General features: G+C 30.3%; 1 protein-coding gene across 1 annotated transcript; it reads left to right on the forward strand.

Moving 5' to 3' along the window:
• Window positions 1-16,363: 16,363 nt before the first annotated feature.
• Window positions 16,364-44,408, forward strand: LOC122499514. Its single transcript, XM_043607920.1, has 8 exons — window positions 16,364-16,596; window positions 42,410-42,870; window positions 42,997-43,139; window positions 43,217-43,283; window positions 43,369-43,764; window positions 43,855-43,971; window positions 44,067-44,194; window positions 44,270-44,408. The coding sequence occupies exons 1-7, from the start codon at window positions 16,512-16,514 to the stop codon at window positions 44,109-44,111; spliced, it is 1,314 nt and encodes a 437-aa protein (XP_043463855.1). The 5' UTR covers window positions 16,364-16,511; the 3' UTR covers window positions 44,112-44,194; window positions 44,270-44,408.
• The last annotated feature ends 27,681 nt before the right edge of the window (window positions 44,409-72,089 follow it).

Raw genomic sequence — 72,089 nt, forward strand, 5'->3', positions numbered from 1 at the left:
TGTTTGTTAAATAATTATATTTTTAAATATATTTTAAATACTTCTAAAAATATTTCTAACTCTTTGGCAGTCAACATTTTTTAATAAGATTTCGGATAAAAATGATTCTCTATTAACAAAAAATAGCTTTTTTATTTGATTTTTGATTGCTTATATATGCAATCAGGGTTTTTTCTAAATTATATTAATAAAAAATAGCTTTTTTATTTGATTTTTGATTGCTTATATATATGCAATCAGGGTTTTTTCTAAATTATATTAATGAATATCATATTGTGTTCGTATATCCTATACAGATATTACATCTCTAGGCCTATATAGTGAGACCTACTCATAGCTTATCTCGATATTACGTTGGGTGGCCTGTGTCTTTTCTACATACGAATGTAGATGTAGATCCTACATAAATTTTACAAATTAAAGGCCTACATAGAAAAGCCTATACAAAACTTACCTCAACATTACGTAGGATGGCCTATATCTTTCCTATGTACGAATACTAATGTAGATCCTAAATAAATTTAATATATATGGGCCTACATAGAAAGACCTACCCAAATATTACCTCAATACTATGTTGGATGACCTATATCTGTCAGACATAGGAATGTTGATGTAGATCCTACATAGATTCAGAAATTGCAGGCCTACATACATATGTCTACACAAAACCTATGTAGACACTACATTGTAAGGCCTACATCAATTGACTATAGAAAGGCCTACGTATATCCTACATAGATACTACATCTTATAGGCCTTCATAGGGAAATCTACGTACACTCTACATAGAATGTACATAACTTGGCCTACATAGAAGGCCGATTTTAAGGCTACATAAATCCTACGTAGTATTTACATAGTCCGTGTTAGATTTTTATTCGGGAAGTGTCCACCATATTGGATCCGCCATTTTCAATTTTCAAAAACTATCTTGAAATTCATAATCAGCGACCCCGAAAACCCCCGAGTAACGAGTTTCAAGCAAATCCGTTAAATTTTTGAAGAAAGTGTCTGCCATATTGGATCCACCATTTTGGATTTTGAGAAACTGACATCGGATTCGTAATCGGCGACCCCTAAAACCCCTGAGTAACGAGTTTTAATTAATTTTCATCAATTTTGAAACCCATTTAGCTGCGAGAAATTTTCAACAAAAATTCTGATTAAAAAACATTAATTTTTAATAATAATGTTGATAAAGATTGTAACCACGTATTTTATAGGCTTATTAGGATCCCCCTTTTGCCAAAGAACTAATAATAAAAGTGAATTTTCAACTTTTTTTAAAATGAAATTTCAATTCTGAATTTGTTCCTTTCTAGAGATTGACCCACACATACATACATACATACATACATACATACATACATACATACATACATACAGACAGACAGGAAATTTTCTATTACCATTTTTGGATTCTCCGTTGTTCAAATAAATAAATTATGCTATTAAAAATTAATTTCGTGCAATGTATAGACAAAAGTCTGATTTTATTAATATAGATAATTTGTTTAAAAATTGTTTAAATAATAATTCCACTTTTAATTTTAATCTGGGCAGGTCTGTGCCTAAAAAATCAAAGTTGCCCCTTATTGTTCTTCAATTTATATAAAACTTTGAGAAATTGTCACAGAACACATGCAAATGAAAAGTGTGAAAACGATTTTATAATTAATTGTTAATTATGATTATTAAATATTAAATAAAAAACAAATTGCCTATATTAAAAGCTTTTGAAATTTAAATACTTTCGGAGACATTCACAACAAAAGCACTTTATTGAGTTTACAAAATTAAGTAAAATTAACTTTTGGAAAGCAAAATAACACAATTAATATTAAATTTAATTGTTATAAACAATTATTTAAACAATTTTTTATCAAATCGATTTTGGGCTTTTTACATCATATTGGGGGACAACTTTGATTTTTTAGGCATGGACCTACCCATTTGCAATATAATTAATAGATGTAATACAATTAGTAGTTTACAGTTTTTGTAAGGATATCAAATTGAGACAAAAAACGAATCAAAACGTTGATTCGCAACACTTTTGATATATCCTTAAAAAAACTGTGTGACAATCCAATTGGTAGTTGCACTATAATTGGTAGTTACAATACAATTGGTAGTTACAATATAATTCGTAGTTACAATACAACTGGTAGTTACAATCGAACTGTAGTTACAAAACAACGATATACTATAACATTAAAATCATACTTATATACAATATAACAGTTTTTATAATTTAGAGTTACAATAAAAATGCCCAGGTAGAAATTTGTTTTCTTCCACCCAGGCGCGAGCTGACAGTGAGTTCAGGCTTTACGAAGCTTGATTGAGGCTTGGTCAGTATTGGTTGAAGATTGGTGGGACAGCGAAAGCAAGGCTGCTTCAGTCTGGAATAGTAACATCGATGTAAACCTGACGCTCAGTCTTTGTTGAAGACTGACGTTCAATCTTCAATTAATGCTGCGGAAGCTGAAAGCAGGACTGAACAAGACTGCTTCCACTGTTCCCAAATTTACACGCTTCTCACGCGTTCATTCAATATAACGTGAATATATTAATTATTATTATTATTAATAATAAACAGTATTGTTATTAATATATATGTATTTACATATTTAATGACAATAAGTTATTATTATAATAATTATATTATTTTCATATAAATATTATATTACTAACAATAAATGTCATTTAACATAATAATATTGAAAAATAATTTTAGCAAAAAAAGACAATTTGTGAAAACTTGTACATTTTTTAACTTCATTTTTAACAGACTTTTAATATTATTTACAAACAAGTTCACAAGTTTTTATTCACAACACACGGAAAAGTTTTTGGGCGAGCAGACGTCTCTCACTCGCCTCCCACAGAAAAGGTTTTCTGCTTTCTCTCTAAAGAGAGCTCTGATGCCCCACAAGAGAGCTCTGACGCCCCACAGTAGGAAAGCAGCAGTCTCTGTGGGTGAAATGAGCTACCAAAATGGGGCTGTCACTTTACCATAGGTACTGGTCACTCAGCGCCACCACAACAGGTACAGCGACTCGCCCAAGAACTTTTCCGTGCACTTATTAATTATACAGATTAAATAGTAATTTTATTATTTTATGTAAACGCTTATAATGAAAAAATCCGCTCGCATGTGGGATCGAAGTCACGTCCCCCCGCCCCAGACGCATTCCGGAAGTCCTTGACGCAACCACTTAAACCGCACGGCCACTGAGTCTCGATGAGAACTCGGACTAATCTAATATATTAATGCCAGTGCCGTATATTTTGTTACTTATAAGGGCAAAGTGAAAACTATGACTAAAAATTTTACACATACTAATCCTGAATTATTTTAATTATTAAAAATGAATATTAAATAACTCATAATAAAATTATAATCATTACAAAATTCAACTTTTAAAACATTTTAAAATTAAAAATATTTAATGGATAATTTAATAAACATCGATAAATAATTGATATTTTTTATTATTCAGTAACAAAATTATTAACATTTATTATTAGATATATTAATAATATATTATTTAAATAAATTTAATTTGGAATAATAATAAATTATACCTAATGTTAAATATTATAATTATTATTAATTATACTAATATTTATTAATTGAATAATAATTATTAATAATTATAATAATAAATAAATATATAATAATTAATTAAATTGAGTTTCGCTTGAGCTATCGTCGAAGACGGTCACGTTTTCTTACGTTCCCGAATGTTGAAATTCGTTTTCATTTCAATTTCTCATTGCTTGTGCATTTTTTTCCGGTATTGACGGTGATGTCAAATTATGTCTAAGTGCAAGTGAACCCCGATTTTTTCTCTGTGCAATTGTTGGTGCAATCACCTATCTGTGTTTGACTGTACTAGTAATTATTATTCTTTTTACAAGACAGTTTTTTATTATAGTACATATATCTCTTTTTTCCTTGGTCTAAAAGTTTGGATTTTATAATTTGCCGTTATGACTTCTCCTACTTCTCAGGATGACGAGAGGTGGGATCTTTTGTTTTCTCATATTAATGAACTATCTTCGTCGCACTCTGTTTTGAGAGAGAAGGTGCAAACAACTAATGATATGCTGAAAGCTATTAGCGATAAACAGACTGACCATGAAAAGAGATTATTTGCTATAGAGAATAAAGTTTCTCGCCTATTTAATTATCAACGGTCTAAATAGTATATTAAGCAACAAGAGGAGAAAGGCAGCCATTTCTTTACGGTGATTTTTGTGATACGAGTGGAGGTCGAGGGCGCCCCGAGACCGGAACGAGTGTCACAAAAATCATCGTAAAGAAATTGGCTGCCTTTATTCTCGTGTTACTTACGATATTTTTTATTCCTAATGCACAAAAGCGGCGATTTCAGTTAGCAGACGACAGGGAGTAAAAGTCATTCACTTGTTCGATTTGTATGAAAATGGCGGCCGTCTTCTCCCTTGGGCAAGAAAAATGCATGTGAACAGCTAATTTTCTTGCCCTTGGGAGAACACGGCCGCTATTTTCATACGATCGAAGAAATGAATGACTTTCCTCCCTGTCGACTGCTATCAGAAAGCGCCGTTTTTGTGCATGTGGGATAAAAAACATTGTTCTCTTCAAATTAGAGGACTGTGATTCAATAAATACTAACCTTTTTCAAATAATTTCCCAATTATTTAAAGACATTGCTATCAACATCCCCGAAGTGGCTACTGTTGATGCGTTTCGCCTCGGCAAAAATAAAGGAAATCGACCTGTTTTAATTAAATTAATTGCGGAAAGATGGGTAAAAGTGGTATTTTCCAAAGTGAGAGATTTTAAAGAAAAAAATTTGATTATTACAAATGATTGGTCCCCAGAGGAAAGACAACAGCGTCGTCAGCTATTATCGGAGTTGCATGAACTTCAAAAATCGGGCACAAATGCTAAAATTGTCAACAATAGAATTTTGATTTTGGATAATCCAGAAAAACATGATGGCGGTTTTCAAAAAGAAATTATTCCCCCCTCTATTTCTCAGAGAGTTAATACTCAGACTGAGTTACCTGCTTCACAGAAAAAGAGAGCAGGTCGCCCTAAGAAGGACACCCCAGCGAGAGACCCTTCAACTTCAAGTACTAACCCCATGGATAAATTTTTATCTCTCGATACTCCTAAACCGTTTTAGGATCCAAAGTTATTAAAATCACAACGGACTGCCAAAGGACTTGACTATAATGATAAATAGCAACAACCGGGAACTTCGAAGATTTTTACACAACAACATGGATCACCTTCTTCTCCACCTAGCCTAATCCAAACTGAGTGCAGCAGAGTTTTATTCTGGAATATCCATGGAATTTCTAATTTACCGGATATACATGATGTCATCAACATCCAAGATATTTTATGTATTTGCGAGAGTTGTAATGAGTCTCCCAGGATTCCTTTTTTAAATACGAGCTTCTACGATTTTATTCAGGCTCCAGCTACGAGACTCCACAAGTCCACAGGCATGGAAAGGCGAGAGGAGGTCTTCTCATCGTCTTTAACCGAAAAATGTACTCGATGTCGGTAATATCTATTTCTTGTGATCAAGTCTTTGTTAAAGTTAATTCGCTTTCGAATAACAGTTCTTTTATTTTGGGTTTAATTTATTTCGCACCTGATGAAAATATTGACAAATTTTTAGACAATTTTAACTGTAATGTAAATGATATTTCTATTAATTTTCCGAACATTCCTGTTATTACGGGTGGCGATTTTAAAGGAAGAGTTTCGGACCTGAATCAGTTGCACCCAGATTTATTTCAATTTATTGACGCAATTTTTCCAATAAGGTCTTCTTTTGATAACGTTTCGAACACTAAATGTAAACAAATTATTAGTAACTTAGAATCTAATGATTTTATATTTTTGAATGGCCGCTTACTCAGCGATTCGCCAGCTAACTTTACTTTTATGGGTCCAACTGGTTCAAGTGTGATTGATTTGGTTTGGTGTTCTTAAGCGACCCTCCCCCTTGTTAGAGATTTGAAGGTCCTTCACCTCCCCACCTCATCCGACCATTTTCCGGTAATTTTATATCTTTCATTAAAATCTCAAATAAGTGTTAATTTGAATTCTACCAGATTACGTTTTAATGTTGAAAATGCAGGTTTATATTTTTCCGCAATGAATTGGAGAAAAGAGGTGGCGGATATTGATCTTGATATCAATGGATTGAATTCGACTGTTATCTCTACCATAAGGGAGGTGGCATCTGAGTTGAGTATGTCGAGAAGGTCTGTTCGTATTAGTGGCATTAAACGCAAACCCTGGTACGATGCAGAATGGAAAGTATCGAAAAAGCGTGTTTCCGAAGCGTTGAAGTTTTGTAGAATAGAAGGTTTTACTAATTTTTCAAAGAATAATTATTATACACAAAAAAACGCATTAAGTAAAATTTTAAAGTAAAAAAAAGAATTATGATCTTTCTCGTATCGAGGCAGTAAGTCACTGTAGAAATCCGTCACAGTTTTAGAAAATTGTTAACGCTTCAAGGACACACGGTTCTAATCAATGCAACGTTGACATTGATACTTGGCAATGTTTTCTACAAAAGAGGTACCCTCAGCCTAAACATGTTTTAGCTTCACACATTTTAAAACGATCTATTCCCATGCTTGACGACGCGATAACTTTAGAAGAAATTACAAAATGTTTGTCTAATTGTAAGAATGGAAAAGCCCCCGGTATCGATGGAGTAGATTATAGTTTTTTTAAGAATTTGCCCCAGAACTGGTGAATGTACATAAATGGGGAAATTTATCAACTTTCATGCTTTTTAAAAAAGGGGACTCAACCGATCCAGACAATTATAGACCGATCACATTAGTGAACTGTTTGGCTAAAATTTTTACCCAAATATTAAGTGAACGGCTTATTTCATGGGCCAAAGGTTTGAATCTGATTCCGGAATCTCAGGCGAGTTTCAGAAAGGGCAGAAGTTGTCTGGACAACTTGTTTAACCTCATGTCTATTTTACAAATACATTTAAATAATCCGGGCGCAGTGGTTTATGCTGCGTTTATCGATTTTAAGGGGGCTTTTCCATCCATCTCCCACCAGCTTTTATGGAATAAATTATACTCCCTAGGTTTAAGTACTAAAATGATTAACATTCTTAAAGATTTTTACTCAAAAGCGTACACATGTATCACAACAAACGAAGTATCGACTCAAAATGTAAAAGTTACGCAGAGGGTACTTTAGGGTGAAATTTTGAGCCCATTAGAATTTTTATTATTCATCTCGGATATGGAGAACTATTTTATTGATCACGGTTGTAGGGGTATCTCTATTGATAAATCATCAGAGATCCTTATGCTTGGATATGCTGATGATTATGTTTTATTAGCTGACTCTCCTTGGGAATTGAGTAAGAAGTTGAATGTGTTGTTGTATTATTGTACTCAGAATAAGATGATTGTAAATACCGAAAAACTAAAATAGTGATCTTTACCAAATCGGGTAATTCAAGGTCGAAGAAATTTAAATCATTTAAATTCGATGAGAGTTGCATTGGGGTGGTGAAGGAATATGTCTATCTTGGTATAACCTTTCACAATTCTTGTTCGTTTTTACCTGCTGCAAGAAAAGCTATAAGTACTGCTAACACCGCGGTTCGTTCAATCCTGAGAACAATTGAGGCCTTGGATCCAATAACTCGCCCGACGCTCGAAGGCACGCGCTAATGCCAGTCGGGTAGCAGTGAGTGGCCCAGAGGCGCTCACTGCTCACTGACTGGCAGTTGCGCGTTCCTCCGAGCGTCGGGCGAGTTATTGGATCCAAGGCCTCAATTTACTCTATTAAAATCGACTCTTGGTCAACATATATTAAGTTATTTCAAAGTCTTTCTATAAGTATTCTTATGTATTGTTGTCAGATATGGGGTTTGAACTTCTTGGACTTAATTGAAAGCGTTCAGCTTTCTTTCTTTAAGAGGCTGTTGAATCTCCCTATCCGTACTCCTAATTACGCCGTCAGATTAGAGACGGGGTCTGTTCACCTTGCTCATTTGGTTCTAAAAAACATTCTTTCTTGGTTGAATAAAATTATTTCAATGGAGAATTCTCGGTACCCAAGAAGGTGTTTGTTGAGCCTAATGAGCTTAGCAAAAAGTAATCCGGAAAACAGATTTAACTGGATGACTCAGATTAAATCCACCTTTTTCGATCCTTGTTACATTACAGAACTCTGGAATGAAATAGGTTTAAACCCCTTGGATAGTGAAATTGTTCTCGGGAAATATCTTCTTTTCATCAAGGATCGAGACATGGAATGTATGAGACTTTCTAAGAGTCTTGTGATTTTTCCATCTCTTTCTTTGCAATCTGGTACTTCAAATTACTTATTATTACGTATACCAATTTTTTTACAAAAAAATTTTTGCTTAAGTCAGACTGTTCAATCGACATGTTTCGAGGATTCTTTTTGAGCGGAAGAAGTTTACTTTCCACCCGAATGAAACTTGCACTTTTTGTTATTTAGAGGAGGAATCATTGTTTCACATATTAGTTTCATGCCCGGCCTGCGATCATTTATTTGCTCCCATCATAAAGAATAAGTGTAATAACCTCTCTTCACTGGACAAATGGTTAAGTGTTTTGTCATTGAATAACCCACTTGTAATTAAGAAATTTGTTAATTGTTTTGTTAAAGTCTTAGATTCTCGTATACCCTATAGTAATGCTTGACTGTTCTCTTGACGCGTCTTCTTTTTCTTATTTTTTATACTGCGCAAATCCCTTGTAATCACATTTATATGTGTTGTAAACAAGTGAAATAAATAAAATAATTAATTAAATTAATATTAAAAATTAACATAATTAATAAAATTATTAAATATGATGCAGTGTCAGGAATATTTATTGCACATTTTAATTATTATTTATTAATTATCTATAATAATTTTGAAAACATTTATAAAAAAAAAATTTCCCATTTAACTTTCTTTAAATATGAATGTTACAATTAATAATATATTAATACTTAATAAATATAAATATTTATTTATCAATTGATTTATTTATTTATTTTATTTAGATGTATAAACGGGCGATAAACCCTTTACAAAGTATAAAGATGAGGACAAAAACTTGTCGTTTTTAAACATTTTTATAATTATAACCTAATAAATTTAATAAGAACGATGCTGAAAAATGGTCAAAATTTGCCCCCAAAGGGGATTGTAAAAGAAGTATATGTTTTTATAGATTTTAACCTGATGAATCCGAAAATCAACCTAAGAAAGTTGTAAACCTTGGGGAAAGGGTTGAAAAACCACCCTTAACTCAGAGACACAATTTTCAATAAAAAATAGTAAAATATGATAAAATTATTAAATAAGAAATGTTTACACTATAATTTAATAAACTAAGGTAACAGTAATAATAACCGCATAATTTAAATCACGATTACGACCCTTGCAGTTTAAAAAACTACCCCCTCATACATCAACACTTATGCCAAACCCCCAAAAAGGTATAAAACGGCAATATATTGATACATAACAAAGCAATAATTAATCCTTTAAAAATAAACAACGTTTACCACTACTGCAGGAATATCGGCCACCCTAAATATGTTAAAAAACCACCCCTAAACAACCAAAACCGAAAAAAACTTGAAATGTTATGGACTAAGTTTCTAATGTTTTTGTTAAAGAGTTATCCCTACCAATAACAAATAAGCAACTATTGTTACATCTACCATTATCTCAACAACCCTTAATCATGATCAGAAACTACCCCTATATCATCCTTAAAAAATAACCTCCGAAGTTACAAATTAAAAACCAAATTATTTTGCTATTTATGACACTTTAAATATATATTTGATATGGTGATAATCAATTTATTGCAATTAATAAAGAAAACACATAAAATATTCAAACCTTGAAGGTACAGTCTTTGGTGGTCCAATCAATAACGATCAGGGCTATTGGATCTAACCATTGAAGGTAAGAAACATTGTGGACCACTCAATGAAGATCAATGTTATCAGGTCCAACCACTGGAGGTGAGAAACATTGTCCAATCAATGAAGATCAGGATTATCAGATCAAACCACTAAAGGTAAGATACATTGTTTTCCAATCAATGAAGATCAGGGTCATGGGACCCAACCACTGAAGGTAAAAAACATTGTTGACCACTCAATGAAGATCAATGTTATCAGGTCCAACCACTGGAGGTGAGAAACATTGTCCAATCAATGAAGATCAGGATTATCAGATCAAACCACTAAAGGTAAGATACATTGTTTTCCAATCAATGAAGATCAGGGTCATGGGACCCAACCACTGAAGGTAAAAAACATTGTTGACCACTCAATGAAGATCAATGTTATCAGGTTCAACCACTGGAGGTGAGAAACATTGTCCAATCAATGAAGATCAGGATTATCAGATCAAACCACTAAAGGTAAGATACATTGTTTTCCAATCAATGAAGATCAGGGTCATGGGACCCAACCACTGAAGGTAAAAAACATTGTTGACCACTCAATGAAGATCAATGTTATCAGGTTCAACCACTGGAGGTGAGAAACATTGTCCAATCAATGAAGATCAGGGTTATCAGATCAAACCACTAAAGGTAAGATACATTGTTTTCCAATCAATGCAGATCAGGGTTATTAGGTTAAACCACTGAAGGTAAGAAACATTGTTGAACAATCAATGAAGATAAGGTTTATCAGGTCCAACCACTGAAGGTAAGAAACGTTGTTGTCCAATCAATCAGTGGTTGGACCTGATAACCCTGATCTTCATTAATTAGTTAACAATGTTTCTTACCTTCAGTTGTTGGATCCCATAACCCTGATCTTCATTGACTGGACAACAATGTTTCTTATCTTCAGTGATTGGACCTGATAACCCTTATATTTATTGATTGGACTACAATGTTTCTTACCTTTAGTGGTTTTATCTCATAAACTCTGATCTTTATTAATTGGACCACTAAAGACTGTACCTTCAAGGTTTGAATATTTTATGTGTCTTCTTTATTGATTGCAATAAATTGATTATCACCATATCAAATATTTTTTTTTTTCAAATCAAATATTATTTTTTATCAAATAATTTGGTTTTTAATTTGTAACTTCGGAGGTAATTTTTTAGGAATGATATAGGGGTAGTTTTTGATCATGATTAAGGGTTATTTGTTATTGGTAGGGATAACTCTTCAACAAAAACATTAGAATCTTAGTCCATGACATTTTAAGTTTTTTTTTCGTTTTTGGTTGTTTAGGGGTGGTTTTTTAACATATTTAGGGGTGGCCAATATTTCTACAGTAGTGGTAAACGTTGTTTATTTTTAAAGGATTAATTATTGCTTTGTTATGTATCAATATATTGACGTTTTATAACTTTTTGGGGTTTTGGCATAAGTGTTGATGTATGATGGGGTAGTTTTTTAAACTGCAAGGGTCGTAATCGTGATTTAAATTATGCGGTTGTTATTACTGTTACCTTAATTTATTAAATTATAGTGTAAACGTTTCTTATTTACATAATTTTATCATATTTTACTGTTGTTTATTGAAAACGGTGTCTCTGAGTTAAGGGTGGTTTTTCAACCCTTTCCCGAAGGTTTAGAACTTTCTTAGGGTGATTTTCGGATTCAGCAGGTCAAAATCTATAAAAACATATACTTCTTTTACAATCCCCTTCGGGGGCAAATTTTGTCCATTTTTCAGCATCGTTCTTTAATAAATTTAACATTAATTGATAACTTAATGTTAATTATTATTACTATTTGAAACAATTATTATAATTATAATTATTATAATATTATTTAATTAAGTGAACACGGTAATAAATAAAGATAAACTGAATATTGTGTAAAGATTGATTCAAGCTTGAATCAAGAATAGATGTTCGAGCTTCACTCATAAAGATTGACCGAGTTTTGAATCGAGCATGGGACGAGCATTGGGTCCAATGTTGAACCAATATTGAACTAATATTGAGTGACAGTGATGTAAAGACTGCTTTTACTGTGCGTTACCCATACTGAGCGTTCAAGACTCAATCAAGCTTTAATTTATCGTCAGCATTGGTCTTTCGCGCCTGGGCAGTAGCTGTAGAGTCGAGGGCGAGTTTTACTTGCCAAGACAGCCTGCCCAGTCCTGAATAAGTGACTGGCCAGTTTCGCTGAATAAAAACAATTCCCATTTGTGGACAGTACTTTTGTCAAGCCACTGACCAGAAAATCTTATCATAATACTGATAAGAATTTCTTTCCAGACACTGGCCAGACACTGATTTGAAGAATTATTTAAGATTCCACCTAAAAAAACTGGCCCACCACTGATCAGAAAAACTTGCCGAATCCTATTAAAAGAATTATTCTAGATTTTTCCAAATCTCTAGCCAGAAAATCTTGACACTATCGAAAAAAGAAACTGCGGACACAGAAACTGACTAGTTACTAAAAAAGCACCAGTCCCATAAAAATACACTCTTAGTCAATCATTTATAATTAGATATTAAAAATAATTTTTATGTTCCATACTGTCAAAAACAGAAAAGTCTAAAGTAACTTTATTTAAAAGTTATGATCGTTTCACTGTCACATTACCGAAGTTTACATTTTCGTAAATTTTGACAAGATAAGCCGTCAAGTCTACAACAAGTGACTAAACAGTTTATCTGGTCATGATTTCTGATCATTACTTCTGACAAGTCACTGGCCAGAAATTCTGGTCACAATCAATGACCAGATTTAAGTGTTATTGGTAGAGTAATAATTGTTCATTAGTCTTATATATTTGAATAAACACAAAAATATAAATAGATATGTAATTATAAACAAAATAAAAAGAGCCAGGAAAAATGATATTTTATTCTAGATTTTGAGCAGAAAACTGTCCAGTTACTGGTCAGTTACTTGCCAGTCACTGGCCAGATAATCTACACGGAGAAACTTTTAATACCACTAATTCTTAAAACTGGTGAGACATTTTAGTATGTTAGGTTAGATTCAAGGGAACCTTGACATAGTTTATAGAAATTGCTATTGATACTATCAAATACACTCATTTAGTATATATTTTACAGCTCTTTATAAGGAGACTAACAAGAATTAAAATGTTTTTTTAGAAAGAAAATAATAATTTTTGCAAAGTTGGGAAAGCCATGAATTAAAAAGAAACACAACAAATTAATTGTCTATAGCAAGAAGGCGTTTTTCGTTTCGAAAAGTCGCCGGCGCGGTGCTTCTGCACATCACTCACACATTCAAATTCTTGTATACCATATGTTTTACATATGTGTATGATATGATTTTAATTTGAGGTTAACTTTAAAGTTCAATCAGTGCAATCGAGACACAATTGACAATGTGTGTCATAACGGATATATAGAATTAATGTGAGTGATTATTAAATTAAGTGTTATTCAAATAGTTAAAAATTCTGAAAACGTGCTGTGTGAAAAGTTGTAACAAGAACCGGTACCGTTGTACCGAAGTTTTACCTCCTGTCTCTAGTCTTCTTGGTCTATAGATACTCATAGAGACGATAGTGATACTTGGATCTGATGGTAGATGGCATTAGTGAATGTGTAACTGTAGGTAAATATTTTTAACGCGACGTACGAACCTAACCTATATTAATAACGCACACACGCACACGCAAGTAAAGACACGACGATTGGTCACGGAAACCGAAAGATCGCACGATTCGTTAGAAGTACACAGCTGAATCGTCCTTATATATTAAACGAGTGAAAAAATATGTACCTTCGAGAGAGAGAGAGAGCATTTTTTAAAATAACTTTCTAATCAAATTATGTAAATAAGTAAAAGTTGTGATTAAAATTATGTTATATTGAGGAACAGTTTTTGAATTTTATTTGGCATGAGGAGACATTAATGGTAAAATCGTGGGATGTCCACGCCGATGCCAATAATTGGCAACCATTATTGGCACATTATTGGCTGCCATTAAAAAACCAATAATAAAAAAAAATTTGTTTATTAAATTTTATTAAATAATAAATTTATTTATTTAATAATTATTTTATTTATTATTATTAAAAATATTAATTTTGTTAATTAATTATTTTATAGAAATGGTTATTATTTTCTATCACATCGAAATGTGAATAACCCTTTCGTTCAGAGTCTAAAAATTATTTACCTCACATCCATCAGTGCAAAAATAGGAGAGGACGGGCAGAATAAAATTCTACAAATATTCGTGAGAATGCTGCCTCCTTATATACTTTTCAAGTTTCATGTTAGTTGCGAGAGAGTTTTAAGCAACACCTCCTACGGAGCGTTGAGCGAACTACATACAATTACTTACCGACGCTGCAGAAATTATCATGTAGTAAGTATGTAGTTCGCTCAACGGCCCATAGGAGGTGTTGCTTAAAACTCTCTCGCAACTAACATGAAACTTGAAAAGTATATAAGGAGGCAGCATTCTCACGAATATTTGTAGAATTTTATTCTGCCCGTCCTCTCCTATTTTTGCACTGATGGATGTGAGGTAAATAATTTTTAGACTCTGAACGAAAGGGTTATTCACATTTCGATGTGATAGAAAATAATAACCATTTCTATAAAATAATTAATTAAAAAAATTAATAATTTTAATAATAATAAATAATAATAATAATAAATAAAATAATTATTAAATAAATAAATTTATTATTTAATAAAATTTAATAAAAAATTTTTTTTTATTATTGGTTTTTTACTGGCAGCCAATAATGTGCCAATAATGGTTTGCCAATTATTGGCATCGGCGTGGACATCCCACGATTTTACCATTAGTGGTCCATTATTGGGTGCCAATAATGGGACAATAATGGAATGGTGGCTCCCATTATTGGGCCATTAATGCGCCAATGGTTTTTTTCCCATTGGGTTCGTATCAATCTTGAAATTATTAGCACAACGCACAAAAAATCCTCACATTCTAACGTACTTTTAGAATAAAGATAACCAAATATATTTAATATTAGAAGAAAAAGTTTCTCTGTGTAACCAGTGAGTGCTAAAGCAGCGCGTTACATTTCCAATCAATCACTTGACAGATTTTCTGGTCAATCACTGGCCAGAATCTAGAAAAACTTCCCAGTGACTGGTCATTATAGAGTTGAAATTTCAACCTGGGTGTAGTTACAATACAAATGGTTCTAACATTTAATGGTAGTAATACAAGAGAATCCTGCTACATCAATACTAGTTAAATTTTACACTACTTTGCAACATTAGTACCTCCAATATAATGATTAAGAGCTATTCACAGTCATGTGGTGCAAGTACAAAAAAGAACCCGACAAATAGTATAATCGAGAAAAAGAAGAAGAGCCACAATTTTTTTGCCCTATTCGCTTAACATTTCATTAATTTATTAGCATTTGCGAACAAACAAATTCTTCATGCAAACAAACATTTTTCTCGTATTGCATCTTTTGCAAAAGTTTAGGGAAAAAAAAGAACCTTGGAAACACCTAAATGTATACATGTGTATTACAACAAAAGAAAAACCCACGTGCTCAGAACGCATCGTCTTATTTTCTATTTTCCTTTTCCTCTCTTATTATATTATTTTCTATCTCTTCACACGATCAATGGCACACATATATAATGCCAATATAGAAGAAAGTTCGTTATACATTTTTTTTCTATTATTGCCGACACAGTGGGCGCAATAGTTCTCTCTCTCTCTCTCTCACATGTATAAATATAAATCGTCGAATAGAAAAAATAGTAATTTTACGAGTAGTTTTACACCTCCGAGGGCATTATTCCCGAAGCACACATACACACAGTTGTGATCCTCATCTCTTTGGTGAGCACTAGCGAGGGGGGAGTAAAAAAAAAGTGAACGTAAATCTCGAGCAAAATCGTAAAAGTTGAGTTTTCCCATCAGGTATATATATATATATAGATGTGTGTATGTATCGAGATGAACGACAAAACGTCATTTTGACTCGTGGTCCTCTCGCCGCCACCGCCGCTCTACTACTATTACTATACCGCTCGTAAAAAGTGCAAGTCGAAGGGCGTTTTACAAGCGATCTAACTTTATTACAGGTCGCAAGATCGCGCAGCTGCTTTCACAATTGTCGGGATTACATTTATTTCTCGCGCGCTACAAAACCAAAAGCGTTTTGTGTCATTATCGAAACAGGCGAAATGCACATTAAATGCATTCACAATAAAGATATGTCATTATCTTTATTTTTTTTGCTTTTTGCCTTTTGCTTTATGCCTTTTGTTTAAAAATAGAGTAAATAATAATAATATAATCCTATAAATGGAGACGAATTTCGTAGCAATATACAAAAGGATCGTTGCGATTTTTACTGCTACCAATAAAAAAAAATAAAAAAAGAGAACAACTTGAGGTTTTCCTATAGATTGCGGCACTATTGAGTTGATGACTCACTGTGTACTGTGAAAGTCTTTTTGAAATATGATAAATCAATTTTTTTGACTGCGAGAAAATGTGTGTCATTTTTTGGGAATTTTTGGTCAAATGTATTAAAGCATTGAGATGTTTCTTTTTTATGATGGGAATCATTAATCAAGGTACGTGCCATTTGATGGAGGTTGCGGTATTTTTGGATCGAGCGTAAAATGTTGGTGTCATTGTTGGTAACGAGCTTGAAGTGTAAATATTTTTGGGATTGTAACTATACCATACTGTTAGTAACTATACCAGTTTTTGTAACAACCATTCTTCTTAATGACCACTGCTTGTAACTAACATTCTTTTTAATTACCACTGGTTGTAACTACCCGTGTAGAAATTTAATCATGGCCCAAATAGGGGCCAGATCTTTTGATCATTGTGTAGGCCATAACATGGCAATTTCTACACGGGTAACATTGTTTTTAATGACTACTGCTTGTAACTAACATTCTTTTTAATGATCACTGCTTGTAACTAACAAACTAATAAATTGTTTTTAATAACGATTGTTTGTAACTATTAGTGTTTGAAACAACCATTGTTTAGAACTAGCAGTGTTTGTAATAATTTTGTTGTTTGTAACTACTACTATACTAATTTTTGTGATTATTAGTATCTTTGTAACAACCATCATTGTAACTGTACTAACCGCACGTTTGGAACTGGCACTTTTTGTAACTACAAATGTCTTGTAACTACATAGTAATAACAATATTTGTTACTGACAATGTTTTTTACTACCAATATTGTTACAACCAACTTTTCTCATTACCACTTTTTTTTAACAATTACCACTATTTATAGTAATCCTAATTCCTTCCAAGAAAAAAACCTACTACATTATATGAAAAACAGGAGTGATCAATTTCTTCATGTTTTTATAATAATTAAAGATGGCCCAGTGATAAAATCATTATTTTATATTATAAGAATTATTGTACTCTTTTTAAAAATTATTTTCATCATTTCAATTCAATTATTATCTTTAAGAATTTTTAACCAAAATTCTACTTTTAATCAATTATTCTTAATAATTTTCGAAAAAGTTCTTTGGCAATTTTCAAATTACAATATTCAATTTTACAAAATTTCAATTATTCCTAATTTCTTCAATTAAATGCATATTAGAAAATAAAAACTTTAAATAATATAAAAAAATTCAATTAAACTTTTTAAAAAAAAATAAATTTCAAAATTCAATTATTTCTAAAAATTCACGCTAATATTGCTTTTAATATTCAATTATAATCTAAAATTTATTAACTGAAATTCATTTTTAAATCAATTTTCATTAGAAAATTCTACAAGAATAAATAAGTCAAAAAAATTTTGGACCAAATGGTCAAAAAAATTTATTTTTAAAAATTTTTATTTTTCAAAAAAGATTAAATGGCTCATTTCATTTAAAAGGTAAAATATAGTCTGCAGGAAAGTTAAAATGTGAATTTTCGATTTTGTATTTGTAATCAAGTTTTTTATATTATTTAATGTTCTAAAAAATCGAAAGGGATAGTGGTTATACCATTAGACGTATATATTTTTTTAATGGCAGACAGTTTTTTGGCAGAATATGATCACTATTGTTTGGTTTTCGTTCAACTTTATTTTTTTAAATAAATGAACTTTTTTCTCTTTTTGTGTAAATGTTAAGATGCGTTTATATAAATAAATATTAATTCTATTGCGTGGACAACAAACTTTTTTTGTTTTTATACAAAAAATGAGAGAAGATTGGTTACGGTACTTCGGGACAGTAGGGGACATTTGAAAAAGAAACAGTATATAAAAAAGAACAAATATTATATTAAGAATATCTATACTATATTCATATAAACAACTTCTTATCATATAAAAACAAGTTCCTGTTTTTTATACATTGAATTTAAAAACTCTTACCCACATAATAAGAATAAAGCTATTATACGGGACAGTAGGGGACATTTTGCTCTTTTCTTAATTCACAACATAAATATGTTAATTAGAAAGCAATGGAAGCTGTCAGATTTCTTAAAGAATTGAATCTTTTTGCTAATAATTGACTTATAAGAGATATAAAGTATTTACAGACGGGACAGTAGTGGACAACTATGTTACAACCGTTAATCAATTATTTTTCTGCTCCACTATATAATTTGTAGGATAGAGACCAGAACATTCTAATCGCTTTGATGTTTTGAGGTTATTCATTTATTATTGTAGCATCGGTAAAACAGTGAGTGTATGCGCGTAACCTACTCGTAGTGAGGGTGCAAAAATGAATTCATTTTGGCAGAATATAAATATGAAAATAAGTGACATGTTTTTAATCATTTCTTAAAATTATATTCTTGAATTTTATAGGAAATAATTAATGAATTTTAAAATATAAGATTTAGAGATTATAAAGAAGTTTTGTTTAAATCTAATACAAAAGAATGTATATATATATATATTAATTATTAAAGGCAATGTAGTGCAAGTGCCTCGAGGACAGGGACAGTAGGGGACATTTGAGGCTCCGGATCTTAAAAGGGCACACGCGCGAACACACGGCAAATAATTTGGCCCCTGGAGATAAAATTTTGAAGTTGTTCAAAATGAATTTTAAATTATTGTTTCTTATAGAGAATTTCAAGGCGAAACTTTTTTTATAATAAAAATTTTTTATATAATTTCTCGTTTTCACGTAAATTGAAAAAAACGTGATTTTTTAAGTTAAGAAATTTTAATGAATTTTTGACTTCAACTCGTGACTACTTCGTTAAATATTAATATTTTTCCACGAAATTTACACACAATATTCTTCAAACTATTCCAAGAGTGAAACAATATTTGGAAATTTAAAAAAAAATTGTATGTCAAGGTAAATAATTATTTAAATAATTTTGGCGGAAAAATGATTCTCCTATTTTCAATTGAAAAAGTTGAATGACGAATTTTCGTTTTCGGAAAACTTTCAGCGACAAAAATGTTCATTAATATGTTAGGAAGTTTTTTGGAAAATATCTCGCCATTTGATAATAAATTAAAGACAATAGAGCAATTTTAACATCGTCGCGCTCTGCTGTAAACGTAAACAATGTCTAACTATATATATACATTGGTCTTGTAATGGCGGCCATGCTACACGTGTGCCGCCACGCCGCAATTTTACAGCAGAGCACGACGATGTTAAAATTGCTCTATTGTCTTTAATTTATTATCAAATGGCGAGATATTTTCCAAAAAACTTCCTAACATATTAATGAACATTTTTGTCGCTGAAAGTTTTCCGAAAACGAAAATTCGTCACTCAACTTTTTCAATTGAAAATAGGAGAATCATTTTTCCGACAAAATTATTTAAATAATTATTTACTTTGACAAACAATTTTTTTTTAAATTTCCAAATATTGTTTCACTCTTGGAATAGTTTGAAGAATATTGTGTGTAAATTTTGTGGAAAAATATTAATATTTAACGAAGTAGTCACGAGTTGAAGTCAAAAATTCATTAAAATTTCTTAACTTAAAAAATCACGTTTTTTTCAATTTACGTGAAAACGAGAAATTATATAAAAAATTTTTATTAGAAAAAAAGTTTCGCCTTGAAATTCTCTATAAGAAACAATAATTTAAAATTCATTTTGAACAACTTCAAAATTTTATCTCCAGGGGCCAAATTATTTGCCGTGTGTTCGCGCGTGTGCCCTTTTAAGATCCGGAGCCTCATTTAGTCTGCTTTTTAGTCTGTCATTTCGTTTTAAAGCACCTCAAAGTTCTTCTATAAGTTAATAAAAAATTAGAGTATGTTATAGATATTAATCAAATAAACCAAACAATATTCATTTCCTAGCTAAAAACTTTTTTTTTTACCAAGGGACATAGATTTTACATTTTAAATGAAATGAGCCAAATATTTTATAACCCATCTGTAAATTTGTAGAAAACATGTTTATTTATCTAAAAAAAATTTACATCTTTTAAAATTTTAATATTTACTATTTTTGATTCGAGACTCGTGTTAGTCTCGTCTCGGCCTCGTTACTGAAATTCGAGACGAGACCGAGACTACACGGAGAAAAATTGTTAGCTGTATCCACAGTGAATAGTTGCTGGAGCGCAATCCAATTAATTGGATGGGGCAACTATTTCTTGGTGATACATCCAACTTTTTAGCTGCATTATCTTTGCGATAGCTGGGGTACCTTTTCGCATGGAAACAGTATCCAATAGTTGGATGTGCTAACCAATTTATTGGATCTTTGCGGACTTTGCGGAATTTTGTTTTTAAAAAAATTGACTTTCATGGACTTGAAGCAAATTTACGGACTATTTCGGGATTTACGGACCTAGTTTGAGCCTTGGAAAAATTAAAGAAATTTTTTAATATACATTTAATTACTTATTAAAAAATAATGGATTTATAAAAGAATTTAAGTTGATTTTAATTGATTTAAAAATGAATTTTAGTTACTAATTGAATATTAAAAGCATTGTAGCATGAATTTTTTGAAATAATTGAATTGAATAATAATCTGAATTTTTCATATTTTTAACCAACAATTGTGTAGAATTAATTTTTTTAAAAAAGATTAATTGTATTATTTTTTTAAATTATTTAAAGTTTTTATTTTCTAATATATATTTAATTAAAGAAATCTCCGAATAATGGAATAAATATCATATCATTATTTTTAAATATAATTTTTAAATACAATTTTTGAATACAGTTTTAAAATACAATTTTTTGTTGTAACATGAACTGTTTGTATAACTGTTATTTTCTATAATTACCATGGTCGTGGTTTATAATTATATAAAGATTTAACATAAATAATACGGTGGTTCTAAATAATAGTTATTGAAAACAATAATAATTCCAAATAATGGTATATTCCAACAATGGTAATGACAAGTAATGAAAGATCTAAACAACAGTAATTACAATAAATCATGCGGTCATTAAATACAGTAGTATGTATTAAATTTAATGACAGTGGCGCTCGATATGAGAATTAAAAACACTGCTTTTGTTTTACCATAATGATAAAATTAAAATTAATTGTAGTTTTATAATTAATTTGTATGCATATACATATAGAGATGCGTCGAACAATTGTATGTGCTGCCCGTGTAGAAAAATTGTTGGGTTCTAGTGTGGAGCCAGAAAGACAGTCTATTCTCGGATACTAACGGGTCGCTGAAAAGACTGTCTGATCATGGGCTAATCAGACCAGTGATGATCGAACCACGAATTGGTCCAGACTGGACGAGCTAATCAGGTCTAATGAGCAGTGTTAATATTTAAAATTTTAGGTTCAATTTCAATATTTCAGTTTTTTAATTTTAAATAATTTACCCAAATTTATACGTTTCTCACGTTTATTTAATGTAATGTGAATATATGAATTAATAATAATAATAATAATAAATATTATTGTTATATATGTGTGTATATATATTTAATGATAATAACTTATTATTATAATAATTATATTATTTTCAAATAAATAATATACTATACTAGCAGTAAATATCATTTAAAATAGTATTATTAAAAAATAATTTTAGTAAAAAAACAATTTGCGTTAATTGGTACATTTTTTATATTCATTCTTTAACAGACCTTTAATACAAACATGTTTACAATTTTAATTTTTAACACTTATGTGGTGTCAAAACAAGAGAACTAAATGTAGAAGAAATGTTCCAAAGACAAAATAAATATACAGAAATTGTTCATTAAAATGATATGTGAAAATGTGTAAAGTAATTTGGTGTTTGTGTCACGCGTTTGTGTTCTGTGCCCCTATGATACAAAATGACTCGTGAGTCAGAGTTGGGCCATGAGGGAAATTTGGCAATTACAAAGCGTACTTGCAAGTTGCAACATAAATTCATTCCCAATGGGAAATAGCCATTAGTCTACCATTGCTGCATTAATGGCCCAATATTGGAAGCCATTGGTTTTTTCTAGGTTTATTATTAGCACCCAATAATGGACCACTAATGGTAAAATCGTGGGATGTCCACGCCAATGCCAATAATTGGCAACCATTATTGGCACATTATTGGCTGCCATTAAAAAACCAATAATAAAAAAAAATTTTTTTTATTAAATTTTATTAAATAATAAATTTATTTATTTAATAATTATTTTATTTATTATTATTATTATTTATTATTATTAAAAATATTAATTTTTTTAATTAATTATTTTATAGAAATGGTTATTATTTTCTATCACATCGAAATGTGAATAACCCTTTCGCTCAGAGTCTAAAAATTATTTACCTCACATCAATCAGTGCAAAAATAGGAGAGGACGAGCAAAATAAAATTCCACAAATATTCGTAAGAATGCTGCCTCCTTATATACTTTTCAAGTTTCATGTTAGTTGCGAGAGAGTTTGAAACAACACCTATAAAATTCATTATTGCAAGTCAAATAGTGTTGATAACACGATAAGAAAATGGTGAAAAAACACGGAACAAACGACCAATTTATCATTGCTGACTTTGAGCCCGTACAATTTAAAGAAAAATGGTTAGAAACTGAAACAAAAAATCAGGTGTACACATTAATTCTTCCTAAATGATATTATTAAAACGAAAGTTTAAAATGTTAATTAGTTTAATGCATAAAGTGAAAAAATTAAAAAAATGCTATCTCAACTTCCAACAGTCGCATAAATTCGAATTTTAGCTTAAAGTGCGTAAAAAAATTCACACATATTATATTTAAATTTTCAAAGTTTTAAACAAAGGGTATAGCCGGATAAGTATGCAAAAAGTGCCCCCGCATGTATTTAATTCATAATTTATCCATACATTCCTACCCACTTAAAGATAACATTCTGAAATTTTGAACTCAAAATTCGCTTTTTTGGGGGAGTTATGGAGGGGGAAAGAAAAATCAAAAAATGCGTTTTTCTCGAAAACTACTGAACCGATTTTAATGAAATTTAAATATGTTATAAATGTCAACAAAACAGTTTAAAAAAAAAATTTTTGAATTTTTTTTTCAAAAAAATCCAAAAAAATTTTTTTTTGAATTTTTCAAAAAAAATTTTTTTTCATTTTTTTAAGAGCGACACCCGCCATTTTTTTACTATTTACTCGTCAAAGTGTCTATTTAAAAAAAAAATTTTGCCCAATTTTTTTTGAGGTGCGTGATAGTGAAAAAAATAAAAACCGCAAGTGGGTACAATGTACAGCTTAAATTTTGAAAAATCCATCATATTCTTTAAAAATTTGTTATTTCGAGTCATTTTTAGGTTTCTAATTATAAATCTACTATAAAATTTAAAAAATTCAAAATGGCGCATCCAAGATGGCGGAAAATTTTCCGAAACGTGAATCATATTTTGAAGTTTCATAACAAAAATTTCAGATACAATTAACTGGGGCTTAGGGGGTTAAGTGTGCAAAAATTGCCCCCGCATCTATTTTTCTCAAATTTGGCCCATACATTACTATCCATATGACTATAACTTTCTGCAATTTTCAACTCAAAATTCGCTTTTTTGGGGGAGTTATGGAGGGGGAACGAGAAATCAAAAAACTTATTTTTTTCGAATACTACTGAACCAATTTTAATGAAATTTTAAGAGGTTGTAAAAATAGATAAGACGACTTTAGTAAAAAAAATCAAAATTTTTTTGTCAAAAAAAAGAAAAAAAATTTGTTTTTGAAATTTTCAAAAAAATTTTTCAGAGTAATTTTTTGAAGTGACCACTTTATCTTTTGTTGTAAAAAGTACCTTATAATGTCCCCTTTAACCTTTTTTTTCCCAAATTTTTAAAAAATATACTTTTTGAGTAAAATGTCAAAAACCGGACAAGTATGGAAAAAGTGATCCAAATATATTTTTCCTATTCATTCCTACCCACAAAATAACTTTTTGAAATTTTAAACTCAAAGTTTTGAGTTTTTTGAGCTTATGGAGGGATAAAAAATCGAAAAACGCATTTTTCTCTAAAACTATTGTATGCATTTTAATGAGCTTTGTATATGTTGAAAAGACAATTAAAGAGATAAAAAAAGTTTCAAATTTTTTTTTCAAAAAATTCCAAAAATCTGTTTTTTAAAAAATTTCATTTTGAAATTTTCAGAAAAAAAATTTTTTGGTTCTATTAAAGTGACATTTTTATGTATTTTATCATTTCAGTCTCTTATGTGATCTACTTAATTAAAAAGTTTTGCCTGACATGATTTCAGTGTGTGTCACAGTAAATAACTCAAAAACCCTACCCGGTACATTGTACCCACTTGCGGTTTTTATTTTTTTCACTATCACGCACCTCAAAAAAAAATTGGGCAAAATTTTTTTCTTTAAATAGACACTTTGACGAGTAAATAGTAAAAAAATGGCGGGTGTCGCTCTTAAAAAAATGAAAAAAATTTTTTTTTGAAAAATTCAAAAAAAAAATTTTTTGGATTTTTTTGAAAAAAAAAATTCAAAAATTTTTTTTTAAAACTGTTTTGTTGACATTTATAACATATTTAAATTTCATTAAAATCGGTTCAGTAGTTTTCGAGAAAAACGCATTTTTTGATTTTTCTTTCCCCCTCCATAACTCCCCCAAAAAAGCGAATTTTGAGTTCAAAATTTCAGAATGTTATCTTTAAGTGGGTAGGAATGTATGGATAAATTATGAATTAAATACATGCGGGGGCACTTTTTGCATACTTATCCGGCTATACCCTTACGAAAAAAGTTTAATGAAAAAAATTTTTTAACCATTTTTTTCGAACCAGAAGGCCTCGAGTGAAAATGAGTCTCCCATTGTTGACGGTCCAACAATGCTAAGTTTACTGCCCAATGCAGCAAGTGGCAGAAAATGCCAAAGGCGCAGAATAAGGGATTTTACAAACGAATAAGAATATCTTTGTACACAACTCGTCTAAAATTTTGTTCCTTTCGAAATCCCTTATTCTGCGCCTTTGGCATTTTCTGCCACTTGCTGCATTGGGCAGTAAACTTAGCATTGTTGGACCGTCAACAATGGGAGACTCATTTTCACTCGAGGCCTTCTGGTTCGAAAAAAATGGTTAAAAAATTTTTTTCATTAAACTTTTTTCGTAATTTGGTTAAAACTTTGAAAATTTAAATATAATATGTGTGAATTTTTTACGCACTTTAAGCTAAAATTCGAATTTATGCGACTGTTGGAAGTTGAGATAGCATTTTTTTAATTTTTTCACTTTATGCATTAAACTAATTAACATTTTAAACTTTCGTTTTAATAATATCATTTAGGAAGAATTAATGTGAACACCTGATTTTTTGTTTCAGTTTCTAACCATTTTTCTTTAAATTGTACGGGCTCAAAGTCAGCAATGATAAATTGGTCGTTTTTTCCGTGTTTTTTCACCATTTTCTTATCGTGTGTTACTTTCACCTTCTTTAAGTTTGGGGTGTTTGTGTTTGCAAACATTACCTGTAAAGGTAAAGTGATCAAAACAAACAGTCCCAAACTAAAGAATGAAACATTTGGAGAGGTCTAAGCTCCTATTGTCCCGAGCGGCAACAACGCCTTGGGAAAAACCCAAGAGCATCTGGCGCCCGGTGAGGAAAAACCCGTGACGTCAGTCACGGACGTCGGCCAATTTCCGCGTTGCCTGTACGACCAACGCGAAGCGCTCAATTTTAGTTTTACCTTTTTGATATTTTGCTTTTATCTTCGATTTCTTCTATTTTTTTTGCGTGATCAAATAGCTTGTTAACTTTATTGTTTAATAATATCAATTTTAATGTTATTAATTAAGGAAGTGACTTCTACTTCTTAATATTACAAGTAATATTATTATTGGTATTTGTTCTTAATATTATTAATACTCTTGTTAGCAATAATAATATTATTATCAATTAATATTAATGTTACTTTATTATTAATGCTACTATTTATATTATAATACTGTTTTTTTTCCATCACTATCACTATTTCTATTATTATTATTATAATAATGACGATAATAATAATAATAATTATTATTATTATTATGATTATTATTCGTATTATTAGTATTATGATTATTTTCTTAGATATGTATCGGGCCATGGTGCAGAAGTTGTTCCCATGGCATGGCAAAAATATAGAGAGAGGGAAATTCGGCACGTCTTCTACATTCCGCTGCTTCCGCTGGACTAACTCTCGTTCCACCATACTGCGCATGCGCGCGTCAGAGTGGGAGCGTCTCGTACGCTGATTGGCTCCTGCACTGGGAGAAAGGAAAACCGCGAATGCGACTCGGCAGAGACGCATAAATATGCCGCATTTTCCCTGACTCGACACAGAACTCGCCAAAACTTGAAGGAGACAGGTCGTCTCCATTGATACGCCCGCCGACTCTCGAAGGAAGACGACATCCGGAACTCTCGCTGAAACTAGGACGGACCACGCCGCTGAGAAGCTCTCTCTCTCTCTCTACTTACCTCGACGTTGCCGCCTGCCACTGGAACAACCGAAGCACCAGGTCCTCTATTGGGATTAATAAAGGACTATTCTGCAGCTGTGGTCTCATTACTCTCTCGCCCTGGGTGAGAGCATATTACGACGTGTCCTTTCAGGACAGAAAGTACCTACAATCTGCCCTTTTCAGGGCAACCAAAATTTTACGTAGAGTTCATAAAGATAACTTGTCCTTTTCAGGATTAGTTATCTTTTCTTTTAAACGTTCGAATATTTTGTGGCTCGTGACCGACCGTGGACAACCGGCCCTAGGGGACAGTGCTCAGAACCTTGTTTAGGTTCGAGTGCCCGACACCTAGGGTAGAACGGGTCTTTGGAAACGCGAACCCTGCTTGGGTTCTCTCTTTTCGAACGACACCGATCGGCTCTGTGCACGGTGACCGCTCATGCCAGCCAGGTTCGACTGCGTCAAGAGATGCCGTCCAGGAAAGGCAGCTCGTGCGCGTGCCCATCGCAGGATCATCCAGGAACACAACGCTGAACTCGAAGCGTACCTTGCCTACGACCCGGAGCACCCTCAGCCGCCGTCATCATCGTCTAGGTTTTTTGTGGAGTTGGTCCGTGGCCACCCTTTAACTAGGGATCCCCGCCGCAGGCCAGAACGGGAACAACTTCGTGGTGCACTGACGTTACCGGCACCGAGATACACATCGGTTCGGGCCCCGTCCACCACCGCAGCCGTTGCGCGTCCTACTAACGTGCAACGTCCGCGCTCCTCCGAGCCTCTCTCCAGGCCACCTCTTGCCTCACCCCGGGACGCGGTACCGGTATTGCCAACCAGCCGTCGACAAGGGCAACAGTTCGAGGAACTTTTCGGCCTCAGCCCGAAAAAAGGTCAAACCCCGTTGGTGACACCTTCACGCCTCGCATCCGCTCCGACTCAGTACTCACCCGACACGCTCTTCATCCCCGTCGGCGTCTCCCCCGAGGTCTTCTCGCCGGACAAACGCTCTCCCTCTGTAACGTTGGCGTCCACCTCGCGCAGGCGTCTACGTTTCGAGCTCTATTAGCTCTTAGCTGCTCTCAATCGGCCCTTTTCAGGGCCACCAAAGATTTTTTGCGTAAGAATAATTTTCCTATTTACTTGCTCAGCGAACTACTTCTCCTCGCCTTTGAGCCAGTCACTACTCTCTACACAGTGACCGGTATCACGTGTTATCAACACTATTTGACTTGCAATAATGAATTTTATATCAACTTGTTCGGAATAAAATTGTCTTTCTTATGCTTTTTTTCGTTTTTATTAGCGATTTTTTTCGCGAAGTTATTCACCGAAAACTAGAGGGGCCAGGATTTAATGAACGGATAGTAAGAATTAGTAGAAAACTACTAATTGAAAAAGTTATTTGTCGCTACTAATTGAATTAGTAGAATGTAGAATGTCAATGCGCAAGCTTCCGCGTGCGTCTTTTTTACTCGCTTCTTTTATTTTATAAAAACATGCCATCTAAAAAATTGTAAAACTATTTAATTATATTGATTGATTTAAACTTTTATTCAGATTATAATCATAATTGAAAAAGGGAAAGAATGTTTGAGGTTAGGAGTTAATACACTATTTTTTAATTATTAAAAAAGAAAATTGAATATTATATGTTAACTATTTTATCGACAGTATAATTATATAATACAATAAATAATTTACACCATAAAAATGTAGTTAATACACATTTTTTGTATGCACGTTTTTATCATTCCAGCATGCAATGATGAAAATACCGGCGTCTAAAGATATATATCCTTAATAGAAAAACAGCTATTTTTTGGCTGGAGTTTGAGAGTGACGGTCTTGATTGGTTAAAAAAAGACATGATGACGGTCGCGAGTGGTTGAAATACGGTGATGACGGTCGTGATTGGTTAAAATCCGATGATGACGGTCGCTAATGGCTAAAATTTCATGATGTCGGTCGCTGTTGGTTTAAAATATCATGGTGACGGTCGCGATTGGTTGAAAGACGATGATGACGGTCGCTATTGGCTAAAAACCGATGATGACGGTCGCTATTGGTCAGAAATCCTAGCAGAGGCGCTTGCTATTGGTATATTTTCTTTGTTTACAAGAGCTTCAACAGTAGTTACAGTTTACAGTAGTTCCAGTTTATTATAGATTTTTACAGTATATAATACAGAAAAATAAAAGTGCAAAGTTAAGAACACGTTTTTTTCTCTCTTCAAAATTAAAAAAAAATAAAACAAAAAAAATTGTGTGATTAAAAATAACGATAAGGAGGTCAGTTTTAAAAAGTTGTGTAAAATACTACTTTTTAATTATATAAAATAATTTTTCTTTTTTGTAATTAAGAATTGCAATTAATAAATTAACATCTTTCCCGTCTAAGTCACTAACATTATCTACTTTTTCAACAATTAAACTTGTAAAGAAATTTAAATAACTTTCTAGAATCAGTTAAAAAATCCTTGAGCTCATCTTTGAGTTTGCCTTGTTTTATTAAAAACTTAATATAATTTTCAGAATAATACTTTACATGGTTTAATATTTTTTAAATGAATCTTAAACAAGTACCCAGTTTTTTATTATAAAAAAATTTATGTTGTTAAAAAAAAGAATATTTTTTACTTCAGTTCAGAATTAGAGTGTTGAAGGTAATAAACAAGTGCCAAAATAATAAGGTGCAAGTTTCAGAATCATGTTTTTGACTTATTTTAGAAGTAATTTTAATTACTGATTTTTAACCCTCCGTCACACACCTAGGGAGGGATTCCCTCTACGGTTTCAGTATTTTTTAAATAACTTTTGTTTTCCTCATTGCAAAATAAAATCAATTTCTATACCTTTCGACAATTTACTCCTGAACACATTTCTAAAAAAACATTTAGTTTAAACATAATTAATATTTAATTATAAAGCTTCAAAGCCAGAAAAAACTCGAAAAAGTGAGGTTATGTTAAATAAAAAAATCAAGTTTTCAAAACATTTTTTGTTCCACTGTCGGTTAATGACAAAAGTATATTATAAATATAATTAAAATGAATTGTTTAATGATTCTTTTGCTTATTTGTTAATGTTACATTATTTTTACATGTCAAGTGGAATTCCTTCGAAGATGTGCATTCGTGTAATTAATTTTTATTTTTAAGACCGAAAATTAATTTTATTAATTTTATAATTTAGAATAATGTACTACATATTTGTAAGTTTGTGTTAAAACTAAATTTTTGTTGATTCCTTTGTTTATGTTGTAATGTTGCTTATTTTACAATGTGGTGAGGAATTCCCTCTAAACGTGTGTAAAGTCGTAATTTTTTCCTATGTGTGTGACGGAGGGTTAACTTTAAATTCTTAAAAATTGGTAAAAAATTAAAGCTTAAAGTGACCATTTGTACTGTTCATTTTAAAGTATTTTTATAATAGTATTTAATGTTGAAATACTTAAATAAAACTAAAAATTACTTAACTGACTAAAATTTAAATTTATTTAATTTATAAAAATTTTGTATTTTCTTATAAATATAAAAATAAATTAATATAAATAATATAGTAATAAAATAATATTAAAATAATATAATTTTTTAATTTATAAATTTTTGAACTTTATTATAAAAATGTTTTTGTGTAAAAAAATTAGGTAGGATAGTGTTGTATTACTATGATTACTATGAGTTAAAATAAAAAAATTAAAAAAATTTTATATTGTAAATGTTTTAAAAAAGGCACAATTTTTGTTTTAGCTTGATATTTTTTAACCAGAAATGGCTAAGCATAGAAGTTAGGTTTCTACATAAAGTTCTGTCTTGTTCGGCTTTTTTATTTACATATTTACTTTTAAATTTTAATGTTAAATACTATCTTTAAAAAACATTAATTGTATTAAAATAAACTAAATGCATATTTCAGCTTTATCCAAAGAACATAAACACGTCTAAAGTATTTCTAAAATTATATTAATTTTATTAAAACAAGACAAACTCAAGTATGTTTTTAATGATTTTAGAAAGTTAGTTAAATTTTACTTTTAAGTTTCATTTTTAAATAATTATATTAAGTTTTAGTGCCTTAGAGGGGAAAAATTTTAATTAATAGGGGAGACTGGGGCGAAAAGTTAAATTGTGAAAACAGTTAAAATTCATTATCTTTCGAACGGAAATAGTTAGAGCATTGCAATTTTAATTATAGAAGGGTGTTATCACCCTAAATAAATGTCTAGAGTTATGTGACCTTCTGCTAATTTTTGTGGTGTCCGTATTTAAATTATTTTTTCACACTACTTTTGAAAATTTTTTCGTAAAAGAAAATATCAACTTTTAAGTATATTTGTTTGCATTTATTCTCACCGAGATTTTTTTACTTCATTATTTAGGTCCCCTGAAGAGAAACCTAAAGGTATTTGCTAAATATCTTTAGTCAGATTTTTTATATTTGTTGTTAAAGCCAAAAACGCACTCTGGGGAGAAAAGTTAAATGTATTTTTACATGTTGTTAAATTTTTTTTATTTTTCGTTTTTTTGGGCTTATTTGTTTAAAAATGATTTATTTGACATTAGGGAATTACTCTGTCAAAAAATAAGACCGTTCACGTAAAATAAACCAAAATTTTTTTTTTTTGAAAAAATGTTTTTTTAACTTTATAACTGTTCTAAAGCTTTTGTTCAATAAACACTATCTTTTATTAACCCCTTAACTGCCGGCTGAAAAACACTAAATGTTCCCAGAATGCCAAAAATAAAAAAACGTCCAATTTGTCTGAAACTTGTTACTCAGGGGTTTTCGGGGTCGCTGATTACGAATCTGATGTCGGTTTTTCAAAATTCAAAATGGCGGATCCAATATGGCGGACGGTTTTTTAAAAATTAATCCAAATTACCTGAAATTCGTTACTTGGGGGTTTTTGGGGTCGCTGATTACGAATCTGATGTCGGTTTATCGAAATTCGAAATGGCGGATCATAGAACAGCTATAAAGAGAGAGCTATATTGGATGCTATATTGGATCCGCCATTTTGAATTTTGAAAAACTGACATCGGCTTCGTTATCAGCGACCCCAAAAACCCTCGAGTGACAAGTTTCAAGCGAATCCAATTTGAAAAATAATGTCCGCCATATTGGATACGCCATTTTGAATTTTTAAAAACTGACATCGGATTCGTCATCAGCGACCCCGAAAACCCCCCCAGTGATAATTTTCAAGCAAATCCAAATTTTTTTAAAAAATTGTCTGCCATATTGGATTTGCCATTTTGAATTTTTAAAAACTGGCATCGGATTCGTCATTAGCGTCCCCGAAAACCCCCGAGTAACAAATTTCAGGTAATTTGGATCAATTTTTAAAAAACCGTCTGCCATATTGGATCCGCCATTTTGAATTTTGAAAAACCATCATCAGATTCGTAATCAGCGACCTTGACAACACCCAAGTAACAAATTTCAGATAAATTGAATCAATTTTTTAAAAAGTTATCCACCATTTTGGTTCCGCCATTTTGAATTTTGAAAAACTGACATCATATTCGTAATCAGCGACCTTGAAAACTCCCGAGTAACAAATTTCAGGTAATTTGAATCAATTTTAAAAAAAGTCGTTCGCCATATTGGATCCGCCATTTTGAATTTTAAAAAACCGACATCATATTCGTAATCAGCGACCCCGAAAACCCCCGAGTAATAGATTTCAGGCGTTTTTAGACATTTTTAAAATAGAAATCCATTGTTATTGTCCATGGCAAAGATTTAAAAAAATTTGCCAAAAGTGTTGTTTTTAAAAATTTATAACATTTTTATAATTTATTGAATTTAAAAACAGAAATGTGCGTCGCATTCTGCAAAGCGTTGACTTTTTAGAAATCATTTTATTTTTAGTTTTCAGACATTTTTGACTTTTTTACATCAATTTTTATCATGGCAAAGATTGTCAGTTTTCCGGCAGTGCGAGCAAAGTCCGAAATGGCAAAGATTTTTGCCATCGGCAGTCAAGGGGTTAACTTTGAGCTGTGCAAAATAATTCGAACCAAACTGTTCGAATTTTTTCGCCTAGTTCGAATGTCGAAAATTCGACATTCGAGTTAGCTTAGTTCGAATGTCGGTTTTTCGACATTCGAACTAGCCCAGTTCGAATGTCGAATATTCGACATTCGAACTAGCCCAGTTCGGATGTCGAATATTCGACATTCGACTTACTACAAAATTCGAACCGAACCGAGTTGTGTTCGGTTTTAGTACGCTAAAATGTCGAATTCTAAAATTCGACATTTCAGTCGCCCAGTTCGAATGTCGAATATTCGACATTCGAACTAGCCTAGTATACAAACAAAAAAAGAAAATAAAGAGAATGTGTATACACACTTTCTCAGTTCTAAAAAAGTGATGAACGATGATTTCAATATCACTGCACGCACTTGTTGTTTGTATAAATATTTTTTGAATTTTAAAATCTTGGAAAAAGATTGCAGCTTGCTCAGGAAAAACATTTGACACTACACAACAGGAAGCAAATGGCCGTTTAGTGTTAAACCGAAAATGAACGCTAAGAGCGCTCCTTTGCGTCACCTGACTTTTACTAATTCAAATAGTAAAAACTACTAATCAAAAAAGTAAAAATTCTTACTAATTTGAATTAGTTATATTTTTGCGTCGACATTCTACTAATTCATTAGTCATAGTTCATAAAACTACTATTTCATTAGTAAAATATTAAACTACTAATTTTTAATAGTAAAAATTCTACTAATTCAAATTTAGAGAGTTTACTTACATGTTATTGAAAATTCATATAGATATTTCTAACAGTGTACTTGTTTCCTTCCAGTAGCTGTAGAGTCGAGAGCGAGTTTTACTTGCCAAGACAATCTGGCCAGTCCTGAATAAGCGACTGCCCAGTTTCACTGGATAAAAACAATTCCTTTTTGTGAACAGTACTTTTGTCAAGTCACTAACCAGAAAATCTGATCATAATCGTGACAAGAATTTATTTCCAGACACTGACCAGTCACTGATTTGAAGAATTATTTAAGATTCCACCTAGAAAAACTATTCCATCACTGATCAAAAAAACTTGTCGAATCCTATTAAAAGAATTATTTTAGATTTTTCCAAATCTCTGGCCAGAAAATCTTGACACTATCAAAAAAAGAAACTGCGGACACAGAAACTGACTAGTTATTAAGGAAAAAAACAAAGCACCGCAGTCCCATAAAAATACACCCAAGTAGAAATGTAATACTGGCATAGTACTGACTGACAGTAAAGCAGTACTGACTCCAGTACTAAATCAGTACTTGGAAATCCCTGCCTGGTAACGCTGTCCAGTACTGATTTTTTACCGCACTGAAAGAATTTTAGGCAGGCTGCTGGCTTTTCATGTCCGAAATTAGTGCCCCTTGCACAGAGCTCGCAGCTCACCTCAAAAAAGCGAGCATCTACTCCCGAAAGGTGAGCAGCTGCCCCTGTGGAGTTGCTGCTTACCTTACGGGAGTAGATTCTCGCCTTTTTGAGGTTAACTGCGAACTTGAGGCAGCGAGCTCTAGCGGCACTCATGTAGAGCCTGCAGCCTGCCCAAAATTCTTTCAGTGCGACAGTCAGTACTAAGTCAGTATTAAAATATCACTGGCAGAACACCGCCTAATTACTGATTCGCAGGTAAAATTTAACAAATTTGGAAAATGCTGTAACGCGTTCTCTAAAACAAAATTTACCTTTATAGAAGCTTATATTAATTTGTTATTTGATTATTAAAGAATAGGGAGTAATTTATTAAATACTAATAATTATTATTAATATTTCTGTAGTAAATAAACTTTTATGAGTAACAATAAAAATGTATCACGGAAAAAACTGCTATGTTTGTAGCAACTAAAAAAACAATGTTGCAAAGAAAAGTGTTGCATTGACCACAAGTTTTGTTGCCCTAGATTTTTTTTCCTCAAGAAAATGATGTTGTTGTAGCAACAACATGCTTCTAGTTGAAATGATGTTGTTGCTATAACTAAAACTTGTGTACCTTAACCACAGTTATGGTTACTCAAGAATTTTTAGGAAGAGTTTCATACCCGAACTTAAAAATACCTGAGGTTGTAGTACTGGGCCCTTTCTTATATATATATATATATTATTGAAAAGAAGAATTTTTATTTTAATACTGGTACCAAAAATTTTTCCTACAGCCCTACTGGGTTTTCCCCAAAATAGCATCAGACACTTCCAACCCATGTAATCCTTGAAATGACGAATTAGTCCTGTTTTAGGCGTCAAAGTGTTTAGAAAGTAAATGAAGTTCTGTTTAAAATTAGTAATTCTGTTTTAAGTGAAAAGTGCACATCAAAAAACAATATACAGCAATGACTTCATTTAATATTGGTAAGTGAAAAACTATATTAAAAACTATATAGATATATATAAAATATGTATAAATAATAAATATAACATATAATTTTTACCTAAATTTATTTAATATTAAAAAAATTTAATATCTGTAATTTGATTAATTTAAATTTTTCATAAAAATATAATTTATTTGTTAAACATTAAAATATTAAAACAATAAAAATAAAATATGTGCAGTAACAAAAGCTTCATGTCAGTTATAGTAAAGTGTGTAAATCGCATAAGTCTGTCTCACTCGAACTCATAAAGTATGACTGACATGACATTTTTCCTACTGTAAATTATATATTAATAAATATTATTTTTTGTCAATAATATAGACAAACTTACAAGGAAACAAAAATTTGTTTATATTTCATTTTCATTAATAATTGTACCTATTACTTGTTAATTATAAAATTATTAAATATTTATATTAGTTTATTATTTATACATAAATTTTTATTTTTTAATTAAAATTATGATAATTTAACATATAATTTCTTTGAAAATATTATGTTAATATGATTTTGTAGAACAGATTATTAGCTGAAAATTTTCAATTCAAATTGACGCAACTCTATTCTAACATTGTAACCAAAAGCTATTCGCCTACTGTACTGTATGCAAACTTACTCATCATGCGGTCATTATTGCCTCTCAATACCTGATCACCCTGCCCCCAAAATTCATAAGGGCTTTAGGTACCAGGTCGTAACATCAGCTTATCCTTCTTAAATATCTTAATTCTTTTCTTAACATTACCTAACTGAATGGGCACACGTTTTAAAATGTTGCACTTAGATATTTGATGAGTTAAAGATATTTCAAGTTGACAAATTTTTTTTAAAATATGTTTTCACACATTTAGACCCAAATGTTCGTTTTTCTTCGTATAAGTTTAAGTTTCTGTTTAACTAGTGATGCTTTCTAAAATAATTAGCATCTGTGTTTTTTATGGTCTTGAGTATCCTATTTTAAGTTCTTTCTATTTCTAACAATAATAGAACTTTATAAATTTAAAATTGATTAAAAAAATACTTCAATTTTATAAAAGTTACGCTTTCAATTTATTTTATTACAATTATGTAAATTACAAAAATTTTAATTTTTAAAAATTGTACTGTCGCGTACAGTAACTGCAAATGCGCGTGGTCGAAAGGGCTAACACCAGTCAGATAGCAGTGAGCGCTTCCGGACTTTTCACTGCTACCTGACTGGTATTATCCAGTTTGACCGCGCATACTGACAGTTATTGTACATGGCGCTTCAATTATCTTCAACTTTTCGATAATTTTTTATATAAAATTTGAATAAAAATTCAACTTCAAGGGTTCATACCACTTTAAACTTTAAGCGTCTGGATCGAATAATCCACTCTCCGCTCGACTGTATGCTTACTACAAGACAGTCAAACAACAAAATAGTCTAAAAATTGAAAATCAAAATTTTAATTTTTGAATCATACATTTCTGCAGGAAATTGAATGGCGGATCTTTTTTTTCCTTTAAAATCTTTTTGTATAACAAATATTTTTGAAGATAATGACCAAAAACTGAAAATTTTAAACTTATTAAATTAATTAAATTTTAAAACATAAATCATCATATCTTTGGTAATTATTATTGGATTTAAATCAAATTTGACATACACCTTCTTTTGGTTAAGAAAAGGCAACGACAAAATCAAAGAATCATCAATTGTTTAACAATTTTGATTTGTTAATTAAGAGAGGTTAGAAATTCTACTTTCTTAACTTTGCTGATAAAAAGTCTGCGGGGAATTTTATAATTCAGAAAACTTTCAGTGAGGCATTTGTTTATTAGCATTCAAGGAAGTTTTTTGCAAAATTTCAAAAAGATTAGTTAAAAACTAACGAAAACATGAATGAATTAAAAAATGTGCTCGGCGTTAAACATAACCACGTCAACCCTATATACTCACAGATGTATACAGCTTCTGTTTTTTCTTCATAAATTCAAAGTTTCAATAAAAACAATAACAATTGAACCATCTATTAATTTAACAATTATTTAATAATTAAATTATATTTGTTTTTACATTAATAATTAATAATTTAATGAGTTTTATTATTGTAATATTTAAAAAATAATCAAATTAATGTAAAAACAAATATAATTTAATTATTAAATAATTGTTAAATTAATAGATGGTTCAATATTGTTATTGTTTTCATTGAAACTTTGAATTTATGAAGAAAAAACAGAAGCTGTATACATCTGTGAGTATATAGGGTTGACGTGGCTATGTTTAACGCCGAGCACTATTTTTTAATTGATTCATGTTTTCGTTAGTTTTTAACTAATCTTTTTGAAATTTTGCAAAAAACTTCCTTGAATGCTAATAAACAAATGCCTCACTAAAAGTTTTCTGAATTATAAAATTCCCCGCAGACTTTTTATCAGTAAAGTTGAGAAAGTAGAATTTCTAAACTCTCTTAATTAAAAAAGCAAAATTGTTAAACAATTGATGATAATAATTACCAAAGATATGATGATTTATGTTTTAAAATTTAATTAATTTAATAAGTTTAAAATTTTCAGTTTTTGGTCATTATCTTCAAAAATATTTGTTATACAAAAAGATTTTAAAGGAAAAAAGATGCGCCATACAATTTCCTGAAGGAATGTATGATTCAAAAATTAAAATCTTGAATTTCAATTTTTAGACCATTTTGTTATGTTTGACTGTCTTGTGAGCATACAGTCGAGCGGATTATTCGATGCAGACGCTCAATTCGTTATTATACAATAATTTATAAATAATTTTATAAATGTTATATTAATATTATTAACATAGATTAAATTTCAAAAAGTTTCAAATTGAAGTTGTAGAAAAGTTGAATTTTAATTAAAAAATATGAATATATAAATATAAATATTTTTTACCACCCTAAACAGTTTTTAAAAAAATTTTTAAATAAATTATTTATATACCATTTCTAAATATTGCTAAATGTTAAATGCAATTTTATACATTCCAAATAAACATTTTGAATATAAGATGGCAATATCAGGGCTCGAACCAGTGAAAGTATTTAAAAATACGGACTTTACGGACCAAAAATTAAAAATTACGGACCATTTACGGACCAATTACTGACAAAAATATAACTAGTCCGAGTCAAATAAGAGAACATTTTCAAGAATTTTTAATTAAAATTCTTCTTAAAATCGATTATTTTTAATAATTTTCGAAAAAGTTCTTTGACGATTTTCAAATTCATTTCTTTACAATATTCAATTTCACGAAATTTCAATTATTCGTAAATTCTTCAATTAAATATAAATATTGGAAAATATAATATAATATATATATTATTATATTAATTATTTATATTATTTATATTAATTATTATATTAATATATAATATAATATTTATATATAATATATATAAATATAAAGAATTATATCAACAAATTTTTTAATAATTGAATTCTGTTGATGAATGTTAATAAAATTTTTATGAATAAAATTATATTAAAAATAATTGAAATTCTGCCATAAATTTTATTATTTATGAAAATAATTGAATTATGGCTAAGAAATTTATATAAAATTTGTAAATAATTGAATTTCTGTGAAATTTTTATTATTTTCTGCAAATAATTAAAGGTTTGTGTAGAATTTTATTAAATTTTTTTTTAAAGAATTAAATTCTTTTGAAAAATTTTATTAGAATAGTAGATACCTATTAAAAATCATTGAATTGAGGAAAATTTTTGAAAATAATTGAATTTCTACAATCATTTATAATTTCTCTAAAATTATCCAAATTATATCGTACAATTTACGGACTTTACGGGCATTTTTCAATCAAATTACGGACTTTACGGACTTTTTTTCCAAAAAACAGACTTTTACGGACTTCAAGCAAAGTTACGGACTTTTACGGGATTTACGGACCTAGTTCGAGCCCTGCAATATAGTTTAAAAAATAATTTTTTGATGCTTGTGCTTCGAACCAGAAGTATATAGTAACTTTAAAAAAGTTTAGTTTCAAAAACTTCGTTATTCATATTTTTTAATTAAAATTCAACTTTTCTACAACTTCAATTTGAAACTTTTTGAAATTTAATCTATGTTAATAATATTAATATAACATTTATAAAATTATTTATAAATTATTGTATAATAACGAATTGAGCGTCTGCATCGAATAATCCGCTCGACTGTATGCTCACAAGACAGTCAAACATAACAAAATGGTCTAAAAATTGAAATTCAAGATTTTAATTTTTGAATCATACATTCCTTCAGGAAATTGTATGGCGCATCTTTTTTCCTTTAAAATCTTTTTGTATAACAATTATTTTTGAAGATAATGACCAAAAACTAAAAATTTTGAACTTATTGAATTAATTAAATTTTAAAACATAAATCATCATATCTTTGGTAATTATTATCATCAATTGTTTAACAATTTTGCTTTTTTAATTAAGAAAGTTTAGAAATTCTACTTTCTCAACTTTACTGATAAAAAGTCTGCGGGGAATTTTATAATTCAGAAAACTTTTAGTGAGGCATTTGTTTATTAGCATTCAAGGAAGTGTTTTGCAAAATTTCAAAAAGATTAGTTAAAAACTAACGAAAACATGAATCAATTAAAAAATAGTGCTCGGCGTTAAACATAGCCACGTCAACCCTATATACTCACAGATGTATACAGCTTCTGTTTTTTCTTCATAAATTCAAAGTTTCAATGAAAACAATAACAATATTGAACCATCTATTAATTTAACAATTATTTAATAATTAAATTATATTTGTTTTTACATTAATTTGATTATTTTTTAAATATTACAATAATAAAACTCATTAAATTATTAATTATTAATGTAAAAACAAATATAATTTAATTATTAAATAATTGTTAAATTAATAGATGGTTCAATTGTTATTGTTTTTATTGAAACTTTGAATTTATGAAGAAAAAACAGAAGCTGTATACATCTGTGAGTATATAGGGTTGACGTGGTTATGTTTAACGCCGAGCACATTTTTTAATTCATTCATGTTTTCGTTAGTTTTTAACTAATCTTTTTGAAATTTTGCAAAAAACTTCCTTGAATGCTAATAAACAAATGCCTCACTGAAAGTTTTCTGAATTATAAAATTCCCCGCAGACTTTTTATCAGCAAAGTTAAGAAAGTAGAATTTCTAACCTCTCTTAATTATCAAATCAAAATTGTTAAACAATTGATGATTCTTTGATTTTGTCGTTGCCTTTTCTTAACCAAAAGAAGGTGTATGTCAAATTTGATTTAAATCCAATAATAATTACCAAAGATATGATGATTTTTGTTTTAAAATTTAATTAATTTAATAAGTTTAAAATTTTCAGTTTTTGGTCATTATCTTCAAAAATATTTGTTATACAAAAAGATTTTAAAGGAAAAAAGATGCGCCATACAATTTCCTGAAGGAATGTATGATTCAAAAATTAAAATCTTGAATTTCAATTTTTAGACCATTTTGTTATGTTTGACTGTCTTGTGAGCATACAGTCGAGCGGATTATTCGATGCAGACGCTCAATTCGTTATTATACAATAATTTATAAATAATTTTATAAATGTTATATTAATATTATTAACATAGATTAAATTTCAAAAAGTTTCAAATTGAAGTTGTAGAAAAGTTGAATTTTAATTAAAAAATATGAATAACGAAGTTTTTGAAACTAAACTTTTTTAAAGTTACTATATACTTCTGGTTCGAAGCACAAGCATCAAAAAATTATTTTTTAAACTATATTGCAGGGCTCGAACTAGGTCCGTAAATCCCGTAAAAGTCCGTAACTTTGCTTGAAGTCCGTAAAAGTCTGTTTTTTGGAAAAAAAGTCCGTAAAGTCCGTAATTTGATTGAAAAATGCCCGTAAAGTCCGTAAATTGTACGATATAATTTGGATAATTTTAGAGAAATTATAAATGATTGTAGAAATTCAATTATTTTCAAAAATTTTCCTCAATTCAATGATTTTTAATAGGTATCTACTATTCTAATAAAATTTTTCAAAAGAATTTAATTCTTTAAAAAAAAATTTAATAAAATTCTACACAAACCTTTAATTATTTTCAGAAAATAATAAAAATTTCACAGAAATTCAATTATTTACAAATTTTATATAAATTTCTTAGCCATAATTCAATTATTTTCATAAATAATAAAATTTATGGCAGAATTTCAATTATTTTTAATATAATTTTATTCATAAAAATTTTATTAACATTCATCAACAGAATTCAATTATTAAAAAATTTGTTGATATAATTCTTTATATTTATATATATTATATATAAATATTATATTATATATTAATATAATAATTAATATAAATAATATAAATAATTAATATAATAATATATATATTATATTATATTTTCCAATATTTATATTTAATTGAAGAATTTACGAATAATTGAAATTTCGTGAAATTGAATATTGTAAAGAAATGAATTTGAAAATCGTCAAAGAACTTTTTCGAAAATTATTAAAATAATCGATTTTAAGAAGAATTTTAATTAAAAATTCTTGAAAATGTTCTCTTATTTGACTCGGACTAGTTATATTTTTGTCAGTAATTGGTCCGTAAATGGTCCGTAATTTTTAATTTTTGGTCCGTAAAGTCCGTATTTTTAAATACTTTTACTGGTTCGAGCCCTGATATTGCCATCTTATATTCAAAATGTTTATTTGGAATGTATAAAATTGCATTTAACATTTAGCAATATTTAGAAATGGTATATAAATAATTTATTTAAAAATTTTTTTAAAAACTGTTTAGGGTGGTAAAAAATATTTGTTTTACTATTTGCATCAGGCATCACAATTGGTCCCCTTTTGCCCTTTTTTCAATTTTGACATTTTTAAAACAAGTAAGAATATTTTTAAAAACATTTTCTGAAGAAAATAAACCTTATTACATTAAAATCGAATCTTTTAAAAAACAACTCTATGGAATCGATGTGATAAAAATTTGAATCACATGCGAAATTGTATAAACAAATTTTTTAAAGGTATTAAATATTTTCTCTTGAAAATTAATACTTGTGGTTTCAGAAAATTATATTATTAGTAATAAAATTTGAAGGTTTCAAATGTTACTTAATATGAATGCTTATAAAATATTAATATTTTTCTTTTTTTTTTATTAAAGATAATTTGGAAGAATTAATTTCGACAGATGGGAAAATAAAAAAGGCTATAACGAACTTTTTTGCTGAATATTATAAAAAAGAACAAGAGAAACGTGAAGAGTTTCTTTCTGCTTTAAATCTGAAAAATAGTGGATCTCAATCTCTTATAGAATTTGCAGATGAAAATGGATTTTTGCAATCGATGGTCTCTGATAATTTAGAAGTTCTTCCCAAAAATATAAGTAGAGAGAGAGCTCATTCTTCTCTTTACATGTCAAATACACTTCCACAATCTGAGAAAGAGAATATATCGCACAATTTAGAATTTAAGAACATAGTAGATCCTGTTCTTCCTTTACCAAATTCATCAGTCGAAGATCTTTCTTTTGAACCTAACCCCAAGAGAAAACGAATTTCTTCTCAGGAGACTGAAGAATCTGCTGAGATTATTGCAGATGATACTAGAGTCTATCGTGAAAATGTGTGTACACTCTTGGTTAATTTAGGATTAAAAATTATTGATTATTAATAATTTAATTTATATTATAATTTATATTATTAATAATGATAATAACAATAATTAATTATTAACTCTTTTACTTTGCAGGAGATTACTGAGACTTTGGAAAAAAGCATTAAAGGACGTGCAGTTATAGAATACTATAAACTGTATGATTTCGATAATCCAATTATAATTCTTTTAGCTGAAGTCATTGTTGAGGATGAATATAAATCGAACACAAATACAGTGTAATTATCGTATTTATATAATACTCTAACTAAGTACTTTAAATCATATTAACTTTTGTAACTTTTTTGTTTTTTAGAATTTCATGCGTCCGATTTTCAGAGCTTGCTAAGCTTATTGCAGATGCTTTTCCTGGTGAAATTTCTGTATGTATTAATTTTGTATTATTAACGTAAAAATGTATAAACACTATAAAGAAATTAAATATTTATATGTTTCAATATTTTGCAGCAAACGTATTATATTAGCTCTAGTAGCAGAGGCAAAGGAAAATCTGCATCGGGAAAACTATATGATCAATATGCGAATTTCAACAGAATTTTACGTAAAGTTAAATTAAGAGAAATTCGACCAGGAAAACGAGACACAGTGTTCGAGCTTTCTAACGCCCAAGGAGATTATCCCATTATTCCTGAGGACACAATAAGTGAAACTGAAATTCAAAAAGATTTGCTATTCTTAAAGACTTATACTCAGCCTTGGGGAATTGTCAAAGAAAAATGGTCAAATACATGTGCGTACCGCATGAATGACTTGCGCAATTGTTCTAATGAGGATCTACACAAAAAGTGCTCTGAATATTTGTCTTTATATCCTGCAATAAGTCAAGTCCACGGTCACTTGTTGGTATGGAAATATTTATTTATAATTAAATTTGTTAGAATTACATGAATTTGGAAAATTTTTATGTTTGATTTTTACTTATATATTTTTCAGTTGGAGAGTGATTTCGATGCTTTGTATAAAAATGCCTCCAACAGAGTTCTTGAAAGATGGTCAGACTTTTCAAAAAAGTTAAAAAGCGAATTATCCAACCAAAAGTCAAATTTGGAGGTAAACTAAAACAATTTTAATTTTAAGATTTCTATTTATGAAATGAAGCAATTAAATTATTGAAACACATATTTAATAATTTTAAATATTTTTAGCATCGGACATTGAACTGCTCGCCGCATTTACGAAATTATTCCTAATCATTTCTGTCAGAGTGAAGAATCAAAAACCATGGCGAGCTTCTCGAGCTGAAATACAGGAAGGATTCTTTGTTCATATAAAGGTAAAGTTTTCTAATCTACTTTTAAAATTAATCATTTGCAAAATATTTTATGTTTCTCACTGTCATATGCTGTAGATGATTGATGACTTTGAAAAGGTGGTTCAAGGAATGAGAAACACTGCACTACAACGAGGAACAACGCTTCAGCCATTTCCACTATTGTTGGACCAACTTTAAGTAAAATTAATTCCAGCTATTTAGTAATCGACGGTACACCAATCCTTGTTGAATCACCTTTGCGGGCTTTGGAAATTACATTTAAAACTTATCACGCATTATATTGCAATTATCCAGTCGAAAGTGAACGTTTGTGGGTAGTTTTAGAAAAAACTTTATTTCAAATAGAAGAAGATTGGATAACCGACGCATTAAATAATTCAGAGATTCTACGATTAATAAATGTATTAAAGGTATAAAAATATTAAAAATAGTAGTGAGAAATGCCTCTTTGTCCAGAGTGTGAAGCTGCATTTGCTTCTATGGCAGCTATGTGGATTCATCTGTCGCTTATACATAATGCCGAAAAATCGTCATCATTTAGATGCAAAGAAAAGAAGTGTTTTAAATTGTTTTCCAATTGGTCAACATTCAAAAAGCATAACTTAAAATTCCATTTCAATAAATCACTGTTACAAAATCAGATTCGACAAATTGATACCACTGTTGTTGATGCTACAAATGAAAGTGTTGCATCTTCATCAAATATTACTATAGAATTTGTAGCATCAATGGAGGTGGATAATTTTACTAAGTTAAACACACAAATTCAACAATTATGTATTGAATTTTTTGTTAAATTGTATGCTAATAAGAAATTGCCGCGCAGTCATGTTCAAGAAATATTGGAGGATACAAAGGACCTTGTTAATAAATTAAGCTCATCAATGAGACAAAGTATTCGAGATGAATTAAAAGATTGTATAGAAAAAACCGATCAAGAAGAGAAATTTAAAAAATTTGATTCAATTCTAAACACTTTTTATAATGCATATTCTTCATTTTCAACTGAATACCTTCGTTTTAAAGTTTTAAAGGAAAGTGGCTACTTGATTCCTGTTGAGAGTTGTGTGATTGGTGATAGGGTTGATGACGTTTTTAAAAATGGTGTAATTGTAAAAAAGAAGATTGCAGTTCACTCCAATTTCATACCTATGAGAGACGTTCTGCAAAAAGTGTTTTCTTTGCCAGGCGTTTACATGAAAGTAAAAAATTATATGTTTGAACTAGAAAGGGAAAATGATTTTATTTAAAATTTTGTACAAGGTTTATTGTGGAAAAAAGCTTCAAAATTTTAAAGATAAAACTGTTTTTTCGATTTTTATATATTTTGACGATTTTGAAGTTTGTAATCCATTAGGAACTCATGCCGGAGTACATAAAATTGGAGGTGTGTACTTTAGTGTCCCATGGTTACCTCCGGAAGTAAGTTCACTATTAGAAAACATTTTTCTTTGCGCTCTTTTCACTCTTCTGATCGAGTTGATTTTACAAATCGTAGAGTTTTTCAAAGAATTATTGATTACTCCTTTCCTGGGTAAAAGTAAATGGAATAACTTACAAACATAGAATTTGTATCACTATAAAATTTGAAGGAGAAGACGAGCTTCTCCCACAATTTGGTTTCATTGAAAATGTTCTTCAGAATGAACATGGAGATATTTGTTTAGTTTATAAACGTTGTATAACATATGGCTTTAACAATTTATACCACGCTTATGAACTAGCTTGGACTTCCAAATTTGAATGTATTCTTTTAAAAGATTTAGTTACTCCATTTCCTGTTATCCTTCATCAAATTGGTGATGGTTCTTTATATGCAATTGTTAAGCACAAAATTTAAATAATTTATACCGTATATATACGTAATTATAACTGAATTAATTAATAATTATATTGTATATTATATTTTATTACATTAATTGTATTGTATTTAATTTAATACTATTAAATAAATTATTATGAAAAATAATTAATTTAACAACGTTTATTATTATTTATTAAACCCCAACTTTTTTAACTAGTTGTCTCAATTACTTCTACTTGCTATCACAGCAATATTGTATAGCTATCTTAAACATAAAAACTAATTCTAATAACAACACTATGTAGTTGCTCTAACAGCAAAGAAAAATTCTGACAACAGCATTCTGTAGTTGCTTCAAAAATATCAATTGATTCTGCCAACAACATTCTGTAGTAGCCTCAACCATACAGACAGATTCTGACAAAAACATTTTGTAGTTGTCTCAACCACACGCATTGATTCTTACAACAAACCAGTGTGGTTGTCCCAACCACACAAGTAGATTCCGACAACTACATTGGTGCACAACATTCAATGTTGTTGGGACAAACACAAATATAGTTGTCCCGTATTTTACTATTTATTGTGGTTCTAGCAACCATATTTATGGATACCACAAACAAAGAATTTTTTCCGTGTAAATAATTAGCAAAATTGCTTTTATTAAAACAAGTTTTAAAAAAAATTTTTTCTAATTTTTTTTTCATTCATTTAGAAAATCTTATTTATTTAAATTAATTACTAAATTATTATTGTTTATAATTATTTAAATTTATATTTTATGTAACACTGTTGAGAATTATACACTAAACACTTAGAACTAAGACGGAAAAATATCGCACGCACGGGGGATCGAACCCTAGACCTCGAGGACGCAAGTCGAATACACTAACCGCACAGCCACGCAAGCTTGGAAGTGATTTTACTTAAACTTCCTTTTGAATTATGGAAAGGATATAATTATACAGTGCTATAATAATGAATTTACTGTATATTATGTTTATATTTAAAGAAAAATTATTATAAATATATGTTTTATATATTTATATACATTTTAAGAAGACGTTATATATTAATTAATAGGTATAGCATAAAAATATGATAAAAATTATTAATATAATTATTTATTCATTATTATTTATTATTTATAATTTAATTATTTATAAAATAATAATAAAAATATATATTTATACATTTTTAAAAAATAAAAAAATTTTATTATTAATAATATATAATAGTAAAAATAATTAATAAATATTAATTTATTATTATTATGATATACCTATTAATTAATAATTAATAATATATTAATTAAGTGTTTGATGTTATTGTTGATGAATAATGTTTTTAAAAATCTTGGAAAATAGATTAGATTTAGATTTATTTATTCTTCATTGTACACTTTTTACAATTTCTATTCCCTGCATAACATTGTACATTATACTGTTGTACTAACATACAACACAATTTACATAGAATTACAATGTGTCGGTATATGTTTGTAAAAAATATTGATTATAGAATATGTAAGAAATAAAAGCTAATAACAAGCCAACACTTTATCACTAAGATACATACAAAAGTAAAATTAAAATAAAATTGAATTTGAAATTAACAACACTGATATCATAAAGTTAGCTTAAAGCTGTACACTGTTCTCAAGCAAAAATGAGATAAAATTTAAAATTAACAACACTGATATCATAAAGTTAACGTAAGCTGTAAACTGTTTTCTAAAGGTAACACTATTTAATATCTGTAGCCTCTTTTGCTTTCCTTTCGAATTCTTTGGTGTACTTGCAGAGTATCGGGATCGGTTCCGCTTTAAGGCAAGTAATAAGCAATTCCTGCAGATTAATACCCTATAGATCTCCTAGCCACTCTTCGAAATCTCTTACCAGATCCTGATTTGCGATTTCTTTCAGAACTTGACATTAACAGATATGGGCTACGTCCTCTTCCGCTTTTTTACATAACCTGCAGGATGTATCTTGATAGCCTTTGTTTCCCGACCGTCCTACGTTTTCACAACGTAATCTTGCCCATTGTTCCTTCATGTTCCTTTCAACATTTTTGTTTTCTAGATAATTTTCTCTTCCGAGTAAAGTCTTCCACTCTCTGTAACCTTTGCAGTAGGTCGAATTGTCAATTTTAGGCCAGTCTAACTGGATTTCCTGTTCTATTTTCGTTTTCATAAACTCAGCTATATTTTTACCAAGCTCCCTCTCGTGTCCTTCTTCACCCAGACAACGTATAGTTTCACCGTCTCCTACTGTCCTGAACGCTTTCTCGAGAGCCATTCCCCACCTCGATGGATTGTAGTTCTTAATTCCCCTAATTTCTTCGTTAAAGCAAATTTTGGGCCATCTTTCTTCGTCCATTTGTAAAATATTGGCTATGTACCTAACGGCTCTTTTTCAGTCTCTATCTCGAGGCTGTGTCTCCCTGACTCCATCCTCCAAATGTAACCGGGTGTTGTTTGATCTACGCCTAGTGCCATCTTCTCGAATCTCCCCTGAAATTTCTCCACTTCTTCATATCTTTGTAATCCCCAGATATCTACGCCATATAGTCCACCTGCTTTCGCAAGTGTATCCATTAGATACAGTTTGTTCATCAATCCCTGCTCTTCTCATGATCCCCCACGCTGCATTAGTAGCCGTTTTAGCTTTGCCTATTCTTTTTGCTAGATGTTTTTTGTGTGTCCCTCCCGTGGAAAACCAGAGCCCTAAGTATTTGTACAAGCCCACAATCTCAAGTTTGGTACCTCCGATTCTCCAGGATTCTTGTTTTTTTCTTCTGCCTCCCTTTCTGAAAATCATAAGTTTTGATTTATCGACGTTAATCTCCAATTTATTCTTGTTGACGAATTTTTCTAGCATCTTGATCATTTCCTGTAGACCTTCTGCCGTATCTGCTAATAATGCTAGGTCAACTGCGAATTTTTTGTGCGAAAATTTTAGTTTTACCTATTACTGTACCACCTACATTTTTTCTCTCCCATTCATCTTCCATATCTTCAATGAAAACGTTGAAAAGAGTGGGACTTAATGGGCACCCTTGCCTTACACCTCTTGTTGTCTTGAAGTCATCTGTAACTCCTTCCCCCGTTATTACTTCGTTCGTCGTCTTCGAAAAGATTTTTCCTATCATTTTCGTCATTTTCCCTTTCAAGCCCTTCCGCTTCAGTTTCTCCAAAAGAATTTGCCTATCGACCATATCAAATGCTTTCTTGAAGTCTATAAAAGCCACATATAGCTTCCCTTTTCCTTCTTTAGTTTGTTGTTAATTAAAGAATTTAAAACGAAAATATGGTCTCTTGTTGATCTATTCTTTCGGAATCTGGCCTGACTTTCTGTATACAAACTGCGGCTTTCCAACCAGACTCTAATTCTCGCGTCCATGATTCTTGCTACTATCGGTGTAAAATGTAAAGTCAGTTGCATGGCTTTGACCGCTTATATATTAAGTAATAAAAATCGCATAATATTGAAACAACTTGGAATCAGTAGCTACAACATTTCTACGTTACTGTAGAAAATGAAGGAAATACAAAAAAATTATTTCGAGAGTTATTAATTTTTGAAGAGAAAAAGAACATGTTTTTTGGCATCATTTTCACAGGGTCTACTTTGGTAACATGTAACTCGTTTAATAAGAGTCCTATGATGTTCCTGATTTTTTTCTATGTTCCTTAAATCTTTCTGAATAATGTTATTTAAACAAATAACCGTTATTATAATAACTTTTTGAGATATTTAAACGAAATAGTAGTCATGTTATCTTTGTTGGAAATTAAGGTACGAAGATGAGACAAAGTACACGTTACGGAGAATACGACACTTATTACGATTCATCAACAAAAGTTTGGAAAACAAATTATTTCAAGAATTTATTTGCAAAACTATATTCAGTTTTATGCTTTATTGCACCATTAGCGGTAAGGTGCACACCATCATAAACCATTTTCCATAGGCGTCAACATTTTAAATGCGATAAACTGTATTATTGTAGACATGAGCAGGTAAGTGAGGACTTCTGGTCACTTCTACCTAAACCTACATAAAATTTTGAATTTCTTAAGACAGAAAAAATATTTTGGGTGTTTACACCTCTATACATCCTTAGAAACCAGATCTTTAAAGTTATAAATCAGTTTCAACCACAGAAAAAATGACCAAAAAAAGGTAGTAGTGCTAAACTTGGAGTCTCGGACAAAAAGACTTACAGTAGTATGCACCTGACTGCTAATGGTGCAATAAAGCAAAAAACTGAAAATACTTTTGCAAATAATTACTTAAAATAATTTTTTTTTCAAACTTTTGTTGATGAATGGAAATATTCTTGCTTTTTCCCATCCTTTTGGCAGCGACCCTTGATCTCAGAGACCGTTCAATATCTCATGCATTTCTGTTCTCCACTGTTCTGGAAGTTCCTTGAAAAATTTTACCGTCGTTCCGTCCTCTCCCGCTGCCTTCCCGTTTTTTAATCCCACTATCGTCTTGGCTAGTTCATCGTACGTGATAGGCCTATTTAGGTCCTCTTGCTCATTATCATTTTCCTCTGTAGCTATTTCTATTGATTCACTGTTTTTAAGGTGACTCTCCTCTTCCGTCTGCGAACACTCGTTTCCCGATCCACCAAACAGGTCCATGAAGTGGTTTTTCCACTCTTCTTTCTTGATGCTTTTACCCTTCATCTTCTTTTCCTTAGGTCTAAATGCTCCCAAAAATCTTGGAAAATATTTTAATAGTTAATAAATCAAACGGTGTTGTTATTAATAGTGGCCGGTTTAATGACATTATAACAAATTTTGTTTGTTTTTTAACTCCTTCGCAGTACTGATTCGGTGTTACGCCAGTTTTCTGCCAGTACTGATTTTAATACTTTTTTAACTCCGACGTATTACTGATTTGGTTTTGGAGTCAGTATTAGTCCGGGAGGCGGCGACAAAAAATCAACGTCATCGAGTTTCGGGTTTAAAATATTATATAGGGATAGGTGTTGTCTAGAGCTGCAAGGAAATGTCGGTCTGCCTTGGTAGGACCTGAGCAGGTGCGATTATTAATCGCTCCGGTAAGTGTCGTTTTTACGTCATCGAGTTTCGGCTTAATTTCTTTTTTAATTTGTAGTACTCATTGAGTAGAATACAAATATGTTGGTCTGCCAGCTATTATCTTGGTAGGTACGTCAGGCAGACTAAAAACGCAGACTAAAAAAAGGTCCAATTTATCGTCATCGAGTTTCAACTTAAAAGATATACCAAATTAAAGCTTAACTGATGTATTTTCATAATATTTTGGTCTGCCAGCTGAAAACTTGGTAGGTTTGTTGGGCAGACCTAATTTGTTTGTACATAATGCATGGAGAGAAACCGCTTGCCCGCGCGCGCCTAACCTGGCCACACCTCCCTACTTTCTTACATTTTGCAACTTAACTTGAAAGAAATTTATTTTTTAAATAGATGATTTTTAGAAATATTATAGGAATTTAAGCCCTACAAATTAATTCTCTACAATTTTTTTTTCGTAAAAGTTATATGTTTATAATATGCCGTCGGTGTGAACGGGCTCTATCACCTTTTTTAATCTCATATGAAAAGCCTTAACTTTGTAAACGCTGTTTTGGATAATGTTTATTATAATAATTTTTATTAGAAACAAGTTTACATATTGAAAATGAAATGACATTTTAGAATATTATTCGTCATCTTCCGATGAGCTTGCATTTTCATTATCTGAGAAATCACTAGTATTTATCTGTTCATCTGGAAGTAAAATATCCTGTGCATTCAAAGGTGTAGGTTCACCCATAAACCAGTGAATTTGTAATGTTGAGTCTTCTGAATTAATAATCCATCCACAATCTTCCGGTTTTAATTCCTCGCAAATTGGTTCAGTTGCAGACAGCCACATAGAATTAATATATATAGCTCGTAGCACTTGCTGCTTTAAAGAATTCCAGCAGGGTGGTATATTTGCAGAATCGAATTTATGTATACATCTTTAAAGAATCTTCCTTGGGATTTTTGTGAATTATACTTTCTGCGAAAAATGGTAACTCTAGCAGTGTTGACGTCATGGGATTTCACTCCATACATTTGATTTGTAAATTTTTGAACTATTTCCATTTTTTCCTCATTTTGTACATCTGCAGGGTCAGTTAATTGAGAAAAAGCAACTTTGTAACTTCTGTTCGCTTTTAAAATTGCTAGCAGCCTCCCTTTTTCTTTAAATGAAGGATTGTAATCGCATCCAGTGAACGCATGTAAAAAGGGTAGAGCTTTACAAAGATCAGGATCCAAATTATGGAATAATTCTGTGCAATTTAAAGCTGAAGTCTTATTTCCTGCTGTCATCCAAATTTCTTTCGCTCGTAGCAAATGCATGTTACCCAATAATATTAATAATTATTAATATATCCGTGTCAGATGCTCGAATTAGGACGATACGATCCTTACAAATTTTATGCATGTGGAAGAAAATCCGAGTGTCAGCTTCTTCGTGGTTACATTTAAAATCAATCATTTCATTTTTTACTACCTTTGACTTTTCTACTTTGTATGAAAAGCATGAATCATCTACTGTTAAAAATACAGTTTTATCTTCTATTATCGGTGACAAATGGTTATTTGCCCAGTACTGTCCCAAAAAACGCACTAGAGCTTCTTTAAAACGGATGTTATTTAAACTTTTAATAAAATTTGTATCTCTGCTTTGTGATTTTCCTGAAATCTGGTATGGTGTGTCTTGCATGCCTCGTTTTTCTCGTTCGACATTTTTTATAGATGGTGATTTATATACATCGAAAATGACATGAATTTCTTTAGCTGAGGTTTTGCAGATTTTTTGTAATATGTATTCAGCTATTTTTCCATAAGTTTGAGGGATATTAGATCCTATTGTTCGTAATAAATGAAACCCATCAATAATAATATAAATTTGTTCATTAAAGTCCTGCGTATTTCCTGATACATTACTTTGAGAGCAGTGGCAAGTTTGGATTTCGATGTCTGAAACATGTCGCCATTATACTTTGATAGTACGGGTGGTATAGAGGTGCCAGTGGAAAAGACAAACATGTATTAACCCTCCGTCACACACATGAGAAAAAATTACGACTTTACACACGTTTAGAGGGAATCCCTCACCACATTGTAAAATAAGCAACATTACAACATAAACAAAGGAATCAACAAAAATTTAGTTTTAACACAAACTTACAAATATGTAGTAAATTGTTCTAAATTATAAAATCAATAAAATTAATTTTCGGTCTCAAAAATAAAAATTAATTACACGAATGCACATCTTCTAATGAATTCCACTTGACATGTAAAAATAATGTAATATTAACAAATAAGCAAAAAAATCATTAAACAATTCATTTTAATTATATTTATAATATAATTTTGTCATTAACCAACAGTGGAACAAAAAATGTTTTTAAAACTTGATTTTTTTATTTAACATAACCTCACTTTTTCGAGTTTTTTCTGTCTTTAAAGCTTCATAATTAAATATTAATTATGTTTAAACTAAATGTTTTTTTAGAAATGTGTTGAGGAGTAAATTGTCGAAAGGTATAGAAACTGATTTTATTTTGCAATGAGGAAAACAAAAGTTATTTAAAAAATACTGAAACCGTAGAGGGAATCCCTCCCTAGGTGTGTGACGGAGGGTTAATATCAATACGATGTTCCAAACTAAGTGCTAGTAGACGTCCAAAAAATATCTCTTTCCATTTTCAGATGAATTACTTTGTCTCCATTATTTTGTACTTTTCTAACTGCTTCAGAAGCAAAATTGAGTATTTTATTATTTTTAATTGGTTTCTCGAATCTTGTTGGATCAGTATTACATTCGTTGATGAATTGAAGTTTTTGTAATTCACCAGATATTAAATTAAAAAAATAAAGCTAACTGATAATATACATTTTCTAATTATAAAGAACTATATTAACTGTTAACATTTACTAACATTATTAATATTTCCATTCTTTGCACTTTATAATTTTTCGAAAAGTTCAAATCTGCTATTTCGAGATCTTGATTGCTCGCTTCAAATCTTTTCAAAATCGAATGGTCATCAGTAATCTTTAAAGGAAAATATTTAATTAAAAATTAAAGCTAATTACTAATATATGTTTTCTAATTGATAAAGAAATATATTAACTGAAGGGTGGCGAATCAAAACGTGTCTTACAGGAAGCAAAAAAAAACTCATGTTTTCTAAACGTTTTATTTTAAAACGTTTAGAAGTTTAGACACGTAAAGTGTTTTATTTTTCTGTAAACTTTTCCTTTTTTTGTCTTTTTTAAGTTTACAATTTATAACAAAATATTACTTGGCATATAATTAAATAATTTATTTACTTAATAAATACTAAATTTATTTTTATTTCTCGTTAGAAAACAATAATTTTGAAAAAAATCAAAACGAAAAAAAATTTTCGTTTATTTGAACGTTCAAAACTTTAGAGACATCAACTAGTACAATTTGTTTAAACATTAACGTTCTATAAAATAAAGCCTAATATAAAACCTGCAGTGAATTTCCCATTGGATTTGTATTTTCCAAAATTTTGTGTGTTACAAAAGTCAATATTTTATTACGTACATTATCATTTTCCGATGAATTTATTTCCAAATATCTTCTTTTTAACGCTGTAACTCTTCGATAACAATCCATGTGAAAAACATGTTGATCTTTGTCTTCCTCATTCACTTGTAAATCACCATATTTCAAGCCTTTTTCTTTACGAATTTTAATTGTAGAGATACATTTTTGAAATGTAGCTTCATTAAATTTGCTGATTTTTTCGACATTATTCACTGTATTTACATTTTCATCACTTTTTCCTCGAGATTTTCTATGAACAGCACGTTCAGTTTTGCAAATAAAGCAAGTTTTCGTTTTCGGCATCACAGAAATATATTAAATAAACGGTTAATTGTTAAAAACGCAAAACTATTTTAATTATGCCATCTTGCAAAACTATCCGTACAATGTCTTGGTCAAAAGACGACTGATTTGAAGAAATTCACGGGAAGGAAAAAGGATAGAAAAATATACTAAACTTTTCGAAAAACTTGAACAGATTTTGTAAAAGTGCAATAACATTTTTCCCTTTAACGCCTTACCTTGCAAAGAAATGGTATTGACGCTTTACCTGCAATTCGGCAAAGTGGAGGCCTCATTTTATGATGCTACCAACCCAAGCCGGATTAGGCGCGCGGGCAAGCGGTTTCTCTCCATGCATTATATACGAACAAATTAAGTCTGCCCAACAAACCTACCAAGTTTTCAGCTGGCAGACCAAAATATTATGAAAATACATCAGTTAAGCTTCAATTTGGTATATCTTTTAAGTTGAAACTCGATGACGTTAAATTGGACCTTTTTTAGTCTGCCTGACGTACCTACCAAGATAATAGCTGTCAGACCAACATATTTGTATTCTACTCAATGAGTACTACGAATTAAACAAAAAATTAATCCGAAACTCGATGACATAAAAACGACACTTACCGGAGCGATTAATAATGGCACCTGCTCAGGTCCTACCAAGATACGCTCAGGCAGACCGACATTTCCTTGCAGCTCTAGACAACACCTATCCCTATATAATACTTTAAACCCGAAACTCGATGACGTTGATTTTTTGTCGCCGCCGCCTGGTCTATATACTCCCAGAACTGATCGGGTTCCGAAAGTCAGTACCGACGGTCAGTACTGAGTCAGTACCATGCCGGTGTTTAACTCCGTCCTAACTCCGGACATTTCTACTTGGGATGCGCTGTTTGTCGAGCGAGCGAAACATAATGTGAAATTTTGTTAAGAGGTTAGTGTGCTTTAGAAATGTTCGTCTAGTTCTAATGGTTAATACACGGAAAGAAAAAGTCCGTCAACCATTAATGGATTAGTATATTACTTTGAGACGGGACTCTTTTTCCGTTGATGGTTACTTAACTTTACTTAACGATTGAAAACGAGTCATGGATTGATTAGAATGCCAGTATATGTGACCAATTGTTTTAGATTTAATGCCGAATTGTTATCAATGGCTGTTTGAATGTTTACGAATCATTAGTGAAAGTTTGTGAAACGTTAGTTGACTCGTATTCTAAATCGGCGCTCTTCACTAGCGCATTGTTGCGCAGTGTACCGATGCGCATTTCTTCCGGTTTCTCTATAGTCCATGTGTTTTTGCTGTCTGCTATACATATCCCTATATACTATTATGTGTAATGTGAATATTTAACTTAACTAATAATTTGCAGTTGAATTGCGTCTAGAAATTGACCTCGATAAAAATATATTTTCTTTTATATTTCTCGCTAATTAAAAAGTAGTTATTAGTGCAAAATCATTTCTCACAAGTTGTGAAAAATTTTGTTATTTGGTATATAAGAACAGTTCGCTTCTAAACTTAAAGTGTTATAAGTGTGCGTTTCTACGTGTAGTTATTATAAGTGCGAAAATGTGTTGGTCTAAAGCGTCTAAGAGTGTAAATAAAATATCGGAACTGTGCAACGAAAAAAATGTGTTCATTCTGTACCAAATAGTGTCTAAAATTAGGGATAATTCTGAAAGAAGTTGAATTTTTTGAATGCTTTTGATAGTCATAGAAAATTTAATAGACAGTTTTCTAAATTTTAGTGAACGAGTTTTATACATTGATGACAGCTTTCTAAATTTTAGCAAGCAACTCGTCACTGATTGTGACTCAAAGTATGTTATCCATTCAATGATTTTGTGTCCCGTCTCAAAGTAATATACTAGTCTATTAATAATTGATGGACTTTTTCTTTCCGTGTATATTCTGTCTAATATCTTTAGATAGTAAAATTAAATATCCAAGATACTTGTCTTACAGTTCACTTTCATAGATATTGAATTTTATCATCCTGGGTATTATAGGCTAATATATTCTGTCCAATATATTTAGATAGTGAAATTAAATATCCGAGATACTTGTCTTATAGTTCACTTTCATAGATATTGAATGGTAATATCTAGATAGTAAGCCTTAATATCCATTTTGCTTCCTCATAAGGAAGCTTTGCATTCGTGACGATTTTCAATTTTTCAAAAGAAGGTTATATGGACTCATTTTCATCTATAACATATGTATATTCAATTCTGAGCAAATGTCCAGATGTATGTGTGTGTGTGTGTATGTCACAAAAATTGTGTACAAATTATCTCAAACAAATTTTGATGGATTGTCTTGAAATTTTGCAGGTTTATTGCAGTCATTAATACCTAAAATCTGACCCAAGGATTTTCAAAAATATCTAAAAAAAAAAATTTTAATACAATTTTTCTAAAATTCAAAAAAAAAATTTTTTTGTATTTTTGTAAATAATTTTTTTATTTGTTAATATTTTAATTAATTATTCTCAAAATTACATTCCTGAAAAGAAAACGAATCGATTGATGTATACAAAGTATATTTTTTATCAAAATTTATAAAATTAATAGAAATTTTTCTTTTTCACAAAAAATTCAAATTTTGTATTTTTTCATAATTTATTTAATATTAATATTTTTAAATGATTATTCTATCATAAAAAATAAGCAATTTGCATATGAAATAGAGGTGTGCATTTAATCGAGTCGAACCGAACATTAATCGACTCGACAACAGAAAATTCGAATCATTTCGAATTGCAAAAGTTTGCAAACCGCAATATAATTACATTTAATTTATGAATATATCTTGCTGCATCAAAAAGAATTTCCTTAAGAAGAATGTATGCTTTGATTGTTATGCTTTTGAAAAATCATAATTTGGTTTTCATGGAGATTTGTACCTAAAATGAAGTAATGAATATATTATTAACTTTAGTAAATATTTTATATGTTTGATTGGATTCTATCCCGATTCTATGCGATAAATTTAATTTTATACATATGTTTAGATGGAGTTTGCTAAAATTTTGTAAGTGAATTACGTCACGAATTTATATTTTATATGTTGAGGAAGCTAAATGGTCATGAAATGAACAACTTGTTTCTCAGTGTGGTCATGATTTCTGATCATTACTTCTGACAAGTCACTGGCCAGAAATTCTGGTCACAATCGGAATATCACTTAAGTTCTTAAACTTGCAGTTATGATAAGTTATTATCTAGTCACCGTGGCTGCGTTGTAACGCAAATGCGTTGTGTCTCCAGGGTCTAGGGTTCGATTCCCAATGCGTGCGAATTTTTTATTCTTATATTTAAGTGTTATTGGTAGAGTAATTGTTCATTAGTCTTAAATATTTGAATAAACACAAAAATATAAATAAATATGTAATTATAAGCAAAATAAAAAGAGCCAGGAAAAATTATATTTTATTCTAGATTTTGAGCAGAAAACTGTCCAGTTACTGGTCAGTTACTTGCCAGATTATCTAACCAGTGACTGCTAAAGCAGCGCGTTACATTTCTAATCAATCACTTGCCAGATTTTCTGGTCAATCACTGGCCAGAATCCAGAAAATCTTCCCAGTAACTGGTCATTGTAGAGTTTAAATTTCTACCTGGGTAGATTGACTAAATTATTCTATTCAATTTTCAAGTGACAACCCTTTGCGCATGTATAAATTCAAAGAATACAGTTAGACCGTCCAGATTAGACTGTCCAGATGCGTCTAGTTGGGACAATCACTGGATTCCAGACTGCCCCGAAATTTTTCTACACGGGTGTTAGAAAAAGAAGAATATTTTCAAGAAATGGTAGTTTATAGAAAAAATTTCAATGAAAATTTTTCTTGTAGTTGTTTTTTAATCTACAACTACATTATTTCTGAACATTTTTTAATGTACATTTAATGTGACGTTAAATTGTAAAATCTACATTTTTGTAATTTTAATAGTTTATTACAACCACACTGAGAAAACTGGATATTAAAAATCTTAATATACTAGATATTAAGAAAAGATGCTAACGCATATCATCCAGATGTTATGGTTTAATATCTCAGATGTTAAAAAGTATAATCTGTAAATGTGAGGTTATGTTTGAACAAGTCTTTTTCCAATATCTTAGATATTAAATTTGAACATCTAAGAAGTTTACATAGTTCACTGTCACAGATATTGACCATTAATATCTAGATAATAAGGCTTAATATCTATTTTTCTCAGTGCATACAAAGTAAAAAATATGTTTTTTTTCATTTTAATTCACTTTCAATTCAAGGATTTTAGAAACCATTAAGATTACAAAAAATTGTAGTTATGTTCAATAAAAGCAACAAACCATTGAAACTACAAAAAATTATACTTTGATTTAATACTTAGTAGATATAATCAATGGTAGTTCTAATAATTGCAAGTTAATGATTGTAGTTACTATATATAATGCTAGTAGAATGGTAGATATATAGTAATAATAACAAATAATAAATATTACTAATAATAATAATAAAAATAATAATAATAATAATAATAATAATAATAATAATAGATAATAATAAATTTTTGAATATCAGAAAGAAAAAAGAATCTCTAAAGCTGCTGTAGCAGCTTTAGAGACTCTAGTTTATGATGAAAATTTTCAAGAATCAGTGTATAGTGAGGAATTTTTCGTTTATTATATTTACGATGTTGGAGCTGATAATAATAATACTATAATAATAAGGGGACAGGTCCTAAAAATGTCACAAAATGACTTCTGACTGACCAACCCTAAGATTTTTTATGACGTTTCTCTTTTTTTATGACTTGGACATCTGTATACCTCAAGTGGACACAGATGCGCTCCACAATCATATACTATATAGTATGTATAGTATACAGAACCGAATAATTTTCACCCAAAAAGAAAAAAAAATCAGAACTTTGTTACTAAATTGCTTTATTGAGCAGAGAAAATTTTTTTTCATTCTTTCACGCTCGTAGATTATTAGAAATCTATTCACTGTATACTATACAGAGGGAGGAAAATTTTTGCAGTTGGCAGTTTTATTCCTATATTCTATTTTTAACGTTTTCAGTTTTCTTCAGTATTTCGTTTATTCTTGTATTAGTATTATTATTATTATCACTATAATAATTATTATATTATTAGATTAATTATTTACTATAATAAATATTTTTTCTATTTTTGTAGTATATTTTTATAATAATATTAATAATAACAATAATAATGATAATTATTATTATTGTTTCTGAGTTAAACAATTATTGTTATTTTTATTATTATCATTATTATTACTATCATAATTATTACTATTATTATTTATAGAATATTTTTACCATATTTTAATTATTGTTTTTGCTACTATTATTATCATTACTATCAACAATTCGCGCGCTGAAGCACGCGGCTAACTTTTTAGATTATTACCAATTTTAAAAGTAATAGAATTTAAAAATTTGTAATTCACATTTTTGTTCAAAACACTAAAAAATTCAATTTTGTAAAAATTACAAATAATTGCAGAAATTCAATTATTTTCAAGAGTAATAAAATTCTTCTCATAAAATTCAATTATCTTTCAAATTTAAAAAAATTCTCGTCTAAATCCCAATTATTTTTATAAATAACAAAATTCTTTTCCAAAGTTCAATTATTTTCAAATCAATTCCAAATTCCCAAAAATAGTAGGGGAGACTAGGTGCGGTTGTTACGCTGTGCAGTTGTTACAAATGGAATATCTCAGAAACAGTTAGTTATAGAGATGGGGTTCCAAAGAGAAAAATGTTTAGTTTTTATGTACGAACTTACTGCAATATGTTTAAAAATTATATGCAAGCTTTACAAATAACCAAAAAGAAGTTAAAATTTTCTTTAAAAATTTTTTTTTAATCTTTTTCTTTTAAAATACGAAATTTTAACATTGAAGTAACTTCCTGTTGTGATTGTATTGTCGAATTCTTTCTTAAATTAGAAAAAAATTCTTTTTAATTTTTTATTTATTTTCTTACTTTTAGCTGCTTTTTTTGTTAATAAAATAAAAATTGCCTTTAACTAAGAATTGAACGAACGAAAAATGACCTAAATTTTTAAAATACAATTTACAAACTATATTGTCGAAGAAGCACGTTTTAAAAATCGTTATTTTTTTTGTCACTAAAGAAAATCATTAATCAAATGACTGTTCAAATATAGACTGAAAATGAAAATTTCCCGGCATGACGCCTGCAAAAATATGACCTTTTTTTGCATTTTCCCTTTTATATTGCGGTGTGTGGTTCCTAAAAAAAAAGACTGAAAGATGTGGCTTTCGGGGCCTTGTGTATACATATATATTTATATATAGTTCCTGCAGGTTACACAGGAATTCCCATTATTTCCCCCCCAGACACACATACATTTCACCCCCGCGTGCACACAGAAAAGGTTTAAAGAGGCGACCGAAAGAGCACTATACTATAACATTACCATTTCACCTGGACCTTTAAAAATTAAAGGGACGCGACTGACTTTGGGATCGGATACTTTTTTTTACTTTATTTTTAAACGACGTGTACCGAAGCAAAACAGAAACGGTCGGTTTTCGTGGAATCGACATCCTGTTTCCTTCAATGAATATATAATAGCAGGGAACTACAGTCTCTAAATGTATATAGACAGGAATGTAGTTTCCTTTTCTTTCGGGAATTAGTAGCTTTTTTAAAGAAAAAATTTTACTAGCACTGAACTAAAGCGAATAGAGGACAATTTTAATAGAAAAATTTTATTTTACCACCCAAAAAGAAGCATATGTGTGTTTCCTCGTCTTTGATTTTTATTTCCGAGCATATGGCCTTGTCGGTAAAATTTTACGAGCGAGAAGTATTTTTTTCTCCAAAAGTGAGATATTTTTTTTTTGGTTGAATTCTTGGATGTGATATTTAACAAGATTTTTTTATGGGAAACTGAGCTTGTTTTTACTAATGAAAATTCGTATTTTTAGTTTTATTTTGATTTGTATTTGAAATAATTTTTTTTTACAGTCGAACCTCGTTAAGTGAGATGAGAATAATTTGTACTGATATAATAAAAGTTTTTCGTAAAAACATTTTTTAAGTATTTAACTGCTTTTGGAGTGTTTTTAGAATTTTCTGTATTTTTCCTAATATTTTAAAATTCGATTTAAATACACTACCGGCGGAAATTGTGCGAACGCTAACATCTCAAGCTATTAAAAAACACACCCGCACAGAAAGAGTGATAACTCCGTTAAAAATGAAGCTAGATGCTTTTTTTTAAATTATATAATAAATTAAATTAAAAAATGGATCCCAGTAAGAATGTACTTGGTAAAATTAATTTTCGATACTTTTTTCACAGCCACGCAATTGACTCAACGGCGAATTAGAGAAATCGATGATGGACAATTCTGCTTCGCACGGTCCGACTCTTTTGCTTCCTCGCGAGAAAGCTTTGTAGTCGTTTAATTTACAAAATTTTTAAAAATCCTTTTATCAAATTTTCTTCTATATGGGACTATGTTATATAAGACCCTGAACAATTGTCCGGATGTATGTATGTGTGTGTGTATGTGTATGTGTGTGTGGATCCCGATTTTTGTGAACACGATAACTCGAAGAGGTTTTAACGAATTTGGCTAAAATTTACCAGGTATATTTATCATAAAAATATCTCGAAATGCATTGATAGACTTTAAAAAATTCTCAAAAAAAAATTTTTTTAGACTTTTTTCTAAAAAAATTTTTTTTTCAAAATTTTTTTTTTTAAGTTGGTTATTGAAGTGAATATATAATAAAATCTTATTATTAATTGTACAAGAATTTATAGAGTTAATCACAATTATAAAGCTGAAAACTCGGAAAAATTCGCATTTTTATCAAAAAATGAGTTCTTTCCGCAAAATTATGTTGCTGTATGAGAAAATCTTACTCATTTATTTCTAAAATCTTATTCTTTGCACCAAGACGGATCGATTGGTATATATAAAGTATATATTGTATTTAAATTAATAGAATTAAAACCAATTATAGGCAAAAAAATTCATTTTTTTTAAATCTTGTTTTTGTACAATAAAATTTTATTATTTATTGAAAAATAAATCAAAAATCTTATTCTTTGCATCAAGACAAATCGATTCATGTATATAAAGTATATATTCTATTGAAGTTTATAGAATTAATTACAACTTATTAAAGTTGAAAAATTTACTTTTTTACTAAAATTTTTTTTGATTATTTAGATTCATATTAGTGTATAAGAGAATTTTATTCTTTCTATTTTTTTTTATTGTTTATACTCCTGCCCTATTGGCCTTACGCACTTCGACAAGAGTCTCCGAGAAATACTTTTTTGGATTAGACGGGTTCCACGTCAAGTGACCCAGGTCCAAATTTTAAATGTTTGGGATCGGGTTAAAAGTTTGCACAAACAGTAGTCCTATTAGATACAATTAAAAATACCAAATATTATTAATTTATTTAAACAAATATAAAAACTGGAGGGGGTCAAAGTTTAAATTTTTGGTCTAACATGGAATATTTGAAAAATTTGTAGTTTCTTTAAAACAAAACGAAAATAAATTTTCTATTTTGGGTTTTTCTGCTGTTTTCAACACTTTCTAATGGTGTAAACAAATGTAGAGAAAAAAAAATTTTTAACCTTGAAAAATTAAATTAAAAAATAAAATTTCATCAAATGGACAGTTTTTATTTTTTTAAAAAAAATTTTATCATAAAGGTGAGGTTTTTTCCTAAAAAAAATGTATAGGTCAAAACGTGGGACAAGAACTTTTAACTGGTCAAAATAAACATTTACTTCTGCAATCCACCGCCCCTGCGCGTTGTTGGGCTGTATATTGCTTATAACAATTAAAATAAATTATTTTATGCTTTATTAATTATCTGGTGGTCATATTGGATGAATTTAAATTGATTTAGATCATGTGCATCAACGGAATAAGAAAATAAACGTCCTTTTTTAAAAAAGTGTATTAATTTGTTTACTTTGATTTAAAAAAAATTATAAATAATTAAAATCCCCAAAATCGGCCTCGAAGGATGTCTTAAGAATTTATTCCTCTTTAATTTAAGACAAAGAACACTCAAATCGGTTAAAAATTGTAAGCTATAGACATTTTTTAATAGTAAATTGTAAAAAAAATTCCACTGTGGGCCGGTGCAGTGCAGATGTAAATGCTTAATTTGACCAGTTAAAAGTTCTTGTCCCACGTTTTGACCTATACATTTTTTTTAGGAAAAAACCTCACCTTTATGATAAAATTTAAAAAAAAATAAAAACTGCCCATTTGATAAAAAAATGAAATTTTATTTTTTAATTTAATTTTTCAAGGTCAAACAATTTTTTTTCTCTACATTTGTTCACACTATTAGAAAGTGTTGAAAAACAGCAGCAAAACCCAAAATAGAAAGGGTATTTTCGCTTTGTTTTAAAGAAACTACAAATTTTTCAAATATTCCATGTAAATTTTTGACCTGGGTCACTTGACGTGGAACCCGTCATTAAGCATAACCATTGTACGTATGAAAATTCTATATATTAACCTAATTTTTGCGTCTACAGCCGACTTTTATTAGGAGTACTCGCATTCGCCTGGACTACCCGTCAATGGGTTTTCTCGCCAGAGAAGACGGAAACTGTAGAAAACCTCTCCTGAGTTCAACCGGTTTATCGACAGTCGAGTTCTAACGGTGTGTACCGGACAATAATCGACGGTGCAAATCATTATACCTCGACGTCAAACCTCCCGCTCAGATTATCTCACGTGCCGGAAAAATACCAAGCCAAATGGGCGCGAACCAAGGGTACTTATACCCTTGGTCCTTAAACGACCGCCAAGCGAGGCATCTATCCGACTGAACTAATCCGTCGGTTATTTATTCTTTCTATTAAGACGAATGAACTTTATTTTATAAATGTTAAATTGTATTAAAAGTGATTTAAAAATTAAATATACTTATCGATAATGCTTCCTCCACGAGGAAGCAAATTTTTTTTGCTGATCGTAAAGAGGAAGCAAAATGTTCATGTTCGAAGGCTAAAGTCTTACGACAGTTCCGAGGGACCCAGGTAGAAATTTATCAAGTATTACTTGTTTCTGGCCAGTCCTGAATAAGCGACTGGACAGTTTTACTGGATAAAAAGAATTCCCATTTGTGAACAGTATTTTTGTCAAGTCACTGACCAGAAAATCTGATCATAATCGGGACAAAAATTTCTTTCCAGACACTGGCCAGTCACTGATTTGAAGAATTATTTAAGATTCCACCTAGAAAAACTGGTCCACCACTGATCAGAAAAACTTGCTGAAACCTATTAAATGAATTATTCTAGATTTTTTCAAGAATTTTTAACTAAAATTCTTCTTAAAATCGATTATTTTTAATAATTTTCGAAAAAGTTCTTTGACAATTTTCAAATCCATTTGTTTACAATATTCAATTTTACGAAATTTCAATTATTTGTAATTTCTTCAATTAAATATATATTAGAAAATATAATTTTCTAGCCAGAAAATTTTTGACACTATTAAAAAAAGAAACTGCGGACACAGAAACTGACCAGTTACTAAGAAAGAAAACAAAGCTATAAAAATAAACTCTTAGTCAATCATTTATAATTAGATATTAAAAATAATTTTTATGTTCCATACGGTCAAAAACAGAAAAGTCTAAAGAAACTTTATATATAAAAGCTATGATCGTTTCACTGTCACATTACCAAAGTTTACATTTTTCTAAATTTTGACAAGATAAGCCGTCAAGTCTCTGACAAGTGACTAAACAGTTTATCTGGTCACGATTTCTGATAATTACTTCTGAAAAGTCACTGGCCAGAAATTCTAGTCACAATCGGAATAGAACTTCAGTTCTTAAACTTGTAGTTATGATAAGTTATCATCTAGTCACCGTGACTGCGTGGTAACGCACATGCGTTGTGTCTCCAGGGTCTAGGGTTCGATCCCCCATGCGTGCGAATTTTTCATTCTTAGATTTAAGTGTTATTAGTAGAGTAATTGTTCATTAGTCTTAAATATTGGAATAAACACAAAAATATAAATAAATATGTAATTATAAGCAAAATAAAAAGAGCCGGGAAAAATTATATTTTATTCTAGATTTTGAGCAGAAAACTGTCCAGTTACTGGTCAGTTACTTGCCAGTCACTGGCCAGATAATCTAACCAGCGACTGCTAAAGCAGCGCGTTACATTTCTAATCAATCACTTGCCAGATTTTCTGGTCAATCACTGGCCAGAATCTAGAAAAACTTCTCACAATCAGTGACTGGTCATTATAGAGTTGAAATTTCCACCTGGGGAGGGTAAAGGGCTCCAGAAGAAGGGTTACGGGTTTTAGTGGGTCGGGCTGGCAGTAGGTCGCCAGTTTATTAAATTTACTATTTTATATATTTTTTTTCTTTTTTTATATTTCCTTTTGTTTTATCATACCAACCCCACATAACCTTGGAGTGCGGAATCCAAGGTATCTGTAGGCAGATTTCCCAAAATTCCCTAAGCAAAAAAAAAAAAAAAAAATAATAATAATAATAATTTGAAGTTTTTGCAATGCAAAATATATTTTCGGTGCATTTAAGCTCTTTAAAGTGTTTTTAAGACCAATATTTTTTTATTTTAAGTAAATATTTAATACAGACGAAACTGGTTAAGTGAGACAAGAATACTTTGACTGATTTTTTTGTGATTTTCGCAAAATAAATATTTCTTTTTATATTAAACATTATAAACGAAAGTTTTTTTAATTAAATTTTTTTTTTAAATTAATATTTAGAGTATTTTTGTTTAACACAGTCAAACCTGACGAGAGGTTTCACCTTATTTTTTTAACAAGGTTCAGATAAAAAATACTAAACTCTCTTGTAAATATAGAACTATCCGATAGTTTAATTTTGTATTTTCACTAAATCTACTATGTAATGATACTGAATTCTTCATTACGCATAAAAAATATTCAATAAAAACTTGTTTCAAATTAACATAATTAAAAATAAACTTTTAATCAAGATAAATCACAATTATTAATAAATTAGGAAGAAAGTATAAGTAAAATTATAGTAAAAGCAAATTAAACGTTAAAATAATTGTAAAAAGAAAGTAAAACTAAATTAAAGTGAAAATAAAATAAAAACAATTTAAAAGTAAAATTAAAGTACAGTAGAGACCCTATTATCCGGACTAATAGATGCAGGCACCTATCCTGATAATCGAAAAAAGTACAAAATAAACGAATTTTTGATTTGTAATTTTAGGTATTTATTTGCATATGTATTTAAATAAGACTGAAACAAAATAAAACTCTTAAAGTCAGCATTAATAAATGTTTATTTAGAAATTTTAAAATATTTACACAAACATGTTCTTAAAATCATAAAAATACATAAAAACGCAACGTTTCGTGTGAAAATTCAAAATTTATGGTATTAAATGCTTATAAAGTTAAAAATTAGAAACAAAAAAAATATTTGAAATTTGTCCAGATAATTAATAGGGGTCCGGACAATGAAGTATCTACTGTAAAGACAAACTAAAACCTCGACTAAAACTAAAAAAAATGTAAAAAAAATAAAAACAAACAAAAAATAAACTTGTTTTTTTAATATAAAGTCCTGACACTTTTTCCTAATAATATTATATACCTGAAAAGGAAAATTTCTACGAAAGATCTTAGGGTCCCCTCCGGGGTGGGGGACGATACTATCATTTTTAGAGAGGGAGGGGGCGCCCTAAAAAAATGATTGAAATCTTGACACCCACGTTTACATCCCTAGAGTGTACATTGAAGAAAAAACACTTTTCAACCACATTCACATTCATATTATATACACCTATGGAAAATATAATCAGTATATAATATAGAGTCTCGTGTGCATCGGGAAATATAAATTAAACGTACTATTCAAAATAATAAAATATACCTCACACTGTGAATATCGAGAGTTCGATAAAACTTATTCTTCCTTTTTTTTCATCACCTATTTTTTTTACCCCTGGTGTATATAAGCGTACGCGCGCGCGCTTCTGGAACGATAAACTTTCTCTAGTCAATGAAAAAAAGAAGAAAGAGAGATATGAAAAAGATTTTCATTCAAGATCAAGATTCTCTTTTTTTCGAGTGGCCCCCCGTGTGATTTCCATTGACCTGATTTTTAGTGCACATCTGCCCATTCATGGAGAAATATTTTTTTTTGTTGAGTGTGTATGCGCGTGGATTATTTATTGAGAGTTGGAGGGAGATTTTTTGGAACTGATGACAACAATTGACTGAGAGTTGTTTGATGTTGAAAACGCGAGGTGAGTCAACTTTTTTATTATTGTAGGATAATAACTTGACATTATTGTATTTTATGCTCTTTAACATAAAATCGTCGCTAAGAATTGTCTTTTCAGTTTTTCAAAGAAACACCTTTTCCTAACACTAAATTTACTATATGTAGATGCAAAATTAGTAAAAATAAATTTTATTTTAAGGTTAGATTTTAACTATACTCTAAAATCAGTGGAAATTTTTATTTCAATTTTATAAATTTTGAGGTTATGTCCATACTTGACTCTGGAAGTGTCGCTAAAAATTGTCTTTTCAGTTTTTCAAAAAATCCTCCCCTCTTCAATAAAGGAAAACAAAAGGAAAATAGAAGCGAAATTAAAAGATAGATTTGGATACATTTTATTTTAAGGTTAGATTTTAACGACTACACTGAGAAAACTGGAGAGTCGAATTCAGAGGTTCAAAAAATGTATCCCAGGTGCGAATTTAGGTTGGCCGCCAGAGTTTGAAGGTTGGCCCAAGGTTGGCCTAACTTTGGCAAGCAAAGTTTTGGTTGCCAGAGTTTGCCCAACTTTGGCAAGTACTTGTGCCCACAGTTGGCCCGACTTTGCAAGCCAACCATTAAATGCAGAGTTTAACCAACCGTCGGGCCAACTTTGGCGACAAAGGTTGGCACAACTTATCCAAACGTAGTTTAAAAGACTTTCAGTTTCGGTTGGCCGAACTCTGGGCCACGGTTGGCCCAACGGTTGGCAAAACTATGTGAAACACAGTTTAATTGACTTACATTATTTTGGTTGGCCGAACTCTGGGCCACGGTTGGCCCGACGGTTGGCAAAACTATGTGAAACGCAGTTTAATTGACTTAAACTTTCTTGGTTGGCCAAACTCTGGGCCACGGTTGGCCCAACGGTTGGCAAAACTCTGTGAAACGCAGTTTAATTGACTTGATTTTTCTTGGTTGGCCGAACTCTGGGCCACGGTTGGCCCAACGGTTGGCAAAACTATGTGAAACGCAGTTTAATTTACTTAAACTTTCTTGGTTGGCCGAACTCTGGGCCACGGTTGGCCCAACGGTTGGCAAAACTATGTGAAACGCAGTTTAATTGACTTAAACTTTCTTGGTTGGCCGAACTCTGGGCCACGGTTGGCCCAACGGTTGGCAAAACTCTGTGAAACGCAGTTTAATTGACTTGATTTTTCTTGGTTGGCCGAACTCTGGGCAACGGTTGGCCCAACGGTTGGCAAAACTCTAGAAACGCAGTTTCATTGACTTAAACTTTCTTGGTCGGCCGAACTTTGGGCCACGGTTGGCCCAACGGTTGGCAAAACTCTGTGAAACGCAGTTTAATTGACTTGATTTTTCTTGGTTGGCCGAACTCTGGGCCACGGTTGGCCCAACGGTTGGCAAAACTATGTGAAATGCAGTTTAATTTACTTAAACTTTCTTGCTTGGCCGAACTCTGGGCCACGGTTGGCCCAACGGTTGGCAAAACTATGTGAAACGCAGTTTAATTGTTTTAAACTTTCTTGGTTGGCCGAACTCTGGGCCACGGTTGGCCCGACTGTTGCAGCTTAAATATACATTTTGCGTTATGCACTCCCATGTGAGCGTAGCGTAGTGGTCAGTGTATAAGTCTTCGGTACGTTAGGTTAGGGGTTCGATCCCAGCGAGCGATAGATATTTTCGAAAATGTATGTATGAGATTGTGTTTAATAATAATAGGTAAAGGTTATATCTGATGTTCCCGCTAATAATAACGTGTTAATTGTTTAAATAATGTAGTTTTTTAATAATTTTTTACCTTTGGCTGTTATCAGTTGTCGGGCCAACCATCGTCGCCATTAGACGGTCGCCGTTATCATCTGTATGGTTGGCCCAACCTCTGGCACGAGAAGTTGGACCGACTTTGTAAAAGTTGGCCCAACTATGGGCCGACCAAAAAATCGCACCTGGGATGTTTCCTTTGCTTATGAAGAGAGTTAAATAGTCCTTCTAAAATAAATTTTGAATTGATAATGGAAATCTACTTGTATATTCTCTCCCATTATATCTGAGGGTTAAAAGTTGCGCAGAAAATGTGTACGATCTGATGCGCGCGAAATTATTTTTCTGACATTTTATGTATTTAATTTAGGGGTTAGGTTGCCATATTTATTCATTTCGCGCCGGATAAGGAAGGGATTTTTCAAGATGGTTAATTTGTCCCTCTGTTATAAACTCATTTTTCCTCCAAGAGAAATGGCACGAATATCTGTCAATGGTGTATTTGAACATTTAGATTGTTATCCAATAGCTAACTCTCAAATATGAACGATTTGTCCCTCCAGATGTTTAGTCCAATACTCCAGTTTTCTCAGTGTACAAATCCATCGAAGAAAGTTCTTTCAGCTTTTTAAATTTTTGAGGTTAAGGTAAAACTTTAAAGTTGTTTTTTTAAAAGTATTCTAATGGTTAAAAAATGTTATACAATTTTGTTTTAAATAAGAAAAAAAGAATTCTAATAAATTAGTTTGCAACATAAATATGTATGTATATACATAAATATATATATATACACTGAAAAAAATTCTTAGTAGATTTGACTACTTTTTAACTACTTTCCTTACTTCAATAAGTCCCCAAAGATAATTTTGAACTTACATTAATTATCAGATATGTAGTTGAATGAAGTGATAATACAGTTGCATTAACTACTTTTCTTAGTTAAATAGGAACCAATGACAGTTTTGCAGTAGAATTAACTGCTGATATGTAGTTAAAGTTACTAAGATAACTCAGTAAAAAAATAACTACTGAAAATGGTAAAATAAAATTATTTATAATTTATTATAAATATTATCGAGTTGTATTTTTTTATATTTTCCCCTACCCACTTTTGTTTACCTATACCTTATTTATTTAATGTCTATATACCTAACGGAGAAAAATCTCTAAACGTCGGGAGTTGAACGCTCGACCCTAACATTCGTAAACCGATAACCTAACCACCTAACCACGCTCGCCCGCTACGATGAGTTGCTTAATACTTAAAGGCATTCCAGACACAGTTCAACTGATAACTGTAGTTAATTTTACTACTTAAAGTAGTTGCATTTACAACTTTTCACAGTTGATAATCTTCTATAAAAATCTATAACATAAATTACATGGAAAATAATTCAACTCCTAGAAGAAGTAAAAACTACTACAAAATTAGTATATCAAACTACTTTAAGTAGTAGAATCTACTACTTTCTGTAGTCATTTCTATAACATACCTGCAGTTACAAAGTTAACTGTAAAATTACATTAATTTAATTAATAATTTTTAACTACATAAAACAGTTAAAATAAGTATCAAAAGTAGCCAGACTAACTAAAAAAGTAGTTCGTTTTATTACTTTTTACTCTACTAAGGGGATGTAGTTGAAAATGTCTCATGTATTTTTTTCAGTGTATATATATATATATATATATATATATATATATATATATATATATATATTTTGAATAGCTGATGCAGTTTTTTTTCTGTTACCAATGCCATTTAAGTCAGATTTGATTGTTTCTCCAACAAGCGCATATATATATATATATATATATATATATATAGTGACTATATATATACAAATTACAAGCATATATTTTAAGTGCGTATAAAAGAATTCCCAGTAATTTTATTTACATTTGCATTCTCGATACGTGGCGCGTACCGCACAGGAAGTGTAGTATGTTCGAACGTGACCGTTGTGCGAGTTAGTATATAAAAGGAATATATATGTATATAAATAATATTGTGCGGAAAATCGAAGTGAGCAACTATCGTTTATGTATAGTTGGTAAAAATGAGCGAAAAAAGAATAAAATACAGTACCGTCCGAAATTGTCAGTCCAC

The sequence above is a fragment of the Leptopilina heterotoma genome, unplaced genomic scaffold (assembly GCF_015476425.1).
Source record: "Leptopilina heterotoma isolate Lh14 unplaced genomic scaffold, ASM1547642v1 Lhet_100, whole genome shotgun sequence".
In the NCBI taxonomy this organism is placed as follows: domain Eukaryota; kingdom Metazoa; phylum Arthropoda; class Insecta; order Hymenoptera; family Figitidae; genus Leptopilina; species Leptopilina heterotoma.

Coding starts and splice junctions, on each gene's coding strand:
- LOC122499514 (XM_043607920.1), top strand. CDS start 16,512: ATGTGTGTCATTTTTTGGGAATTTTTGGTCAAATGTATTAAAGCATTG. Junction 43,140..43,216: donor AAATCGAACACAAATACAGT/GTAATTATCGTA, acceptor TTTGTTTTTTAG/AATTTCATGCGTCCGATTTT. Junction 43,284..43,368: donor CTTTTCCTGGTGAAATTTCT/GTATGTATTAAT, acceptor AATATTTTGCAG/CAAACGTATTATATTAGCTC.